The 72089-nt window shown below is 48.3% G+C and overlaps 2 protein-coding genes across 2 annotated transcripts; both read right to left on the bottom strand.

Moving 5' to 3' along the window:
• Nucleotides 1-18658: 18658 nt before the first annotated feature.
• On the bottom strand, nt 18659-20536 carry LOC307069849 (paraneoplastic antigen-like protein 5; the record flags this gene model as incomplete). Its single annotated transcript, XM_079728151.1, has 2 exons — nt 18659-18778; nt 19364-20536. 2 exons carry the CDS (start codon nt 20534-20536, stop codon nt 18659-18661), a joined length of 1293 nt encoding a protein of 430 aa, XP_079584277.1.
• An 83-nt stretch (nt 20537-20619) lies between these two features.
• On the bottom strand, nt 20620-26673 carry LOC307069850 (paraneoplastic antigen Ma6E-like; the record flags this gene model as incomplete). Its single annotated transcript, XM_079728152.1, is given in 10 exon segments — nt 20620-20663; nt 20846-20906; nt 21347-21366; nt 24146-24289; nt 24418-24560; nt 24747-24897; nt 24972-25631; nt 25634-26494; nt 26497-26550; nt 26553-26673. Coding segments are annotated over 10 exon segments (2259 nt in total).
• Nucleotides 26674-72089: the final 45416 nt, after the last annotated feature.

Here is a 72089-nt window from a genome sequence, read left to right on the forward strand (position 1 = left end):
ACCTGCTCTAACAACCTCATATTGACTAATTTCATCTGCAACGACACTATTTCCAAGTGAGATCACATTATAAGGTACTGGGCACTGGATTCCAGCACATCTTTTAGAGGGAGACATAACTGAACACACAACACCCCCCAATCACCTGCTGATTGTAATCACCCCACATCCGTAGTGTGGCGATATAATTATCGCCTTCCACATTGCAAACCAGGTTGAATTCCCAACCAATGCAGGTGTTTGGGGTGCTCTGGACTTGGATCATGTCAAGGGAAAAAAAAGAGGTCCTCACAAATCTCCTCCTTGCCACATCAGAGGGCAGGCATTGTGCAGGAGCTCAAGGAATGACTGGCCAGTGAACAAACGAAGTCTGTGGTTTTCAGTGGTAGTGACTGGACACCCAAGGTCACTGATGTGCTGTAACAAGCTTACCAGGATGTTGAGCCCTGAGATGAGCAGCTGTGACCCAGACACAAGGCCAGGCCACAGGGCAGATGGGAGGAGGCAGAGCCCAGGGCCTTCTGGCCTGGGGATGGAAAGAGGCCAAGCTGGAGGTGGGAAGGTTGTGCTTGGGAATCTGAGAGATAACTGATGTGTCCCTTAGCCTTCTGCAGTCAAGAACCACTTGAGAACTGGATGGATTCTATGGGCCCTCCCATGGAAACAGGCACATATTCACAGACCCACAGAGGGGTGCCTCCTCAGGTAGGGAATTCACAGGCATCTCGGCCCCATTCGTAGCCCCAGTGTGAGCCTGACTCCCCCTAACACCAACAAAACGGAACTGAGGTGTGGAAGAGAAAGGAAGCTGTCCGCTGTTCCCATGATGACACATTGTCATTGTAATAGACCCTGGGGGAAAAAATCAGGGCAAAAACAATCAATGATTTGATTTATTAAAAGAATTTTATTTTTTATTTGAAAGTTTAGAAGAGTCTTGGTTTTATTTTTTTAACATCTTTATTGGAGTATAATTGCTTTACAATGGTGTTTGGGTTTTTTTTTTTTTTAAAAGCTAGCAAACCGTCAGGTAGTTCCTCAAAAGGTTAAACATAGGATTACCATACAGTCCAGCAATTCCACTTCTGGTATCTACCCAAAAGAATCAACAGCAGGGTCTCAAAGAGATACTTGTACACCCATGTTCATAGCAGCATTATTCACAATAAGTAAAACATGAAAGCAACCCAGGTGTCCATCAGTGGACAAATGGACAAACAAAATGTGGTCTCTCCATACGATAGAATATTATTCAGCCTTAAAAAGTAAGGAAACCCTGACATATACTACAGCATGGATGAACCGTGAGAACTTTATGGTGAGTTCAATAAGCCAGTCGCCAAAGGACAGATAATGCATGATGCTACTTCTATGAGGTCCCTAGAGTAGTCAGATTCATAGAGACAGAAAGTAGAATGGTGTTTGCCAGGGGCTGGGGGAGGGGAATAATGAGGTCATATTTAATGGGGACAGAATTTCAGTTTTGCAAGATGAAAAATTTCTGAAGATTGGCTGTACAGCAACATGGATACACTTAACACTACTGAACTGTACACAAAATTGTTCAGATGGTAAATATTATGTTATGTGTCTTTTACCACCTTTAAAAATATTTTAAAAAGAAAAAGAAAAGCTAGCTAAGCATTTTAATTTCAGCACACTAACTAACGCTCCACGTTACAAGTAAGGACAAGCAATTTCAACCACGGGGGGTTGAGGAACTCTGAAGCTGCTGACAGCCATTTAGGACCACCTCGTGCCAACATTTCTGAGCTGCAACCCACCTGGGAGGTGAGGCTTTCAACATCCAGCAGTGTCCTGCAGAGGATATGCCAGCTGGGTCTGAGCCCCACAACCAGCATCCTGAAACCACAGGGAAGAAGGTCCAGCACAAGGGGAAGCAGCCTCAAGGAATAGCCTGGCTACTGCTGTTTTATAAACAGTCACATCAATGACCTGCTAGAAGTCACTTAAGTAAATATAGTCCTTGGCAATTACTGAAAGAAAAGTCTTTTCTTCTAGTGTACCCGTGACGCTTAGCCTGAACAGCCTGACCTGATGTGGCTGGCGCATGGCTGCAGTGTGTGTACTGGAAACCTACAGGGACTGGCTCACATGCCCACTCTCAACTCCTACCCCCAGCTTTGTGTGTGCCTGCGTGGACTCCTCCCTCCTCTTCAACTGGCAGATCATTAACAAAGCCCCATCCTCTTATCAGTGCTCTGTGCTGGATAAATATATATAAACATGTAGATGGCAAAAAAGAGTTTTGTCCTTTGGATTGATTCACTCCAGATTGGAAAACAATCTGGGTTAAGATCAGTAGCAGCTTTGCTATTGCTTTTCGAGTCTCTGAAGAAAGAGGAATGTAAACCGAGTTATCCCAGTCGGCCACGAAGTTGAGTCCTGGTGTTTATCTAACCGAAACCCTATTTAATTTTAGCACAGAGAGGCATTCATCCATTCAAGAAGCACTTTTGGAGCACCTATGCCATGCCAACAGCTAGGCTGGGAGCTGGGATTAGAGCAAACCCCCAGCACAGCACACATAAACCAGCACCCAGTAGAGGAGATGCTGAAACAGGCACTTGGAAATCAGAGGATGCTGCTAAGATCCAAGATGGTGGAAGCCAGAGGACTATGGGAGGCAACAGCAAGGGCACCTCCCCATATTCAGCAGATAGGGAAGGCTTCCAGTGGGAACTCTTTAAGCAGAAAAAGGCATAATGAGTACCAGCTACCCAGGCCAAGGAGGCAGGAATAGGAGGCAGGGAGAAGCACTTACAGGCAAAAAGGAGCATAGTGAGTCAAAGGTGGGGATGGCAAGCTGTTTCCGTAAAGGGCCAGAGGGAAAATATTTTTAGTTTTGCTGGCTCAATGCTGCTGGGAATGAATGGGCAAGGCTGTGTGCCAATACAACTTTACTTATGGACACTGACATTTGAATTTCACAAAATTTTCACGTGTCATGAGATATTATTCTTCCTTTGATTTTTTTCAACCACTTGAAAATGTTAAACCATTCTTTACCCTCCAGTCATAGAAAAACAGGCAATGGGTCAGGTTTGGCTGAGCCCTGGCTGAAGGTGCTAAAATAGTTCCGGAAGGCTAGAATATAATGGGGCAGTGCTGAGCATGAGGCTGCAGTGAGAAAGTGACTTTGTTTAAATGCCACTCACTCTGTTTATGTCCAGTCCTCAAGGTCAGCAGTCTACAAACCGGGTGGCAGGCCCCAGGTGGGAGGGGGCAAGAGTACATCTTCTATTTTTCTTACATAATTTAAAGTGTCTAGTTTGTGGATATTTCATAGTGTAGTAATACTATATTACAGTAGTAACACATATGTGATTTATAAATAGCTAGGTATGCACATATTTGGGAGGGGGGCATCTTGAGTCCTCTGGGGACACCAACAGGGCTTTTGGAGTGCAGTCTCTGCCAGCCATGACTGGACAAAAATTGGTTCCTTGCTTCACATGCACAATGCTCTGGGTATACGTGTACAAATCTGCCCTGGTGCAGCCCTCCGGACCGCCCGCACTACGCCAATTCCCCTTCATGCACCTTCATTGCCCTGAGAAGCTCTCCATTTCATGACTGTAACTGTAAATCACACTGTGTGGTTATTTGAAGAATGTCTCTTAACCCTCATTAGCCTGCAGGCTGCGTGAGGCAAGGGACTGAAGTGTCCTCAGAGCCTGAGACTGCCCGGCACACAGTAGGAGCTCCGTAAAAAAAACAAAAAAAAAAAACCCTTGCCAATAAATAAAAGAGCAGGCAACATCATCCACTCGTTTTAGACCTCCCACAGTACTGAGCACCAGAATATGCACCCAGGAAGCAGATACTCGTGAAGTTGAACTTGTTAAATCGTATATATTCTAAAATGACTCCAGTGCAAATAACCTCAAGAATTAATGTCTACAAAAGAAAATTATGGCGATGCAGCACATGTAAGGAGGAAGAGGGCACGCGTTAAATTCCCATCCCTACCAGAGACCAGTTTTGTCCTTGGCAAGTCACCCAACCTGTTTCCGTTTCTTTATCTGAAAAATGGTCATACTGGGTTCTTGTGAGGTGTCAATGAAATAACCTACAGAGTATTCGACACATTGCCTAGAGCATCACGATCACTTGATGCTTGTGTCTATTATTGTAATTACTGCACAGTTTGGTCCTGGAGTTCAGCCTCCTCCTGGCCCATGACATCTGCATGTGCCCTTATCCCTTAGTAGCAATGAGTCCATCATCCAATGACTCTTTCACCTGCGTTTCTCCTTAGCACACACGAATATTTCTTTACTTATTCATTCTCAGCCCAGGTCATTCAATTCCAGTGCTAAACCACACACATCCACACCTGGGGTCCTGCATACCTGCTTACCAAGAATGGCTTCTGGTTACCTCGCTACTGAACACATCACTTACAGATTTCTAATTCCAAAGAATTTGAATATGATGAAACACTAAAATTATGCTCTAAAATTATACCCAGAAGCTTGTTGTCTTGGTCAATTCCAAAGCTGCCTGGAGCTTTCAAAAGCCATCTTTCAAGGCCTTAACCTTGCGCGTGCCACTCCATGACCTTGGAATGGCAGCTTCGCTGGAGAACACTGCCCGTGCCGACCCACCAGAGTTTCAAACGTGTTTCGCAGCATCGCCCTGCCCATGAGACTCAAATGCAGATTCCAGGGCCCCACCCCTGCGAGTCTGACTTGGGGAGGTGAGCTGAAACACTGGCTTCTGCATTTTCACATGTTGCTTGAGGATCTGGATGCACGCCGTGCCCGCCGCCCTGCTCCATGGGAGTCCAGGCCGGCGGTCAGTCAGCGTCTAGATGCCAGGAAGGTGCACGGAGCTCACCGAGCCTGCATCCAGGGTCGCACTGCGCAAAGCCTCCAGACTCGCCTTTCTGCCACTGGCAGCCCGGCCCACTCCGCCGGCCACGCCCCCTCCCAGCCCCGCCCCCACGCCCCCAGGAACCAGAGGAGCCGCTGGAAGAGCTGCAGAGCCCAGGCACCCGGAGGCAGAGGCGGGACCGAGGCGGGGTGGGAGCAGGGCAGGGCTCTCAGTAGCCCCTCTGACAAAACCGTAGGGCTTCTTCCCACAATAACGCTGCAGGAGCGCCCCCTCTGGGTGGTGATGCTGGGCACACGCAGAAGGACAATCACAGCAGCCAGGAAAAGGACCCAGAGAAGGGTGAGCACCAGTGTGGGGGAGAGACCGTCTCCGGTAATCTCACTTCCTCGCTCCAGCCCAAGAGCGCATCTCATGACCTCCATACTACAGATGAGGAAACTGAGAAGGGAAGGGAATGGTGTTTCTTGGGGTGAAATGAGTAATCACCAAAACAAGTCAACTGAGCAAGTGAGCCCAGTTCCGTATCAAGGGCAGTCACACGGAGAAGGGTAGGCAAGAGGGCGCCCCATTCTGTCAGCTGAGTGCTGTGTCTGAGACACCTCCTGAGTGCTATATATACACTGTCCCATCCAAGACTCCATGCACGCCTACCAGGGAGATATCCTTATTATGGCTACTTCAGAGTTGCGGGAAATGGGGTTCAAAAGGTGAAGAGTATTGCTGGGGGTCACAAGGCTGATAAGTGGTGGGACTGGGCTTAGAATACAGTCACCCCGAACCCTGTACTCTTAACCCAATGCTGGGTTACAGTGCTTCTAGAAGTTTCTTCCCTGTCAGAACCACTTGGAGAGCTTTGTTAAAGCTCAGAGCGCTGGGCTCCACTCCCAAAGTATCTGGAGTAGGGTAGGGCCTGAGAATTTGCATTTCTGAAAGTTTCCAGGGGATGCTGATGCTCTAGTTTCCAGGCCTCTACCTCCTCTCAGAGCCCACCGCCAGCACTGGCCCAGCAGTGCCCTCAGTACTGTAGATCCAGTCCTGTCTGCATGCTTTGGGGCACTCCCTTCTGGAATGTCCCCTTCCCGGGTCACCCTAGGAAAATTCTCCAGGTCCACCCATAGGAGATGGCTTTCTCCAACCCGTTCTCTGCCTGCAACAATCTGCACCCACATTCTGTTGCTATTCCTTGTAACAGTGACCTCATAGTTTTGTGCGTTACTTACGTCTGTCTTTATCTGTCCCCCATGCTGAGTTCTTAATTTTCCAAGTGAATGGCCTTGTCTTATTTATCTTTTTATGCCCAGCTGCAAGTACAGGCTTGCAGAAACGCTTGTTCACAGCGGCATGTCTCCACAATGCTAGCTTTCAGGTCCCTCCATAGCCCTGGCCTAACCACTGTTTCATTCTGACCTTTTGCCATTCCTTTGACTCTCCGTGCTGCTCCAGACTGCTTTCCACAGAGTAACAGCATCACACAGGACAGGTGCAGTGACAGCATCCACAAACATAAAATGTATGATTAATGATAACAATGACCATAGTCAATGTAATTAATAAATACATTTCCAGGACCCAAGAAGTATGGAGTAACACTGTGGTTCTCAAAGCAGAGTCCAGGGAACCCTGGAGTCCTTAAGACCCTTTCAGCTGGAGTCTACAAGATCAAATCTCTTTTCTTTTCTTTTTTTTTGCGGTACGCGGGCCTCTCACTGTTGTGGCCTCTCCCGCTGCGGAGCACAGGCTCCGGATGCACAGGCTCAGCGGCCATGGCTCAGGGGCCCAGCCGCTCCACGGCATCTGGGATCTTCCCGGACTGGGGCACGAACCCGTGTCCCCTGCACCGGCAGGCGGACTCTCAACCACTGCGCCACCAGGGAAGCCCCAAATCTCTTTTCATAATGATGCTAAGATGTTTCTGCCTTTTGCACTTTTTTCCGAGGGTAAGGTAGAGTTTTCCAGAGTCAACCTAAGTGTGATATTGTGGCTGACTGAAGTCAGAAACAGACATGATTACCCAGCTGTCTCCTATGAAGCCAGACATCAAAGTGTCGCAAAAGTGTAAAACAATGCCACTCTTTCCACTGAATTTCATTTGTTTTATAGATTTTTTCCATAAAATATGTTATTCATGTTAACATGTAATGGTTTTATTACTGTCATCTTTAAATGAATGAACAATTTTTTTAATTTCTCATTTTCAATTTTAATACAGTAAATATTGATATGTGTATAACCCACATAAACAAGAGCTCTTTGAGGTCCTCAGTAAATTTTAAGAGTGCAAAGGGGTCCTGAGACCAAAATGTTTAAAGACTTGCTTAATTTGATGCTCCACAATGGAATGAAGAAAAACATTTCTCATGGTATCTTAGGTTATTGGGGTGGGGGTGGTCTTTACTCTTTTAACAATGACTTTATGTGTTTTTCCTCTTGATGATGGGGCAGGTACCACAGAATGCAAATTTAGGAGGGCAAACATGGAAGATTTTTGTAATCCATGCAAAACATCAGATGTTTGTACTAACAGTTTTTGTGCCTTAAAATTCTCTTTATTTGTTTCTATATGGGAAGGGTCTATAAATGGAATGCAGATAGGGAATCATGGATTCAGCTTGAACACTGCCTGCGATAAAGAAATGGGTTGTATTTGTTTGCTAGGGCTGCTGTAACAAAGTACCACAAACTGAGTGGCTTAAACAACAGACACTTAGTATCTCAGTCTGAAGGCCAGAATTCTGAGATCAAGGTGTCGGCAGGGCCATGCTACCTCTGAAGGCGCTAGGGAAGGATCTGCGCATCCTGATAACTTCATTATAACTCAGTTATCTCTGTGAAGATCCTGTCTCCAAAATAAGGTCACATTCTGAAGCACTGGGGGTTAAGACTCCAACATATCCTTTTAGGGGGAACTCAGTTCAACCCGTCACAATGGCCAATGGCACAAGTTAGAGAAATTATACAGAAAAGAGATATGAGTTAAAATCATGGAGCTCAAATCAAAGAAGCCAATTCCATATTTCAGTCCATGATAACAAAAAGCTGAGGTTGTCAGGCCCAAGTCCCTTATTGTATTGTTGCTTCTTGTCACCATGTGCTTCAAGACGTTACTTAGGGACCTGGGTCTTCTCATGTTAAGTTTCTTGCTGGACCTCACAGAGACCTGGAGTGTCTGCTGGGCTGGGGGAGCCAGTTCACGTTAAGTCAGCACTGCTCAGATGATGCAGATGGGAAGAGTGATCTGGACCTGCAAATTTTAGAACCAATTCCAATACCCTTGCGCCAAAAGCCTGGGAGAGGAGGCGGGATACGGAGGAAGAGAAAGAAGAAGAACGTGGAGTCTTCCAAAATTCAAAATCTTCTAAACCTTGGGACCTCGAGGCCATTTAAAGATGCAGCTTGCAGTGATGAGAAACGTCGCTAGGAATGAAATGAGTTTGGTCAGGGAATTTAGGGAAGGAGATCTTGTAAAGAAAGACAAATGAGGGCAAAAACACTGCCAAATTGTGGTAGTGAGTTGAGCCAGGAAAACAGCTGGAAGCTGACCAAAGGAAGCCCAGAGTCTGAGGAGTGCTGAGCCCCGCATCCACCACTCCGTGTGGCCTTGATGATGAGAAAGCCACACCCATGGGAAGGAGCTGCACTTACCTAATCCAGCCTCGTGTACCCTATAGCTACAAATTTCGAAGCTTAAAATAGTGCCCATTTATTATGCACAGTTGCCCTGGGTTGGGAGTCCAGGCACAGCCTAGCTTCCAAGGCTGCACAGAGAGCGTCGGCTGGTTGGGGTCTTCCAAATTGCTTTCTAGCCAATCCTGGCTTGTAATTGCAGGCTTTTCCTTTGCAAGAACTGGAGCTAGCCACCTCCCTCCTGATGCAGACCACTGTTACGCATTTTTGCACAGAATGCGCCTCCATAGGGGATATCAAGAGAGCTCTCTGCTGATTTTGGAAAACTTCATTACCAGTCCTTGTTTGCCTCTCCAGTCTCTCTCGGTGTGCCAGGCCCTCCAGGCACACGTGCATCCTGGTGCACATGGATCTCCCCTCTGACAGAACTGGTGACAGTTTCTCCGCTAGTCTTCCACCCTTTAGCCCTGGCTGGGCCTTTAAGACCAAGCTCAGAACACGTCTCCTCCGTGAAGGCCTTGTGGATCCCCCTCAGACTGAGTTCCATGTCATCGAAGTTGATCTCTCTCTGGCCCACACACACACCCCATGCCAAGCACACTCAGCCCCAGGTGCTCTATGCTGCCCGAACATAGGACACCAGTGCCTACAAAGTCCTAAGGAGGTGCCCAGCACTTAGCGAGTACTCAGTGAGGGCAGCTGCATTCCTGCCACCACTACCTTTATCAGGGTGCCTGGTGGCACAGGTGCTGGCCCTACCAAACAGAGCAGCAACCCCAAGGTGTGAGTAAACAGGCCAGCAACAAACCCCACTAAATGCCTCCATCTCTTGGAGAGGAATGCACCAAGCATGGGGCCCTTTGTTGATAAACAATGAAAGAAACAGACCCCCAGGATCTTGACCTCTCCTCTGAACAAGTGTGTCCTATGCAAGTGTGTCTAGCATCACTAGATCTGCCGGGGCTCTGAGTCACCATGGGGACCACCTGCAGGGCAGGCAGGATGATGCCTCCCTCTCTCCCTCTAGGCCATTCTGGCCTTGGCAGCTCCTCTGGCCCCCCAGGCACTCCCCCCTCTTTGGGGGACGCCTAGAGACCAGCATCAGCAGGAACTTGCCCACAGTCAGAGCCCAGGGCCCTGAGGTCTGCAGGGCCTGCCCTCCATCCCCAAGTACCAGGCGTCTTTGTCTCTACCCAGGTGTGTCTCGGTTCTTCCCCCACCTGCTCTCAGGCATGCCCCTTCCAGGGCCTCCAAGGGGCCACTTGGGCCACTCCACCTGTTGGCCATCAATCACCCTATGCTCCCGCTAAATCACGGGATTCGCCTGGCATGGTTGGCAGAGACCTGCCCGAGGGAGGGGGAGGGAGAGGCACGCACACCTCCTGCCCCTCTCAGGGACCCTTTCCCACGTAGCCAGCCTGCTTTATTGTTTGTTCCCAGAGCAGCTCTCCTCTGGGAGGAGTCAGGACCCGACCCTGGAACCGGAGCCCCCATCCTGTGCCCGCTCCTTGTCAATCAGACCCCGGGGGTGCAGAGACACAAGTAGATACACACGTGCCCCATCCAGGCAGGAGTCTGCAGGGGGCATGGAGTGGCAGGCCGGACATGCCCCTCCTCCAGTGCCACCTCAACTCCAGGGCAGCCCTTCATCTGCAGCACCTCTCAGTGATTCCAGATCACTGGCAACATGCCTGCAGAATTGCCCAGAACATTTGCACATTGGTTCTCAGAGAGGGGTGGTGAAGGGCTGAACTGATCCAGGCAACAGGGGACTTCTGGGAGTTTGCTCCAGTTGCTTTTTTCATATGTAAACATGCAATGATTACGTGGGAAAGCGATCCCAAGTGACCTCACTGTGGTCTTATCATCCTCAGTGATGGGGACAGGGGGAGCTGGATGTGGCCTTTCCCCTGTGCCGTGTAGTACTGGCCGTGGGTGGTACTCCCGAGCGCTGCACAGATGTGATGTGAGGATGCACACATGGCGCGTGTGTAGGGAAAAGCGGTGACGGCACTGCAGTTCCACACCCACTTCTGTGTGCACTGCTGTGGGCTGACTCAGGAGCTGTGGTGGTCTCCAGTATAAAGAAATCACCTGCTTTTAAATCGAGATGGAATTCCCTTTCCATACAATTCAGTCTTTTGAAGTGGACAACTTCACAGCGTTGTGTAGCCTCACCTCTATGCAGCCACAGAACACTTTCATCCGTCCAGACAAGACCCCGTCCCCATTAAGTAGTTACCCCACAATTCCCCCTCCGCCAGGCCCTGCCAACCACTACTCTTTCATTCCCTATAGATTTACCTGTTGTGAACATTTCATATGAATGGAATCAAATATGTTGCATTTTCCATGGCATCTTTCACTTAGATAATGTTTTCAATGCTCGTCCATGCTGTAGCATGTATTGGTCCGTTATTTTTCTTTCTGGCTGAGTAATACTGCACTGTATGGATAAAGTACATTTTATTTATCCATTCATCAGTTAGTGAACATTTGGATTGTTTTCACTTTTCAGCTATTATGAATAATGTTGCTGTGAACATTTCTGTGCAAGTCTTTGTGTCAACATATCTTTTCATTTCTCTTGGGTAGGTACCTAGGAGTGGATGCTGGATCCTATGATAACTCTATGCTTCATCTTTTGAAGAACTACCAGACCATTTTTCCAAAGTGGCTGCACCATTTTATGTTCCCACATATGTATGAGCAGTGTGTGAGGGTTCCAATTTCCTCACATCCTCGCCAACACATGTTATTGTTCATCTTTTTGATACCAGACATCCTGGTTGGTGTGAAGAGCTACCTCATTGTGGGTTTTTTAAAATATGATATTGCTTATATGCAGAATCCAAAACAATGGTACAAATGAACTTATCTACAAAACAGAAGCAGACTCACAGATGTAGAAAACAAACATATACTTACCAAAGGGGAAAGGGGGGGAGGGATACATTGGGAGATTGGGACTGACATCTACACACGTCTGTATAGAAAATAGATAACCAACAACGACCTACTGTATAGCACAGGGAGCTCTACTCACACTCTGTAATGACCTGTATGGGAAAAGAATCTGAAAAAGAACGGACACATGCACATGTATAACTGACTCACCCTGCCGTACCCCTGAATCTAACACAACATTGTAAGTGAACTATACTCCAATACAAATTTTTTAAAAATCAACTAAAATATTTTTCTATTAGGATTCACTAAAATATTTGACATATTATAGGGGAAAACTATTTTCTAAGAATTCCATTTTACTAGTCGTGATCATTCATTCATTCATTTCCCAATGGTTCCACACCCACCCTTGGGCAAAACAATGTCACATTAAACAGTAAAACCAAATTTTACCAGCTAACGACTGCCATCTTTTTAGCAGGAACCCCATTGCCTTGCAAATCTCAGCCATATATTTTCTAGGACACACTGGGAGCTGTGTTCCACAAGTCCAGGATCCCTGGGAATCATTTCCAGCCCCCACGGCTATCCCAGGCATAGAGGAAGCCTGAGATTCTCCAGCATTGCTACCCTTGTCTCTACAAAGCTGGGAATCCTTTTCCACAAGTGCCTTTATCTCCCCTGAGCCAGAGTCTGAGGAGACAAGATTCAGCAGCTGCCGCTGAGAACGAGGTGACACAGGGACCATCATCTCTCTCAGGCTCCATCTTTGCCATCCCTGGTATCCTTACGCCTCCTGAGGTTGTGACTAAAGGCTGCTCTAAGACAAGGTGACATGCTCTGCTGGTCTTGGAGAGTCTCCTGGAGTGGCAGGGGGTGGCTACAGCTCACCCTGGAAACATGGACACTGGTGTCAGACATATTGGGGAACATTCAACCTCATAAACACTCCAGGCAGCTGCCATCTTGGCTATTAGCGCCAATACCTGGCCTCACTGTGGTTTTAATTCGTATTTCCCTGAAAACAAACGAAGTTGGGCATCTTTAATCCTTAATCCATTTATATTTAATGTAATTCCTGATAACACAGGATTATGTCTGCCGTTCTTTGCTATATGTCTTATGTCATTTTTGTCCCACTATTCCTCCATTATGGCCTCTTTTGTGTTAAATAGATCATTTCTAGTGTACCATGTTAATGTGTTCTCATTTCTTTTACTATATTTTTGAGTTATTTTCTTAGTGGTTGTGCTGGTGAATACAATTCTGCCTTCCCTCTGGAGCGTCTCCCTCCCCGGCCCCACTGCAACCCCGAGTCACGAGAGAGAGTCACTGGGCTGAGGGCTACAGCAAAGGCAGACAGTGTGGGGAAAAGGGAGAGGGCTGGGTCCAGCTTGTAGAACAAGGGTCCTGGAGGAAGGGGTGAACGCAACAGGGCTGGAGAGAAAGAAGAGAAGGAAGAGAAACCTGGGTCCACATGGGGAAGGAGGGGGGACCCTTCCTAGGAGTGGCAGGGGCTGCCTGGAGGAGGCCCCTGGGCCCAGCTCTCTTCTCTGTGGCCTTAGAGAGAGGCCCCGCCCCCTGCACAGCTCAGAGCTGCACCCCTGGAGCCCCACAGAGGGAGGAGTTGTCCCGGAGCAGCCACGGATGCAGATGAGAGGCTGGGGGGAGCTGCCCTGGGGGCTGTGCCCAACAAGGTTGAGGGCCTCCAAGGACAGGGTATGTGCTTGGCTCTGGGTCAAGGAGGCACAGTCCTGGGAACATCAAGTACAGCCGAGGGGGACAGGAAGTCTTTGTTTCAAACCTCACAGGTGCTGCAGGATGAGGGCTGCGGCCCACAGCCTGGCAGGGGCATGGGGTCTGGAGTACACATGTGGGCAGTGGCTCGGCCCTGCTCACCCTGAGGCCCTCCTGCCGGTCTGGAGCCTTCCCCAGGCCTCCCCCAGGGACCAGTCCCACCCCGGGAAGGACCCCGCAGGCCCTGAGATGAGGTGGTCAAAGACGTCCCCTCATTCAAGCTCAGCCCTGCAGGGCAACCCCCGCCCTCCTGCACAGCCTCATCTTGCCCCTCCCCACTTGTCCCGGGCTCCCTCCAACTCCAAGACTGTGCCAGGCCCCTTTTCGGCCCCTTCCTTGGCCTCTACCATGGAGCCTGACTCCCGAGACGGGTTGGGTGCCGGTGGGGGTCTGAGTCCTCCCTGCCTGGCGTGCACCCCACACCCGCACCACCGACCCGGCCCCCCCTCTGCTGCCCCACCTCATCTGGGCCCCCCACAGAGCCCGGGCGCTGGTCTCCGCATCTTGTGGCCTGCGGGCAGCTGCAGCATGAGACAGCACGTGGGGGAGGGCACAGGGCCCCCCAAGGTCAGGATCTGGGGTTGGAGCCCACATCCGCAGGCCCCCAGCTGGCGTCTGGCGAGCTGTCCAGAGCAGGGGCTCAGGGAGGTGAGCTGAATGGCCTGTCTCGGTTTCACCTCGGCCCTCTGCCGCTCTCTTCCTTCTCATTTTCCATTTTCTCCAGGACCTGGCCACCCTCACTTGTCCTCTCACTTGGGTGGGGAGCCTTGTGTGAAACAAGCTTGTGTTGCCTGAGAACCAGCCGGGCTGTGTGCACAGACCGCGGTGCACAAGGAGATACCCAGCGAGGCCCTGAGGATGTGAGGGGTGACATCCCAGGGGATGCCAGAGAGACACCCCAACACCTGCCCCGGAAGAGGCAGAGCGCCGGCAGCAGGGCCGTGCCTGGGGTCAGGGAGGAGCGGAAGGCCACGGGCCCTCACTCCCTTGTCACCACTGACAATGTGCCTCGAAGCCCTCAGGTGCGTATCCAGGACTGGCACTGCTAGCCACGTGTCTCCAGCCAGGGCTGTGGCTGCTCTTCCAGGGCCTGGGCTGTGTGGTGTGCCGGCTTAGCCTGGAATCCCTGCGCCTTTGCTGAGGAGCTGGGGCATTTCAGGCAAGTCTCTGAACCCTCCTGTGCCCAGTGTTTGCAACAGGAGCAGAGGGGTCGTAACAGTGCTCACCTGCCCCCCAGAGCTCCTCTAAGGATTTGAGCAGCGAGTGCGGCCCCAGGGGCTCCGCCCAGCGCCTGGTACATAGTGAGTACTCAGAGATGCAAGCTTTGGGGTGTAAGGCCGACTCTTCTCCCAGGCTCCAAACCCTTCAGCACCTTTGTAGTGGTGCGGGGCCATTAGTGCCAGGTTTCTGCTGTCCCTTGTTTCACCAGGTGGGATCATGGCTCGCAGACTGCCTTGTGGGACTGGAGGCAAGGTGCGGTAGTGCCATGGAAAGCATTGCCATGAGCAGCGCACACAAGCACAGTGTGGACGGCATGCAGCGTGGGATCACCCTGTGCAGGGCCCAGGTAGCCATGTGCTAGGACACAAGCATCTGGCCTCAGGGAGAAGGTCAGGGCCCAGTCTTCAGCAGCACAGCGTGCCCTGGAACAAGGCCACAGGCCACAAGGGTATTCACTGGTAGTCTGGGCTTGCTGGCAGCCCTGGTGGAGAGAAATCTGCCCCAGCCATACTCTGGCATAGGAGAGCAATCTGTTAAAGGGGCTGATCTTCCATCTTTGTGATGGGGACCATGGCTTGTAACAAGGTGCTGGGGAGACAGAGAGCTAAAGCTTTCTACTGTGAGATAGACAGCCATGAGTTTGAGCCCAGGCGGGTAGCTGGGGAAAAAGCAGGGCAGGCCGAGGTGCTGACAGCCAGCGTGCTCACGGGAACCACCCCCGAGTACAGGGACAGCAAGCTCAGGCTCTGGAGGCAGGCCATGCTCCAGGCTCCAGGAGGAAGACGTGGGGTCTGGAGCAGGATGGCGGCCTTGAGAAGGGCTGAACCCCAAATGATGGGGGCTTCAAGTGGGGAAAATCTCAGAGGGCAGAGCCAGCTCCCGGGCACGGGGCCCACCTGGATATGGAAGAATTCAGGGTGCACAGCTCTGGGGGCCCCCAGCAGCCAGGGGATGTGGGTCCATCTCCCAGGCCTGGGGAAGTGGCTCGAGATCACCTGGTCTTTGAACCTTGCCTACTGGCCCTAGGCGAAGGAGCCAGCGAGTGGGGGTGGGGTCAGGGAGAGGGGTGGTCCCACTGAACAGGCAAAGGAAAAAGGGAGCCGATGGGGGAAAAGTGCACATTCCTCTTTCCAAATCCTCTCCCTGCCAGGGAAAGGCTGGGAGGCAGGGGCCTCCGGGGGCTGGGGGCGGGGTCCTCTCTCTTCTGTGCCAGGCCCAGGAGGAGGAGGGCTGATTCCTGGGGTCCCTCTTGGGTCAGCCTGCCTGGGGGGTCCGGCCCTCCTTGGGAAGCCCCTGCCGTGGGAGGGGCGGGAAAGTGGCTGCCCCTCGCCACCCTAGGAGGACTCAAAACCAACAGCCACTCAACACACACACACACCCTCACACACATTCAGGGACACACACCACTCCCACAAGCACACACTCAGATGCACCTGTGAGGTCTGACACACTCTCTTGCACACTCCCACTCACTCACACACACTCGCACCTGCCCAGGGAACACGTAAACACAGGTACACTCTGAATAAGGGAGAGACAAGGGACCAGCCCCCTCCCATCCCCTCTCTTCTTGTCCTGCCCCCCAGATGCTCAGGGGCTGCTGGAAAGGGGCCGGTTGCCATTGCCCTGCTGACGGGCACGGGCCCCACCTGGGGCCTCTCCTGGATCCTGCAATGCAGCATGATGGGACACATGCAAGTGTCCCCACAACAAGGGACCAACCAAGCCCATTGGGCCGAGGAGGCTGCAGGCATGGCCCTCGGGACCTCCTTCCCAACAGCCCCCTGCAGGGAGGGGCCCAATCCCTCACTCCCTCCCCTAAAGACTCTGAATCGGTTCAAAGGCAAATGGAAGGAAGCCCCCAATTTGCAGCGGGCTCAGCCATCCCCTGGGGTGAGAAGGCAGGACCCGGGCGGGGGGCGGGAGATGTCGAGGAAGACGGTTCCTGTCTCCTAACCCGATGACAGCCGCCTCCGAAAACTGCCCCACCAGCCGCGGCCCTCTGGGAGGGGTATTCCAGATCAGCAGTGCCTTCCAGCCTGGCCGATGCCCTCCTCAGGTGGCACCGAGGGCCCCAGGGGTCCAGAGCCAGCCTCTGGGTAGGAAAGGGTCATCCCCGGGCCCCATCTACAACCTCCCACTCACAGCACAGCCCTCCCCCGCCTCCTGCCTGCTCCCAGGACACAGGAGTGATGCAGGGGAATGGGACAGGGAGGGGGTGCCCCTGCCCCTCGGGGGGCCGCCCCGCCCGGGACTTAAGGTGGAGGACAGCTCTCGCTGCCTTTCGTGCCCCCATCCAGAGCCTCAGGGCTCTGGAACTCCTGTGGCCTCCTTCCCTCGGCCATCCCATAGCCCCAGGTCCCCAAACGTCCCTCAGTGCCTAGACCAGGGCAGGCCACTGCGGGCCGGCAGGGGTAGATGGAGCTCAGGCAGGTGGGCAAACACCCCCCACCCCGGAATCCTGCACCGCGTTCCTGGCAGGGGCCTCTGACCTCACGCCCGGACCCTTCTGTGGCCGGCTGGTCCTTGGGAGGGCACACGTGACCTCTCTGAACCATCTGGGTGCCCCGAGCCCCCACAGAGCTGCCAGAGATCCTGGAGCTTCGGGTCCTGCCTGTCGTCCCTCCCCCTCCCCCCGATGCCTAACCCACTGGTTCCCGGGGACACCCTGAGATTCCTGGGGACCCGACCAGCCACGGCCCGTGCCCACAAGGCCCTGCCGCCCGGCTCCGTCCAGCCCAGGAGACCACACGAACCCTCTTGGACCCTGTCGGGACCGTACTTCCGTGCCGACTTGGGGTGCCAGGCCACTGCTGCTGCCCCCAACCCCGACCCCACCACAGCAGCCCCTTCCCTCCATTGCCCACAGCAGAGGCCACACTCAGCTGAAACTTTCAGGGAAATTTATTAAACAGAAACATTGACTGAAACCATTGAACAGAGGGCATAACAACACACAGAGGAACTTCTAACGGCCACGGGAGCCAACGGGTCCCGGCACCCCCACCCCAGGGTCCCCAACAAGGTGCCCCCAATACACCCCACCCGGCAGCCCTGCATCCTCCCACAGTCTCCCTTCTTGAGGGCCCCGCGGGTGGCCTCTCCCCAGGAAGATGGGCGCCGGCAATGCCCGCTGTCCCCAGGGCCGACCCTCTATTTCTGGCCCACCTGCCCGGGGCCGGGCCCCGCCTGATGGCGGGCACAGGACAGTCCCACAGCAGGGCACGCGCCACCGAGCTGAGGACGTGGAGTCCCGAGGAACAACGGGGTGGCCCAGCAGAACACAAGCCCTGGAGGGCCTCCCGCAGACCTCCTGCAGCTGTGGTGCAGGTCTTCCTTCCCAAGGTCCCAGGTAGGCTCCCAGGTCCTGGGGTGGGCGCTGGCTGTGACTGCGTCCATGCTGTCCTCCCCGCTGGCTCCTGAGACGGGCCTCGGGGTCTCCGCGCCAGGCAGGGGTGGGGGGAACTGCTCAGAGGACACACGCACATTTCCACAGCAAGCAGCGCTGGGCCTGAATGTACGCCCAGAAAGCACACATTGAGCTCACGACACTGGCCCACAGAGACCAGAGCCTTGGCTGGCACGTGGCGCACTTCAGGGCTCTGCGGGGGGATGATGGCTAGGGTGTGTGTGTTGTGGGGAGGGGAGTGGGGACGCTCCCTGCGTCCCTCTGGGGCCTACAGGGACACATTTGGGCTTGCCAGTACAGGGAACAGCCTGTCCCAGAGGGGGGACACTGAATAGGGGTCCCCTCTCGGGAGGAAGGCCCAGGAACCTTGAGTGGCCCCTAACGCCTCCCAGGCCAGTGTGGGTGGCAGCCATCTGCAGGTGCCCCTCACCTAGGCCGGGGCTGGCCACTGAGGGCTGCTCCCGGGTGGCAGGCTTTGGGGCTGGCGCTGGCATTGGCAGCTGGTGAGTTGTGGTTCTCCAGGCCAGTCCCAGGTCTCCAGTGGCCATGCACAAACCTAGAGAGAACAAAACACTCCTCCCTCCCTCCAACAAATTCTCTTGGACCCCGCCCAGACCCCCTCCCCCTGCTGCCCCTCCCCCTCCTCCTCCTCTGGAACACACTTCCCTGCACCCCCACTCACACCAAAGCCAGTTGTGGGGTACTGGGCAACCAGCTACTCAGCGCCCTGCCGCCAAGCTGAGCTGACGCTCTCGCCTGGGATCGTCTCCTCAGTGTTTGCTGTCCTTGTCCCTACTGCCCTTTCAGGCTGCAGGGGGAGGAGACTTGACCCTGCCCTCACTTGCGCAGAGGCTCCAGGGTGCTGCCTTCCTGGGGCTCCCCTCGAGCGGTGTAGATGATCCTGAAGTTGGACCCTGTCTCTGCCCCACAGCCCTTCCTCGCCAGCGCGGGCTCCTTCTGGCAGGGGCGGCCCCGGGGGAGGTGCCTCTAGGCCCCACGTGGCCTGGGGGCCCATCAGCGTCATTAGCTCAGAGCCCACAGGGTGGGCGTTTGAGGGTGGCCAGAAGACAGGGCTGATGCCAGAGCCCCCGACTATACCTTTTTCAGCCTCTGCTGTGCTGGGGTCTCTCTCTGAGGCTCGGGTACCCCTCGTGCTGCGTATGGTGGCTCCTCGCTTGTGTCGCAGGTGCCTCCCTGAGCTGATTTTGGCTGGGTTGGTGGAGTCCCTTCCAGCTGGTGGATGCCGAGGGGACTGGGCCTGGCTGCCCTGCCCCTCTGCCCCAGGCAAGGCCCCCACTGTTTCTGTGGACTGCCCCTTCCCCTCGTTAAAATATTTGTGTTGCCTGCTAGGGGAGGGGGTGCCTGGGTATCTTGAGCCTATGCTCCCTAGGGCTTGGGGTGGCTCATGGCCCCAGCCCCCATCTCGTTTCCCAACTCTTCTGCTGCAGGCTGAGGCTTCTGCTTTGCCGGGGATTGGCCCTCATCCCTAGGACACGCTGTCTGGCTGTGGCCTTCCTCCCCAGTCCCGCAGCAGCATGGCACCTGCCTGCGCTTCAGTGACAGGGTGGCCCCTTCCTGGACGGTCTGCGTGCTGCTCTCACGAAACAGCCTTGCCTGCTCCCTGACCGGAGAGACGGGGACACTGGTTTTTGCCAGTACCTGGGCGCCAGAGGCCGTGCGGCCCCTTTCTACTTGCCTCTGCTTCTCCCTCATCAGTGCCATGGCGACCTCTAACTCCTCCTCATCTCGAATGAGCTTCATTAACTCCAGGAAAGTGGGCGCATGCCCTCGCTGCTCCATGAGCTTGAGCTTGCCCTGGAGGGAGGTGCTCATGGACGCCTGAGCCAGGATGTATTTCAGGCGAATCATGTCTGCCCTTCCCACTGACTCGGGGCTGTGCTTCACAGCGTTCTGCAGCACGGGCTCTAACCGTACCAGAAAGGCAGAGACTTTCTCTCCGGACTTCTGGAAGATCTGGAGGAACTTTAACTGTGAGGTTCTATAGTCCTCTTTATTCCCGAAGATCTGCTTCAGGGCGTCCAGGCACTGCGCTACAGTCATGGAGTCGCTGTTGGCCCGGAGCGCCCGCATGATGGACAGGGCGGGGCCCTGTAAGCTTTCCAGCAAACGCCGCTGCTTCTCTACCTCAGACACCTGCCACATCTGCATCAACTCAGTCACCTGCTCTAGCCAGGCTTCAAAGTTCTCTTCGCCTGGGCCTGGGAAAGTGTTTCCCGAAAACACCTTCAGTTTTCGGTACCACATACTTCCTTTCAGAGGCTGCAGGTCTGGTGGCTTGACTTGAGCCAAGCCTTTTGGCTCTATGTCCTCAAGGTACGTCCCCACGGTTCTGACCACATCTACCATTCTCCGGCCCTCATGTTTCAGGAAGTACTTCAGTCTGTTGATAAATTCATCATCTGACGTACGGGGTTTCACCACCACTTCCCAGGTACCTCCCTTTCCTGAGATCTGACTGGGCGTCGAAGCATAATTGACCGTGTCGGCCAATGCAATGAAAACTGCCTTAGAGTTGTCTTCCCTTCTGAACATTGTGCCCAGAACACTGTAGGCACCCAGGGGCTGTAAGCCCGCCTTCAGGGTCTCTTTAATTTCCTCCTCACTACACTCCACAGGGATGCCCACGATGAGCAGGGCCTTCCTGGGGTCCAGGTCCATCCCTTTGCACCAATCCTCCAACAGATTCACAGCCATTGCTCCCTCTATCTACGGACTGATCTAGTACACGGGGCAGTAATCAGCTCACAGAGTCTGACCAGGACTCAAGGAATTCTGAGTCAATGCCAAGTATGAAGGCAGAATCGTTCTGGGTTTGCACAGCCTATAATGCAAATGGGGTGAGAGCATCATTAACGCCCACCCTCCCACCCCGACTAAAAGCCCATGCACTACCCCACTTCTGGTCACAGAGATTCAGGCCCTGCTTTTCAGGGCTTCCCCAGTCACTTGGTGGAGGGGTGTCTTTAGGCCAAGCTCCCCGCACCTCACCCCCTCCCTGCTCACCTCTGCTTGCCGTGGACTCCTCCTCAAAGTCCAAGGACTCTTCTGTGTGCACTGGAGGTGCCTGTGGTGAAAAGGCCAGCGTCAGGAGGAGGGGCCTGACAAAGCCCGCCAAACGGGAGAGGACAGCAGGCTGTCCCACTCCCTGGCTCAGGGCTGTTCAGGCCCAGGGCACCTGGTACCCACTTCTCTGGGGCAAAGGTTGGAGGACGGAGATGTGGAGTTCCCTCCTTTCTCAGAAAATGTCAGAAGATGGTTGGAGCTCTGCACAAGGCAATGAAGCTGGTGGCTGTGGAGAACGTGTGACAAGCTGCAGTGTTGCCATGGATACTGAGAACAGCGTGGACCATGGGTTTCCATCACAGAGGGCTGTTCTGTGGTAAGGTGAAGGGGCAACAGGTGATGTCACTGGCCTCCAACCAGAGAAGTGTCCTGTTGTTGTTGGAGGGGAGGGGAGATGGGGGGTGGGCAGCAAGGATCAAGTGCTGAGAAACAGTAGCCTACCGTTTCAAACTGTGCGGAAGCTAGAATCAGGGAGAGAAAAGGGACCCAAAAAGGGTCTACAGTGCCACACTGCTGAAACAGACAACTCTCGCCCTAGGTGTGACCCTACCCTGCAGACCCTGTAAACCTTGGCAGGCAACCCCACCCCTCCTGCTTTTTGCCAGGGTTACAGAAGCCTCTCCCAACATAGGTCTACATCACAGCTGTTCCCCATGCTGATTAGGGACCCACCGGCAGTGCAGATACGGGGATTCCACCCACACTCAACACTAGGCATGCCCTCTAGCTCTGCCCAGAGGCAGTTCCTGGTGCTGGGGAGGTGGTACTGCTTCGCTGCATCTGTGCAAGGCAAGGCAGAGGTACTTTGCTATGGTTCTACCCCACACGCCCCTGCTCAGGCTGTGCCCATTCTGAGCCTACAGAGGCTCTCTGGTACAGGGATACAAGAAACGGCTCAGGGGGCTGGGGGGTGTGTGTGTGATGAACTGGGCGATTGGGATTGACATGTATACACAGATGTGTATAAAATGGATGACTAATAAGAACCTGCTGTATAAAAAAATAAATAAAAGTCAAAAATTCAAAAAAACAAAACCAAAACTGCTCAACTGGTATTCAGGGCTAGTACAGGAGGAATCCTACAGTATGATTATTGCCCCGCCCTCAAATCCACCCCGTCCCTCAAACTTTGCCCCCACTGACGCACGACGTAGGCCTTAAGCCCCACCCCTGATGCCAAGCCTCCCCTCACGGAAGTTTGATCCCGCCTAGACCTACCCCCAACCCAGGCGCCACCCCCACTTAAGCCCAGCCCCTGACGCCAAGCCCCACGCTTACGGAAGTTCGACCCCTGCCCCCACCGAGCCCCACCCCTTCCCATGTCCCAACCCCCCTCACTCAAGTCCGATCCTTAACAAAGCCCGGCCTCCACCCAAGCCAAATCCCTGCCCCCACTCAAGCCATGTCCCACCCCTTCCCAAGCATCATCCCTGTCCCAAGCCCTGACCTCACTCAAGTCCGACTACTGTCCCCAAGCCTCCCGCCCTCATTCCCCTGTTGTCCCCACCCACACCTAAGCCCACCTCCCTAAGCCCCGACGACCCCTTCACACACCCGCTACCTCAAACATCCCTCATTCCAGAGCAGGAATACATCTGGTCAGTGGAAGTTGCTGGAGGCCAGGGGAGGAACGGCTGAAGCCACTCTCCCTCGAGGATAAGGCCCACAGCCACTAGTCCTGACCGCAATGGCTGTGAGCAGGGTTAGGTGTGGAATAGGTTCCCCTGCAATTCCTAGGCTGGTCGCGGTGCCTGGAAATGGCACGGAATTGATGCGGCGCCATGCCTGATGTAGTGGGATCCCACGTCCAGGGGAAACGTGTAGCCACCAACCCCTGGGACGCCAAGGGAGATGGCAAGGGTCATTGTGCGGAATCCCATGGGGTTTGGATGGCTCTCTGTGCCCCGGGCCCTGACCAGTACCTGCTAGAGATGCCTACAGGCCGAAGCGCCTGTGCTCCACAACCACCACGCGACCGTCACCACTGCTCGCGCGGTGCACACTGGGTCGGGAGCCCGTGGAAAGGGGCTGTCCGGCTACAAACTCCCCGCCCACCCTCGCCCCGCAGAGCTGCACACGGCCCGCTCGCGCCTGCGCCCTAGCAGCGTAGCGCCCACCATCCCCCCTCGAGAGGTGGAGCCCTCGCCCCGCCCTGCACCAGTGTACGCAACTAGGCGGACAGAGTTCGAATTCAACCGGGGCACCTTAAACTGCAGAGCTGGACAGAATCCAGCCTTGGACTGTGAGCAGGGTTAGGTGGGGAATAGGGTCCCCTGCAATTCCTAGGCTGGTCCCTGGAAGGAGACCGCCAGAGCCACCACGTGCCACGCCAGGCCCAGCAGCCATCGTGGCTCTTGTTTAGCATGTCTATTCCCCATTGGACGGGAGCTGTGGCGTGACAGTCACCAGTCGCTCTCCCTATTTGAATATTCCAAGCGGTCAGCGCAGGGCCGGGTGCAAAAGTAAAAGCCCGGTGGGTGTTTACTAAATGAAATCCTGATCTTTTTTTTTTTTTTTTAATTGGTCTGTTTTCTAGAGGAAGACGGCAGAAATACAGCTGCTTCCGGTAAAAATGCAAGGGCACAAAAATGTTTCGTATTCACCGAGACCGAAAGCTTTCAAAGAATTACATTCTCCCATTATTCCCTTGACTTCACAGCCTAGTACTACCCACCTAGTACCCAAACTGCTTCCCGCCCTTTTCCAAAGAAAATTTCTTCCACAGAAGGAAGACTGGAATATTTTCCCTGGGGCCCGCGGGACCCTAACTCGCTCTTCCGGAAAACGGCGTGGGGGGAGCTCAGGTTATCGCACTGGAAATCTGCAAATCTGGTAGATCTTGATAAAAATGCAAGTTCTGATTCAGGAGGACTGGGGTGGGACTGAGATTCCGCGTTTCTCGAAAGCTAGGTGACTCCCATGCTGCAGATCCCTGACTACGCTTAGAGTACCAAGGCTCTGAAGCCTGTAGTCACTTTTCCGACCAGAAGTTGTGGTCATTTGTTGACAGAATAGATTTCTTTTGCTTTATTCGGGACACAGAGCAAGAGGCTTTTCGATAACATTTTAATAAAAATATTAAAAGCAGACACAATATTAAATTAAAGATTACCTTTAAGTGCAGATATTTCCTATGTCAGAGAAGGGGAACACAGACCTGAACATGCCTTACCTAATTAGAACGTACTATTGAGAGACTGTTAAATCATTCTCCTTCCCATGCCAAGAAAAAGGGGTTACCTGCTGGTGTCAAAAAGTCTCCTGCAGACCTCCTGCAGCCCCGGTCCAGGTCTTCCTTCCCAAGGTCCCACGTGGGCTCCCAGGTCCTGGGGTGGGCGCAGGCTGTGACCTCGTCCATCCCGTCCTCCGCGCCGGCTCCTGGGACTGGGCTCGGGGTCTCCGTGCCAGACAGGGGTGGGGGGAATGGCTCAGAGGAGAACACATGCACATTTCCACAACAACAGGCAGCGCTGGGCCTGAATCTATGCCCAGAAAGCACACGTTGAGCTCACGACACTGGCCCACAGAGACCAGAGCCTTGGCTGGCACGTGGTGCACCTCAGGGCTCTGCGGGGGGACGATGGCTAGGGTGTGTGCGTTGTGGGGAGGGGAGCGGGGGCTGGGGGGTTCCTTGACACCTGGGTCCTTCTGGAGCCTACAGGGACACATTTGGCCTGGCCAGTACAGGGAGCAGCCTGCCCCAGGGGATGATGAATACGGGTCCCCTCTCAGGAGGGAGGCCCGCACACCTTGAGTGGCACCTAACATGGGGCCAGGAGGCTGCCTGGCCTGGCCTCCGCCTGCCTCCAAGCCTGGGGGCCCCAGGGCCTGCTGAGCCTACTGGCCCGAGGTGGACCCCGGGGGGCTCATCTCTGCAGCCCCGTCCTCATTTCCAGGCTCTTCTGGGCCAGGCTTGAGCCCCTCCTCGGGGGTCTCCTCGGCCTCCTGGCCTCCTGCCTGGGCGAGGCCCTTTGGCTCCCAGCCAGGACGTCCTGGGGCCACCGGGGAAGCACTGCCCATCCGGCCAGGCATGGGGATCTGGGGGCATCTGAGGGTCCTGCCTGACCTAGGCCCGCAGGGGCGGGAGCACTTCCATTTTCCTGAGTGACCATGGAGGCCTTGCTGGTCTCCCCAGGGCCAGGGGCTGCCCTGGCGGCACCATGGTCTTCAAGGGCTGCCCTGGTGGCACCATGGGCTTCAGGGGCCACCTCGCCAGCCTTGGCATTGCCGGCAACTGCCGCACTGGCCTCTTCACGTGCCAGGTGGTCCTCGGCGCTACCTTCCTTGGAACGGGCGGCCTGGGCGGTGGTATCTTCACCGGCCTGGAAGGCCTTGGTGCCATGTGCAGTGGTGCCTGCGGTGATGGCCTCATGGGCCGGGGCGGCCTGGGCAGCTGCTGCCAGGACTCCAACGTCCACACGGGCCTCTTCTTCCCCTGGGAACTGCTCCCTGCTAGCCGGGCCGGCCTCCCAGGCCTCGGTCTTCTGGATGAGCCGCAGCATCCCCACAAAGCCGGGAGGCCTCCTCATCAGCCGCATCCTCCTCAGCTTCTCCTGGAGCATGTCATTCAGCAGGGCCCGCATCAGCACCTGCTGGGCGCCCAAATGGTCTGCCATGGCCGGCTGGATGGCCCCCTTCTCCAGGGCCGACTGCAGCAGGCCTTCCAGGCGCATCACGTACACAGAGAGAGTCTCCTGGGGCCGCTGGGCACAGGTCACGAACTTCAGCGAGCGCTCCCCCGGGGCTCCTTGTTCCCAAACGCCTGCACCAGCGCGGCCAGGCAGTCCTGGGCAGCCAGCTCAGGATCTTCCGCCAGGAGGCTGCACAGGAGGTCCAGCGCGGGGCCGCGCAAGCTCTCCACCAGCCTCTCCCTCTCAGACACGTGGCGCCACAGGTGCAGCGTGTCGTTGGCCTGCTCCAGCCAGCTCTCAAAGGACTCTTCCCCGGGGCCCGGCTCTTCCATCCCAGAGAAGGGTTCCAGCTCCTGGTAGGCCGCATTGTCTAGCACGGGCTGCAAGGCCTGCCTCCACTGCTGGGTCCAGGGCCCTGCCTCATCCATGGGGCCTACCGCTCTCACAGCTGCTGCCTCAGCTGCAGTCATTGCATCGCCCGCGGGTCCTGCCATACTCAGAATTCCTGCCACGCCTGCAACATTTCTGTCACGTGCAGCTCCTTCCTCATCTGACACTCCTGCTTCACCTTCATCTCCTGCTTGACCCTCAGCTCCTTCCCCACCTGCACCTCCTGCCTCACCTGCACCTCCTGCCTCACCTGCAGCTCCTTCCTCATCTGCAGCTCCTTCCTCACCTCCAGCTTCTGCCTCACCTGAGGCTCCCTTCTCACCTGCACCTCCTGACTCACCTGCAGCTCCTACTTCATGTGCACCTTTTTCCTCACCTGGGGCTCCTGCCTGACCTGCGTCATCAACCACTGCTTGTCTCTGGGGCTGTGCAGGGAAATTGGGTCTATCCTGTGACTCAGCATCAGGGGCCTGGGGCAGGACGGTGACAGTCCAGGCCCCTCCCTTGCCTGGTATTTGTTGGGGACTCAAACCTTGGTTGAAATTGTCAGCAGACTCGACCAGGCCACCCTCGACCCCAGCTCCTTTCTGAAGACCTTGCCCAGCACTCCGTACCTGCCCAGGCAGCCTGCACGGTCTGCCGGAAGTCCTGATCCTCGCAGTCATCTGGGATGCCCAAGGTGAGCAGACAGCGCTGAGCGTTCACACCCACCCACCTGCACCAGTCCCGAAGCATCGCCAGAGCCATCGCCCGGACCTGGGGGCAGGGTGCGCGATCCGACAGAGGAGCGCGGACTGTCGCAGTCTCCGCACTGCGGCCTGTGAATGCAGAGGGGACAGAGGGACACTGGCAACAGACAGCCCACCCCACCGCCCCCGAAAGAAAGCGGCGGCCTGGGGCTCCCCTTTCGCCGGTTCACGCTCCCCACCCGCCACCGCAGCGGCTCAGAGACCCCGCCCCACTGCACCCCTCACCTCCGCAGCGAGGAGACCCCCTTTCGCCTTGGCCGACGCCCCTGATCCAGCCATGGCCGCCGAGCCCCTCTCACCAGGGTCTGCAACCCGGCAGCCAGGAGCCCTCCCCTCCCAGACCCCCCAGCCAGGGGTCCTCCCAGCCTCTCTCTCCCAGTGCGGGACCTGGAGCGCCCCTGCCCCTACGCCGACCCCGGCAACCTGGAGACCCCCTCCCGCACCCCCCCACCCCGAGTCGGGAGTCCCTCCCCCTCCCACCAGCACCTGCCCCTCTGCAGCTGGAGCCGCCCTCCCCTCCCCTCCCCACGCCGCCCGCAGGCAAGAGCCCCACACCCTCCCCAGACCCGGCAGACGGGAGTCCCAATCCCTCCTCGCCAGCATGACGCCGGGACCCCCAACGCCCCTCCCGCCCCCACTGCCTGTCGGGGCAGCGATCTGGCCCCTGCCCGGGGCGCCCGCGGTAATTCTGGGGCCCCGCCTGAGCGCAGCCCCTGGTCGCCCGCTCACTTTCTCCGACTTTGTGGGCGCTGCCTACGGGCTGCCGAGCCGACTCCAGAGGCCACCTCGAAGCCCTGGACGGAGCCTGAGAGTCAGAAGAATGCGCCTCAGGGCTGCGCAGTCCAGGGGTGTCCCAGGCCCTCTGTGCTGAGGCCACCGTGGGCTTCCCAGTGCTCCCAGAAAGCCCAGGTGGACGAGGGAGAAAGGTCTCAGCGTCTCTGTGCAGGGCAAATGGCTGAATGAGGAGAGCATTTGAGGCGTCAGTGTTGCCGCCACGGGACCTGCTTGGTAAGGGCTTGATGTGGCAGGGCTCGGAGCATCCGGGAGTGACAGGCGCGCTCGTTGGCCCTCCAGCAACAAAATGGCCTCCATCGGTAATTGTCCCCAATGTGTCGGGGGTGGGGTGCTGGAAACCCGGAGTTGTGGGGGCAGAGGAACCTACTAACAGGACCCCACCCTGCACTCACATCCTGCCCTCATTAAGCCTGGAATCTCCACAACAGACACAGGCTGGCTGTTCCCAAGCCAGGAGCCTCATACACACCTCTTCACACTGTAAAGCCTGCCCTCAACCACCCGAGCAGCCATGGCATTAGAAAGTGTGTGGGCTTTGGGTCAGGTGAGCATAAAGTCTCTTAAGAGCTGAGTGGCCTATACAAGTCACTGAATATCTGTGCCTCACATCTGTGAGTAGGCAATAGAAAAACTTTCCTATTTATGTATTGCTGGATTTGACTTGCTGATAGTTAAATATTTTTGTTACAATGTTCATGAGGGGTATTTTTCCATAATTTCCCTTTTTTCCATAATCTTTTTTATCAAGGTTTAGTACTTAATCTTCTAATCACTTCCTTAGCTGTCTCCACGTTTTATTTTTTATTATTATTCCATTTGAAATATTTTCTAAATTCCTTTATGCTTTCTTCTTTGACCCATGGGTTTTCTAGAAGTATGATGTTGAATTTCCAAATATTTGGAGATATAGTATTGTTATTAATTTGTAGTGGAGTGCCATTATGGACTCAGATAATTTACTATATAAAATTTCTCTCTTTCTGTTGAGACTTGTTTCATGGCCCAGCATTTGATCTACCCAGGTGAATGTACAATATGCCCTTGTAAATAATCTATATTTTGCAGTTTTCTGAAGTTTTTTGAAGTAAAGGTGATTGATTATGTCATACAGATCTTCTATATATTTGCCGATTTCTTGCCTAGTTGTTGTATCAATTGCTGAAGCAGCAGTGTTAAAATCTCCAACTAAAATTGTTGAAATATCTATTTCTCCCATTATTCTGTCAAATTTTATTAAATTTTATTTATTTTATTTCAGATATTTTACGTTCTGTTATTGGGTGCAAATACACTTATGAATTCTATGTGTTCCTGAATGTTTTTATTCTTGAGTGTCACCACATTTTCTTGTTTCATCTAGTAATTAAGCATCATATCCTGGACATTGCCAATAATGTGTTCTAGTGGCTCTGGCTTCTTGCTTTCTGTTATATTTCTCCAAAGAGGTGTTATTGTTGCTGCTGCTGCTGCTTTAGCAGCCAGTTAACTTAGCTAAACTCAGACTCCAAACTCTGTCTCCCCTGTGTTGAGCATCATCTGAAATCTCTGCTCAGTTATTTTCTTGGAGTCTGCCCTGTACATACACATCCCAGTGTCACCAGAGATTTGGGCAGAGTTTATATGCCAAATTTGGGTTCTGTGCCTCTGGTTCTTTCCTGTCCAGGATTTTCCTTCTCACTTTCCCTCCACTGTGGTCACCCTGAACTGTGTCCTCTGGGTCTCTGAAGTTTTAGCCACCCAGCATGACATCCTCTGCAGCCTGCCCTCACATGTAAACAAATATGCAAGCGGGAATATCAAATTCTACAAATTATTTAAGGAAGAAATAATGTCAATACTACACAAACTCTTCCATAGACGTGAGGAGGAAAGAATACTTCCAACTCATTCAATGAGGCCAGCGCTAGCTTTATATCAAAGCCATTCAAAGACATCATATAAAAGAAAATTACAGACTGATGTGTTTCATGAACATACATGCAAAAATTCTAGACAAAATTTTAGCAAATGAAGTTCAACAAGATACAAAAATGATAACATTATGACTAAGTAGTCTATAATGAGAATACAAGTTTAAACATTTGAAATTTTATCAACATAACTCAGCATATTAACAAAAATAAAAACAATATGACATATCTCTTAGTCTATTCAGGCTGGTATAACAAAATACCACAGACTGTGTGGCTTATAAACAACAGAAATTTATTTCTCACAGTTCTGGAGGCTGGAGGTCCAAGATCAAGGTGCCAACATGGTTGCATCCTGGTGAGGGCTCACTTCCTAGTTAATAGCCAGTAACTTCTTGCTAGGTCATCACATGCTAAAGGAGCACGGCATCTCTGGAGCCTGTTTTATAAGGGCATTGATCCCATTGGGACCTAAATACTTCCCAAAGGCCCCACCTCCTAATACCATCACCTTTGGGAGTTAAGATTTCAACATATGATTTTGGGGGGGGGGGCAGGGGGGATACATTCTGACTACAGCAATATTCTCAATAGATGCAGAAAAAACATTTGACAGAATCCAACATCCAGTCATGATAAAAAAAAAAAAAAACTCCCAGAAAACTAGGAATAGAAGGGAACTTCCTCAACCTGATAACTGAATCTATAAAAAACCTACAGCTAACATCATCCTTAGTGGTGAAAGACTGAGTGCTTTCCCCCTAAAATCAGAATGAAGACAGGGATGTCCACTCTTACACTTTCTATTCAACATTGTATTGGAGGTTCAAGCCTGGGAAATTAGGCAAGGAAAAGAAGTAAACAGCATCCAGACTGGAAAGGAAGAAGTATATAAGATCAATATACAAAAATCAATTGTATTCCTATATGCTAGCAATGATCAATCAGGAATTAAAATTTTTAAAAACAATACCACTCACAATAGCACCAAAAATGTGCAGTACTTAGGAGCAAATCTGACAAAAGATATGAAAGAACAGTGCATTGAAAAATACCAAATATTGGTGAGAGAAATTAAAGACCAAAATAAATGGAGAGAGACCTAGTTTATGGCTCAAAGAACTCAATATTGGTGAAAAGATGTCAATTCTCTCCAAATTGATCTACAGAATTTAAACCAGTCCCAATCAAAATCCCCAAATCCCATTTTTGGGAATGCATAAAAACCTAGACTAGTTAAAACAACACTGAGAACAAAGTTATAGAACTTACACTATCTGATTCCAAAGATTATTACAAAACACTAATCAAAACTTCATGTTATTGGTATAAAGATAGAAAATACATCAATAGAACCGTATAGACATCCCTGAATCCACAAATTTCTGGAAAACTGATCTTTGATATAGGCAAAAAATTACAGTAGAGATAGTCTTTTCAACAAATGATGACGAAATAATTGGATATCCACATGCACAAAAATGAACTTTGACCCATATCTCACAAAACACACAAAAATTGACTCAAAATTGATCAGAAACCTAAGTAAATATAAAACCTAGAACCATACAACTTTTAAAAGAAAACAAGATCTTTGTGACCTTGGATTAGACAAAGATGTCTTAGATATGACACCAAAAGCACAATCCATAAAAGAGCAGATTGATAAATTTAACTTCATCAAAATTTAGAATTTGTGCTCTTCAAAGGACAAGTTACAGACTGGGATAAAATGTTTGCAAAGCATATACCTGACAAAAGACTTGTATTCTGAATATATAAAGAGCGTTTGCAACTTAATAAGAAGACAAACAACCTGATAATAATACTGTAAAATGGGCAAAAGGTTTAAGTAGACACTTCACCAAAGAAGAGTAACAGATGGCTGACATCAATATCACTAGTCAGGGAAGTTCAGATTAAAATCATAATGAGATTACACTACATACCTATCAGCATGGCTAAAATTAAGACTGGCTATACCAAGTATTCACAAGGATAGGAAACAACTGGAGCTTTCCTACACTGTTGGTGGGAATGTAAAATGGTACAACCATTTTGGAAAACGATTTCGTAGTGTTTTTTGAAAGTTAAACATACTTCTACTATATTATCTAGCCATACCACTCCTTGGTATTTACCCAAGGTAAAAGGAAATGTATGTCCATATAAAGGTTTGTACACAAATGTTCATAGAAGCTTTATTTATAGTTGCCCCAAACTGGAAACTACCCAAATGTCCATCAACCAATGAATGAAGAAACCCATTATGGTACATTAATGCAATGGAACATTATTCAGCAATAGAAAGGAGTGAACTGTTGATGCATACAACAATATGGATAAATCTCAAAATAGTTTTGTTAGGTAAAAGGAGCCAGATACAAAAGTACACTTATTATACGATTCCATTTACATAAAACTCTAGAAAATGCAAACTACCCTATAGTGACAGAAAGCAGATCAGTGGTTGCTTGAGGACAAGAGGAAGAAGAAAAGATAAGAGAAAAGGACTACAAAGGGACACAAGGAAACTTTGAGAGTAATGGATATCTTTAATTGCCTTGATTGTGGTGATGGTTTCATGAACATATATATATATATATATATATATATATATATATATATATATGTCAAACCTTATCAGATAGTACAGCTTAAACATGTCCAGGTTATTGTTTGTCAAATATACCTCAAAAGAGCTGTTTTTCAAAAAATTACACCTACAAGTAAATAATAAAAAGACAAACAACGCATAAATGTGGGCAAGCTATTTGAACAGACACATAAAAACATCACACGCAACATGATTAGTCATCAGGGAGATGATAATTAAAATCACAATGAGTTACCACTTCACACCCACTTAAATGGCTAAAAATAAAGGCTTACAACCCCAAATACAGAGGAGGATTGGAAAGAAAAGGAACTTTCATACATATCTGTGGGAACATAAATTGTACAACCACTTCGGAGAATATTCTGGCAGTTTCTTATAAAACAACTCTACTATGATGTGGCAATTCCCTTTCTAGGTAGTTACTCAACTAAATGAAAGCATATGTCTACACAAACTTGTACACGAATGTTCACAGTAGCTTTATTTATAATACTCCAAAATGAAAAGAGACCAGATCATAAACTGGTGAATGAATAAAAACCAACTGGAATATATCCAGATAATGGAATACTATTCAGTTATTAAAGGAAAGAAGCAACACGTTAAACAACATAGATAAATCTCAAAATCATCATACTGAATGAAAGAAACCAGACACAAAATAGTACATACCATATAATTCCATCCATATGAAGTTCTCAAATAGGCGAAAGTAATCTAAGGTGGAAAAAATTTAGAACAGCGGTTGCCTCTGTGTGGAATTGTGGTGGGAGCCGACTGGGAATGGGCACAGAGGAGATTTCTGGGGTGTTGATAATGTTCAGTATTCTGACAAGAGCTTGGTGCATGCATTTGTCAAAAGTCACTGCATGGGGCACTTAAGACTTGCGCATTTCACTGTATGTAAATTTTACCTCCAAAAACAACAACAACAACAAAAAACAGTAAACAGGTATTGATCTCTAGGTAATGCTATGCGTGCTGAAGTGTTAAGGGGTGAAGTGTGCTTGTATGTCTGCAACTTATTGATACTTTGAAATGGATCAGTTAAATAAGGATGACCATGCAGTCAAGCAAGTGTAGCATAATGCTAATTGTAGAATATTGGTGATTGGTATATGCGTACAAATCTTTCAATTGATCTGTATGTTGCAAAGTTTTCATAATAAAATGTGGAAGGTAAATAAGAAAAAAAGTTGGTAGCATCTAACAGATAAAACTGTTACAGGAATATTTAAGAAGTTGGTTATAATCATTATCATTAATAAAACAATAAATGTATATTAATAAAAAATGAACAAAAAAGTTAGACCGTGTCCTTCAGACTTAATTTCAGTGCCCAGCTAGTGTGGCTCTTTTTCCCTTGGCTTACTGCTCTCCAGCATTTTCCTTTTGATCCTAGAATATGCCCAGTTGGTTCCTATCACAGGGAATTTGCACTTGCTATTCCTTTTACCTGTGGATGCTCTTCCTATCAACAACCTTCACACGGCTGAGTCCTTCTTGTCATTCAAGTCTCATTATCAACCATAGCCTCACTGAAATTCCCCACCCGTCACTCCCAAACACCCCCCTAATTGATATTCTTCACAGTTCTTGTCATTCTTGTGTGTTGTTTGTTGACCCTTGTTTATTATTGTATTCCTTACGAAACAGGAATCTTCAAGAAAGCATCGATGGGCTTAGCACGCTGCAGGGTGCAGCAGCTTCCTAGATCTTTGTTGACTGGCAGAAATTCCTCTGGAAGTGGCTGTCACTACTTGCAGCACCCCCGATCCAAGAATCCTGTTCTTTTCTCTTCTTAGTATGACCTGCCATTTTGAAATTAACTCAAGTGACTTTCCCCTCCACCTTTACCCGAGCACGCGGGCGCGCGCGTGTGCACACCCCCACACACAAACACATACTCACAGGAGCTCTTGGGCGCCAAATGCGCGCTCCCTGAGGGCAGGGATGCAGCCTAGTTTTGCTCACAGCTGTATTCTCAGTACCTGGCACGGCGAGAGCTCACACCTTCCGTGACTGAGCGAGGCGCTTTGACCCCTCCAGTGGGGGCTGGCTTTGCTCTGCGTCGCCCTCCGTTCTCATCCCTCCACCCGTATTCCCGTCCTAAAGGCGCCCAAGGGGGAGGGGCCCTCTCCATTCCTTCGTTCCCTCCTTCGTGGGCTTGTTGGTTCATTCGCTAGTTCATTCATTCATTCATTAGTACATTCATTCTACTCCTCCAGCCTCCACCCGAGCACCTGTCCCCACCGCGCAGCTCCCCTGGGGTCTAGCCTGACCCACCCACCCCAGGCTAGGCCCCGCCCCCTTCCAGCCCCGCCCCCTCTCCGGGCCAATTGAGACCGGCGGGCCGGGCGGGGCCGGAGCCAGGGTGGGGCCTCGCTCTCCCACTACCCACGGCGGCGCCCGCGGCTCCGGAAACGCGCCGTGGGGCTGCTGGGCTTAGCCGGGTGCTGGCGGCTCCGTGGCGCTTCCTGCCACGCCAGGCCTGGGCCGCGCCAGCGCCGCTCCACCAAGGACCGCGCGTTGGCCGCCGCCGGGCCGAGGTGAGCGTGCGGGCCACAAGAGGATGTGCGCGGAGCCCTGGAGGGTGTGCGGGGCCCGGGAGGGTGTGCGGGGCCGGGATGAGCGCGCGGGCCGCCAGAGGATGTGCTGGGAGTCGCGGATGAATGTGCGGGTCCCGGGTGATCGTTTGGGCCTCGGGAGGATGTGCAGGGGACGGCCCAGGAGAGTGTGCAGGACTGGGGTGAGTGTTCCAGAAAGTGTGCGGTGGGGGGGCAGGGGGCGGCCAAGCTTTGTTGGGGGGCGTCTCTTCCCGCGGGAAGCAGCTCGGACCTGGGGCCAGGTGGAGCGGGAGACGGGTCCGGGATGGTGGGTGCGAAGAGGCGGAAGGCCTTCCCGCGGCGGACAGGGGGCGACGGTTAGGGGCGGGAATCGCTGGACGTGCTGAGGCCTACGCTGCTTTTGGGGTGACGCTAAGGGATGGGAACCGGTCGCTATGGGAAGAGGGGAACCCCCACCCCAAGCGCAGAGCAGGCCAAGTGGGAGGGGGCGTTGGGGGGTGTTAAAGGGCTTTTCCCCAGTCTGGGGGAGGGGCTGAACAGCAGTCAGAGACGCGGGGTAGGTGTACTGGGGACAGTACTGGGGACTTCCTGCTGGCGGAGTCTCTCCTTTCCTTTTGGGTGGGGGTCGAGCGTCAGCTTGTTGGGGAGGATGGGGGGCAGCCTAGAGCCCAAATGCTGTGAGGGAGGGGGAGGGGCAGCCCTTGCTGGGTGAAAACGAGCTCAAGGCCCTGGATCTGAACAGTGCTTTTTCTGTCGCCCTTCTGGGGCCACCATCACCCGCTCCAGTGCCCCCCCAAACTCCTTTGCTGCCTCCTCTAGTCTATATTTGGGTGATTAATTACATGTCTTTTTCCATCCCCCCGCTACACAGTCGCCTGCTGCCCGAAGCCCATGGTCCCTTTCAAACACCAACCTCGCCAGAATCCTGGCCCTCTTCCCGGAGGTCCCACCCTGTTCCAACTGACACCCTCCAGCCAACGTTGGCCCAGCTGGGGGCCACCAGCCCCCTTCAGTCTCCTTGGTCAGTGAAATATTTCCTCTTCAACCTCAGACCCGACATTTTTCTTTTACCAAAGGATTTCAGATGGGATTGCTAGAACAGCACCCCCTCTGGGTACTAATGCTGCCTCACCCCATCCCCCATCCTCCCTCCTTCCCTGGGCCTTTGAGTAGAAGCAGCTTGCACAGTGCCTAACACAGTCCAATCCATTCCCCCCAAATGTCTTAGGATCTACATTTAGAATCCTATCGAACAGTGATTTTCAGCCTTCTTTGGGTGAGGAGACCCTTAGAAAATCACTAGAAACTGTGAATTCTCTTCCCAGAAAGCTGACAGTTAGCACAGAGGGTGGGATCCCATTCAGGAGGCTCATGGGCCAGAGTCCTGTCTGATGAGCCCTGGAGGTGAGGAAGCCTCCAGATTCTAGACGGGCCCAGTGCTAACCAGGCACAGATCAGCATCCCAATTTCCTGAGTGCTGGTTGAAAATGCAGATTTCTCATCCCCACCTACACCAGCTACTCTGTCCCTTGAGTTCTTAGCAAACCCCAGGCCAGGGTTCTAACCCACCCATCCAACCCTGGCCCTAACCTGCCTGGGCTCCCCAACTGCCCAGGGCCCCTTGGGATTTGCACAGCATTCCCCCACCCCCATTTAGAATCGTTCATATCCTGGGCAGTGTGACTTAAACGAAGCTATACTTAAAATTTATTTTGATTTTCAGTAAGAGAGCATGTGTCTTCTTGGGGAAATGGGAACATAAACCTTCCCTCAATTAAGTACAACAAGCACTACAAAATCCCCTTCTGGTCTACCTTCTGGCTTTTTATAGAAGGCAAAGAAAATGGAAACCTAAACAGAGGGAGACAGGTGCCCAGGCAGAGTGAGAGAGGAAAACAGGGAAGACGGAGACAGATGCCTCCCACCCACGCACACAGAAAAAGGCACACACAGACACAAACATCCCAAGAGAAACAGACTTTCCTGGTGAAACACCCTCTCTTTTGGCCCTTTAGGATTCACTTCTAGTAGCAGTGCATTTGCACAGTACAGGGTGGGCCCAAATGGGGCCTTTGCAGCCACATCCTGGCGGGACGGGTTGAGAGCTGCTGAAGGCTAAGCCCAGCTCCAGCCCAGGGGCTCGGCTCAGGATCCCAACCTTGCCTGACTCAGGTGGATTGGGGTCTCAACAGTGTGTTCAGTCTCACAGCCTGTCCTTTGGTTGAGCACTCATGACCCAAAAAGACATGTTCCCGGAAGGAGTACCCAAATCTGCTTCTGTCCCCCCAAATTATTTCAGTCCAACAGGTGGGATCTTACCTGCCTGACTAATCGCTCAGAATTGTTCTGAGACACGATGCCATCCCTGCATCTCTCTTTGGGGCAAGTCTGGATGTTTATAGACCATGTCTGCTGGCCTTAAAGCTGGCCATGCTGTTAGAAGACCCCATGGGGATGCAAGATGGTGAGAAGTATTATTTTTGATTCTGGAAGCACTTATATTTTTATATATGCCAGTGTCGTTGAACCATCTTTGCCCAGAGATAGTTCTCTCAATCTAAACAACACAACTCAAGGGAGGACAGATATCCAGTAAGGAGAATTTTGAATCTAGGTAATTAATAGGATGATTTAGGGTTAGGGTTAGGGGTGGGAGAGGGAGCTGAAGGCACCCATTTGAATTAGATGATCGAGAGTGCAGTCTCGTGTGACCTATAAAGATTCCCTCCAGGGCATTTTTGCTCTGGCCCAGAACTGAAATGAATACCATGAGCCACCTGTTGTCTTCTGGGGCCTGAGGACATTCTGTTTCAGGTCCTTATCTAGATGCTCCAGGGAGTCCAGGTGTTTCTGGCACCCCTTTGAAGTTTCTGGAAGCTGCCAGATTGATCTAGTTTGGGTGACCTTGCTCCCTCTCCCCTGCCCCCCCTGCCCAGGGAAGGATGGCACCTGCCGAAGAGGTTGCTTGGCTGCTTGTGCCATGGAATTAGTCTAACACTGATCTTTTAGGCTCAGAAGTGAACTTTCCTAGTAGCCAGACATCCTAAGGAGGGGTCCCGAGCTCAAAGGTGACCAGAATACACCTAATTATTCACTATTTTTTTGTGACAACTGTTGGCTTTTGTCTCCACTGGGTTCAACTGTTAACTTCTGTTCTTTCAGATCAAAGTGAAATGATTGTTTTGGTTCTCAGTGTTTCTGATTCAATATGGAAAATTGGATTTAAATAAGTTGGTTAAAATTTACATTGCCATCTAAAGCACATTTCAGGAACATTTGTTCACTCACGTGAACTCCCATGTTTTAGGAAGCATGATTTTTCAGAAATGTGTCTGTGAAGTAGCTGCAGTGTCTGTGGTACTTGGCTAGGTCCAGAGTGGAATCCACAGTCAACCTTGATAGGGCCTTCACTCTCTGGGAGAATATAGTCGTTAGACTATATGCTTCAGATCCCACTTAAAGAAGGAAGATAATATTTATATTAAGAGGCAAAGATTTGTTTTCCCATAGTCTTTCTACCAACTTCCTTTTCCCGGTTGGGTGAAGAAGTGCACTTACAAGATTTGGGGCATGCTTTTGCATGGTGAGTGAAAGTGCCTCACATTCAAGATCAGGATCACCCTCTGTATCCATCGGGTGCACTACAATGGTTTTCATATTGTGCCTGGAATTGCTTTGACCTTGATCTCCCAAGGTCCACTTTTGGAAGGCAGTAGACACCTGTATGTGTCACTTTTGTCACAGAGTGCAGTTTCTTTTCCAGATTAGTTCCACCATTTTAAAGTGGAGCAGTTGGGCAATCCGGCTTCTGAATTATCAGATTGTTTTCAGGATTGATGATGATTTTATTTTTAACTGCAGTGGAATTAATGTGTATTATCTTTTTTAATGATCTTCCTTTGCGTCTCATAAAGCTTTTACCCGATATACCTTGTTCTTTGTGCAGAGTTTAGCTTCCTTTTGTGAAAGCAGGGCTCACTTTTTCCCTCCCATTTTTATGAGCACCTTCGAAATGTTCTCTGTGTGTCCATGGGTTCTGTCACTGTGGGTAGTGATCTGAAGTGCACTTGGGTTAAGTCCCCTGGGCAAGCCTGGTACAGGAAGGGCCAGTCCTGTTGCTACACAGGAATTAAAGGATAATTAACAATTCACTTGGGGGTTGTGGCTCCAGGACTTCAACAGTTAATCATGCCAATTAAGTGAAAACACTTTGGTGGGAACACTTCAGGAGGACCTGCTCAATTAAACATGGGTGGCTTGGAAAAACTGTGAGTGAGAGAGAAAATGACATGTGTATCTATTGCGCAGAGAAGGTCTGTGATGGCATGTTCATGGGAGGATTTAAAGCCAGTCCCCTAAACCCATACGCACCATTAGGCTTCAAGGACACTCAATGGCTGCGTGGCCTTTGGATAAGGCCTGGTGTTAGATATTACCTGGTGGCATATTACTTCTCTCTTTTCTGGTGTGGTTTGAAATGTCTCAAATCTTGGGAGCTAGACCTTAGGCAAGTTAGTTCACCTCTCAGATCCGTGTCTTCCTTCTCTGTAAAATGGAGGCGGGAATGACTATAGGTGGCGATTACGTGAAGGGAGAAGCACAGTGCCAAACGCATAGTAGGTGCTCTGTTAATGGAAGTTTGATGCATTTAACACACCCCTCCCCCCACAGTTTCTCACATGCCCACTGAGTGTTAGGAGCTGCTGCAGATGCTGGGGATTCGGGGGTGACCAAGAAAGAGAAGGGCCCTGTCCTGTCAGAGGTGACATTTCCCCCAGGGAGAATCAGGTAAAAACAAGCAATTTCGGAGGATACGTTTTAGGTAGTGAAAAGTGTTATAAGTAAACTGTGACGGGGCTGGAGAGTGAAGTCATTTGGAGGAGGTGACACTTGAGTGAGGCCCGAATTCTTCAAAGGAGCCACCTGAGGCAGGTTCAGAGGCCCTCAGGGGTATTGCCTTGGCGTGTTTATGACAGGTTGAAGGCCGAGGGTCTGTAAGGAATGACTGAGACATGGGGTGCAGGACATGGGTGTGGTGGGCTCAGCCAGGGACTTGGAGGGGGTTAAGGCCTTAGGTCTCCGGCCTGAGGGTGGTGAGACGAGGCTTGTAACAGACCATCTTCCTCAGGAGGCGAAGGTGCGATGCTCTCCTCTCCATTCCACTTGACAACAAAACCTCAATGTCAATTGGAAGTGAATTTTTTAGAATGAATTGTATAAGTAATCTATGACCAGTTCATTTTGTATTGGAAGCCAAAGTCAAACCAGACATCAAATGTATAACAGGAAGAATCCAACTGCTCCGAGGGTGCCCTGCCCAGGTGACAGTGGGATACAGAGGGCTTGGCTGCTGGCCACCTGGGGCTTCCCTCACACACTGGGGAGCACCTGTGCTGGCAGCTACTTAAAGATGGAAATAGAGCTTCCGTGGACACTGGGGCCAAAGAAGGCCTTCTGCTCACACCTGTCATGGTTCTGATAACTTGGGGGGATGATCCCAGGAAGTGACAACCCCATGGACCTGCCTCTAAGCTTTCTAGGAGTGCCCACATATTCCTGCCAGCCCTGCTCTGCTGTGCCTGCCTTGCCTGTGTGGGCACCTCGGGATGTTGCCCAGCTTCAGGGGCAGTTCCCTGTTGTCTCCTTGGCATTAGCCCTGTCCTCTCGCATGCTGAGCATCTTTCTTATCCAAAGTCAACTGAAATCTTTTAAATTTGTTGTTCCTTTCTGATTACCAAAGAAATGCAGTTTGGTTACTAAAAATTCATTACAGAAACAGAAAGCAGAAGACCTTTCTAGACCTGGACTCTACCCCAGGGTGGTGCACATTGCAGTCTCGATGTGCTCATTCACTGTGAGTCACTCTCAGTTTATTCCTTTTTTCTCCTAAAACATAGATATATACCATTCTCTCCCTTTCCCCTACACTCTTTGGATTTTTTAATAAACAGTTACTGTCTGTCTATAATCTTCTTTGAAGGAGGATTCAAATTTTTGTAATCTGCTGTGTGTCATTCTGCATTGGCCACCTGTTGATTTTTTTTCATTTTCATTTATTTTTTAAATTTTTTCTGTTTTTTTTCTTGTCTCTTACCACCGATTGATTTTATACTTAAGCTCTCCAGTTTTCTTCCTGCTCTGAGTTCTAGGATTCTTCAGAAAGGTCTCCCTCATGTTTTTATGATGTTGGGATTATTGAGACTCTTCCTGTTGGTTATAGTACATTGTTTTCCATCCTTTTACTTTTAACCTATCTCTGTCTTTACATTTAAACTCTTTATATTTAAAGTTTCTTGTTGACAGCATATAGTTGTCTCATTTAAAAAAAAATACAGGGCTTCCCTGGTGGCGCAGAGGTTGAGAGTCCGCCTGCCGATGCAGGGGACGCGGGTTCGTGCCCCGGTCTGGGAGGATCCCACGTGCCGCGGAGCGGCTGGGCCCGTGAGCTATGGCCGCTGAGCCTGCGCGTCCGGAGCCTGTGCTCCGCAACGGGAAAGGCCACAACAGTGAGAGGCCCACATACCACAAAAAAAAAAAAAAAAAAAAAAAAAAACAATCTGATGATCTCTGCCTATTAACTGGTGTGTTTAGTCCATTTATATTTAATTTAACTATCCATATGGTTGTGTTTAAATTTGCCTCTTGGTATTTATTTCCATTTGCCCCATACATTCTTTTTCCTCTGTGTTTTTTACCTTTCTTCTTTTGGATTATTTTTTAGAACTGTATTTTATCTCCACTACTGGCATGCATCAGGGTCCTGGAGGGCTTTGTAAAGCACACAATCGTACATTTTATTTCTACATATGTTATAAACCCTGCACTACCTTATTATTTTTGCTTTAAATGTTCAATTATCTCTTAAAGATTTAAAAATGAGAGAGGTAAAAGTGTTTATATTTCCGCACATATTTACATTCCTGATGTTCTTCATTCCTTTGTGATCCAAGTTTCCATCTGGTATCATTTCCCTTCACCTGAAGAACTTTCTTTAATATATCTTGTAGTACAGGTCTGCTGGTGACAGATTCTTTCAGCTTTTCTCTGTCTAAAAAAGTTTTTATTTTGCCTTTATTTTTGAAGGATACTTTCCCTGAATATAGAAGTCTCAGTTGACATGTTTTTTTTTCCTTTAGCACTTTAAAAATGTCATTCAGTTGTTTTCTGGCTTGCACATTTTCTGATAAGAAGTTAGCAGCTATTCTTATCTTTGCTCCTCTGTATACAACATCTTTTTTCCCTCTGGCTGCTTTAAGATTTTCTCTTTATCACTAGTTTTCAGCAATATGATTATGATGTGTCTTAGTGTACATGTGTGGGGTTGTTGGGGTTTTTTTTCGTTTTGTTTTTTGTTTGTTTGTTTAGACTTGCTAGGGGGTAATTGGGCTTCTTGGATCTAGGTTTCATCAAATTTAGAAAACAATACACTTTAACCATTATTTATTCAATTATACTTTTATCCCCCTCCTCCTTTTCCTCATCTTCTCAGATTGCAGTTACATATGTATTAGACCACTTTCTGTTATCCTCAAGTCACTGAGACTCTGTTTTTTAAATATGTTTTTCATTCTGATCTAAATTTGGGATAATTTCTGTTGCTATGTCTTCAAATTTTCTAATTTTGGGGGGGGGAGAGGGCTGTGTCTAATCTGCTGTTAATCACATCCAATGAAATTCTCATTTTAAATATTACAGTTTTCACCTCAATAAGTCCCATTTGGTTCTTGTTTATATCATCCATTTCTTTCATTATGTTCCTGTTTTTCTTTAAATAGTTATACATTGTTAAACTAGCTGTTATCCTTGTCTGTGAGTTCTGTCATGTCAGTGATCATTTCTGAGTGTTTCTATTGACATTATTTTCCTTTCCATGAGTCACATCTTCCTGCTTCTTGGCATTTACTTAATTTTTTATTGGATGTTGAACATTGTAGAGATTATGTTGTTGAGTGTCTGGATTTTGTGGTTTCACTGTGAAAATTGTTGGACTTTGTTTTGGGAGGTAGTTATTTGTGGAATAGTTGCATCCCTTCAAGGCCTAATTTCAAGTTTTTCTAGAGCAGATCCAGGGTAGCTGTGGCTCCAGGGATAGATCAGTCCTACTACTAAGGTATGGCCCCTCTGATTCTCTACTGACTACCCCACGTGATCACTGAGGACTCCCTGCTCTGGTTGGTTAGACCCTGAACATTTCCCTACCTTTGTGTGTCCTAGGAATTGTTGAACTTACAGCTTCCTGGTCATTCTTTTCCTAGTCTTTGGGAGTTTCACTCTATGCACGCATGGCTTAGTAGTTAAGAAAGACTAAAGGGGAGCCTCGTACAGATTTTTTGGAGCTCTTTTCTGTATAGCTCCCTCCTTTCTGGAACTCTGTTCTGCCTCAGCTTCCCTGAACGCTGGTCTGCCTCAGCTTCCCTGAACGCTGGCCACCAAGCTCTGTTTGGGTCCCCCTTCCCTATACTCTCAATCTGGAAATTGCTTCCAGGAAGAGATCTGGGACCCTGATAAAGCTCACCTCATTTGTTCTCTTCTCTCAAGGATCATGATCCTGTGCTGCCTGCTGTCCAATATCTAAACACTGTTGTTTCACATCTATTTTGTCCAGTTTTCTACTTATTTATGGCACGACATTAAATCTGTTCCTTGTTACTCCATCAAAGTGGAAGTCTCTGTCTAACCCTTTTAATATAACATCTAATTTTACGTAAAAGTATTTCTGGAGTATCTGGGTTCTGTACTCCTTGAGCTAGTGTAAAAATGCTTCCTTTTCATGTAACTGTGAACCGAGTTGACCTGACATCAGAATAGAAACTGTGTTCCTGTTTCTGTGAACTCACTGAAGTGGGAGGCCTGGGATGCACGCACACCTGTGGTGGGATCCGAAAGACAAAAGGCAACTGATACATGTGGTTCAGATCCTTTATTTAGCAACTTAGTCTTTGAAGATCTTTTTTTTTTTTTGGAGGTGTCTTTTTCCAGGTATTTTGTTCAACTTTTCATTTTGTCAAATATATCACAGAAACATTGTTGTCTGCAAGCCGTCACCTGGTGAATTGTTTCGGTGGGGTGGAGTGTGGCCTTTAGAGGGCCTTACTGCTAGTCAGGAAGCCCTGGCTCCTGCTCTGTTATGTGTCTTCCCTCCAGTAGCCCAGTCTGGTTTTTTTGTTGCCCCTACAAAGTTGAGAAGGATCTCTCACTTCCTAGTTATTTCTTCTGATGTTCTTTTGGGGATGCTTCCTTCCTGTGCAGTGTGAGCATTGAACTCTACAAGGCCTACTGCTATGAGGCCTGTGGCCGACCTGTCTCTGAGAGCCAGTCTCCCTGCCACTGGCTGTTGGTCTGAGTTTGTCTTCTGCCTGTGCCTGGGCTAACATTCATTTGTCTTGTCTGGGTTCCCTCTGGCCTGCCTGTATCAATTCTCTGCCAGCCCACTTTCCCCACTGTTTGGGATGCATTTTGTTAGGTATATCCGTGCTCTGGCTTGTCATTCAGCCTCTGTGCGAGAGAAGACTCAAGAAAATTTAGAACTGGGGAAAAGGAAATCACCAGTCTCATCCCACGGGACCCAGAGGCAGGGCTGCTGTCACTCACGGCTCTTTTCACTTTCCTTAGCTCTGCCTGCCCCACAGGGTCTTGCCCTTCCCCAAGATGGATTCCTGGGAAACCAAGTCCTGGCAGGCCCCCTTGGGGTGCTGGAGGCCCAGGTGAGCTGTGCTTCCTTCAGTCTGGCTTGGGAATCTGTCACTGCTCCCTGATTCTGGCCTTGGACTCTGCCTTTTGCCCCAGCATGACACACAGCAGGGCCTGAACCCCAGCTGCTGCCTTCCCTCCCTCTCTCTGCTTCTCTCCCCGGAGTCTGCCAAGGAATGGTTGCCTGCTGGGCTTGTAATTCCCATCGTACTGATGGGGGAGCTGCATTTCAGTCCAGGAAATGATTGAACTGAAGTCCCTTGGGAGGACAGTGGGAGCCAGGGCCACGGCCCAGGTCTCTTGGCACGTGGTCAGATTCTCTTTCTAGCACTTCTTGAGGCTTGTAGTTATATTTCCATGTTAGCAATGCACGCTCACTTCAGACTCTCACCTCTCATCCCTGGGGTTAGTGGCACTGCCCTTGCCTCATTCTAGAGTGGATGGAAGGACAGATTATCCCTGGGAATTCTTTTAGGATCCGGTGACGTTTGATGACGTGGCACAATACCTCCTCAAAGGGAGTGGCTGAGGCTGGATCCTGAGCAGAGGACACCGGCATATTGAAGGAATGTGACCTCTGTGGGTAAGGATGCCCCCAGCCCTTCCACAGGCTTTGTCACCAGCTTCATGGTCCTACGAAGCTGGGAGTAGGATAAGGGGCACCTGGCATAGCGTTACACAAGCTCACCTTCCAGGGGCTTATGCTCCCTGATGGGCTGTGAGGAAATACAGAGGGTCTGCTACACCCGACATCTCAAAGTAGCAGGTGTCCCTCCCAACTCCTAATGGCATGGAAAGAAGCCCCCTCAGTCTTTCACTGGGAAAGAAATTAGAACAAACTAGCCACTATAATTAGATACTTTTTTAACATCTTTATTGGAGTATAATTGCTTTACAATGGTGTGTTAGTTTCTGCTGTATAACAAAGTGAATCACTTATACATATACATATATCCCCACATCTCTTCCCTCTTGCGTCTCCCTCCCTCCCACCCTTCCTATGCCACCTAGTTAAATACTTTTTTAACCCACAAATTATATAAATTTCATGGCAACTTTACTGTGGTTTACTGTTGAGAGACGTTGACGTAGCAAGCTCCTTTGCACCATCAGGGGCTGCACGTGGTGAGGTGGGGAGGCTTCTTCGGAGGAGAGACTGCCAGGGGTCAGCTTTGACAGTTATGGAAGAACCCCAAGTTCAATGTGCAGACCTGGAGGAGGGAGGATGGGGGAAAGGGAGGATCAGCTCCTCAGGAAGACAAACTGGTACTCCACCCAGATGGGCCCAGAGCTTGCTTCATCCACAGCCCCTGGAAGGAGCCGACTGTTGGGAAAGGCATTTTAAATGGATGAATGACTTGACTAAGGGAACAGCCAACCCAGACTTTGGGGATTGAAAGGCTTTCCCCTTCAAAGGCCCTGAACCATTCCTACGCCATCCTGATGTCATCTCTGGATGCTGCCATAGCTTGTTTCCTTTTCCGCAAGCAGGAGTTCCTGTTTTGAATCCTGACTTGGTCTCTCACCTGGTGCAAGTCAGACCCATCCCCTCACGTGGACTGAGCTGAGCATTCAGGTGAGTAAAAAAGAAACCTGAAGAAATGCCAGGGCATCGTTGGGGAGGCCCAGGTGAGCCTTTGGGATGGGAGTGGTGTGCCTGCCCCTCAATCACCTTGACAGGGAGCATCCAGCAATCAGGCCCTTATGCCCCTTCCATCTACCACGCTTGTTTCCAGCTGGGTGGGGAACCACCATCCTGCCCCGGTGGCCTCCAGGCCCGGTGCTTGGCAGCGGTCTAAGGAGGAAAGTGATTGTTGACGAAGGAGAGTAACCTCCTTCTTTCCGCCTCGGCGGACTGCAGTGTCTTGTGGTTTTCATTTCAGAAAGCATCTGGGTGACCCAACCGCCAAGGATGGGTGAAGTCGCCCAGTCACAGGAGATGGCGTCCACGAGCTCCCCGACGGCCAGTGAGCACAGCCCTGAGGTCAAACAGAACAGGGACTCTGAGGGGAGGGGAGGGAGCCCCCAGAATCTACCTGTAGAACATCATTTTGCATGTAAAGAGTGTGGGGATGCCTTTCGGCTTAAGGTCCTCCTCGTGCAGCACCAGCGAATTCACAGTGAGGAAAAGGGCTGGGAGTGCGGCGATTGCGGGCAGGTCTTTCGGGGGGCGTCTGAGTTCAACGAGCACCGGAAGAGTCATGTGGCGGCAGAGCCCCGGCCGGGCCCCAGCCGGGCCCTTGATGAGGCCATGGAGAAGAGAGAGCAAATGGAGAGGGAGGCGAAGCCCTTCGAGTGTGAAGAATGTGGGAAAAGGTTCAAGAAGAACGCAGGCCTCAGTCAGCATCTGCGCGTCCACAGCCGAGAGAAGCCCTTTGACTGCGAGGAATGCGGGCGCTCCTTCAAGGTCAACACCCACCTCTTCCGCCACCAGAAGCTGCACACTTCGGAGAAGCCCTTTGCCTGCAAGACGTGTAGCAGGGATTTCCTGGATCGCCAGGAGTTTCTCAAGCACCAGCGGATGCACACGGGCCACCTGCCCTTCGACTGCGACGACTGCGGCAAGTCCTTCCGAGGGGTCAATGGCCTGGCCGAGCACCAGCGCATCCACAGCGGGGCCAAGCCCTACGGCTGCCCCCACTGTGGCAAGCTCTTCCGGAGGAGCTCAGAGCTCACCAAGCATCGGCGGATCCACACGGGCGAGAAGCCGTACGAGTGCAGCCAGTGTGGGAAGGCCTTCCGCCAGAGCTCCAGCCTCCTGGAGCACCAGCGCATCCACACCGGCGAGCGGCCCTACGCGTGTGGCGACTGCGGCAAGGCCTTCCGGGGGCCCTCCGACCTGATCAAACACCGGCGCATCCACAGCGGACTGAAACCCTACGAGTGCGACAAATGCGGGAAGGCCTTCCGCCGGAGCTCCGGCCTGAGTCGCCATCGGAGGACCCACAGCGGAGCAAGACGCTGCGAGTGCAGCGAGTGTGGCCGCGTGTTCAAGAGGCGGTCGGCGCTGCAGAAGCATCAACCGACCCACCGCGAGTAGGGAAGGCCCGCGGCCCCGTGGCCGGCAGCGGATTCCCTCGGGGCCCGGGGCCCTAGAGGGGGAGGGCAGAGTCAAAGGAGATGAACAGTTTTGTAGCGCTTATATATTTTCTCTTCAGAGAGGTTGAAACCAATTTATACTGCCACCAGCAATTTATAAGTGTTTGTGTTTCCCATCTTGCCTATCGAGAGTAGCTTCTACCATTTTGATTGAGTTTTGGCTGGTTCAACTAGAATCGAGTACCTTCAAGGTATTTAAATGCACATGCCTTGAATTGGAGAACGAGAGAAGAGAAACCCAGATGTGGGGGTGGAGCTCGGGATGCTTGGTCCTCTCCTGCAAGCTCCCCCTTCAAGGAAACTGAGACCCAGAGCTATTCAATGATGGTGTCCGTAGAATGTTATCCCGACTTTCCCCAACAGAAGATCGATAGCCCCAAACTTTTTTGGCCTACTTGAATTTATAAATTTTTAGGGTTGTAAATAGAATAATCAAATGTCTTATAATATTTAATTTATTAATTTAGTTCTACATACATATTGTAAATCACATATTATATAGAATAATATATTAATTTAGAGAAGATTCCTTTTTGCCCTAGCTCCACTCCATGAGATCATTTTATCCTAATTCCTCATATGCATTTCTAACCTCACCGTCTTCACCAACCTCAGAGGCCCTTTGGAGTCATCATTTTCAAAGCACACACCCAATGACTTCCATCCATCCGAGCTATGTGCCACATAGCACTGTGACAATCCCTGCACAAGGGTCTCACTAGAAATCGCCTCCCAAGCCATAAGTACAGGTTCATGTAACATTAGAATGATTGTTGTCTTTTTTTAATTTATTCTGTAGCTGTACAATGCAACCACTTAAGGTTTTTCTTTTTTTAAATGACCTTTAAAAGGCTTTTTTAAAACATCGAAGACTTGTCATTGTGAGGTCGTACTCTTAAGAAGAAGTACTAAATCTGAGTTAAATTTCTTTTGTGTCCTTTTTTCTTAAACCAATTCAATCTGGTGACTCCCAGTCATATCCAAAGCTAGCATCAAATGGGGTTTGTTTCAGGCTAATGGGTCTTGTCCTCAAACAGCACTGTTTTGTTCAAAATCAAGTAGTTGAGAGAGCATCCCCGTAATAACAGGGACGTCGCAAGGACTCAAGTGTAAGGTGACGCCTCCTTTTCGGGAACGATAGCCTCTCATATGGGACCTAGATGGTACTTCTCCAATCCTCCGTTTCCACCTCTGTAAAATGAGGATGATCACAGGACTACCTCCTAAGGTTATCGCAATGACTGCGATGCTGTGCCTGGCACGGAGGTACACACTCAGTGAAGTCATCTGCCATCATCACCATGGTTATTGCTGTTGTTCTATGACTCATTAGTACCCAAACTGAGGATGGACCCAGGCCTCCTGACTCCTAGTCTCATCTTTCTCTCACGTGATGACTTAAAATACTGTTTCCGTTTTCTTGCATGCAGAGTACGTTCATCTCCTTTGACCAGTTACCAAGTTACCTTTGGATATATTGACTTTATACAGCAGCTCTTTCTGTATCGATTGTGATGATCTCTTTTCCAGTTTTTTTGCTTTGCTCTTTCTAGCAGTTTTATTACATTTTTGTTGTGTAAGCTTTTGATTTTTACGTATCCAAACATTCATTGTTGTCAGTTAAGTCTTAACTTCCATTGCTTCAGTAGTTAGAGATGATGACATTTTCTTCTAGAATTTGAATTACAAATGAAAAGTTGAAAACCCTGCCCCACCAGAAGGTGGATGCTCCAGGTGGGCAGGCTGGATGGAAATGGGCCGGAGACACAGGCTCACTCCTCATCCAAGATGCAGACTCTGCATGTCTGTGGGCGGTACTTGACTATCCAACCTGGCCACTCAGGCACTCGAGAGGAATTTCCATCTCGGATTGGCCAGCACACTCTGACTGTTCCTCAGTATAGCCCTAACCTTCAGCAGCAGGGCTGGGCCTCACCTAGATCAATGGGGTGGTCCGAACTTGGTCTTGGCAACAGCTGGCCAACCTTCCAGCTCCTGGGAGCCTTGGCCATGCTCAGCGTGGATTCAGTGCCTGAGCAGCAGATCCACCCAAGAGACATCTAAAACACAAGAAAACTTACCCGACTGACACTGTCACATGGATGGCATCCTCCTAGCGAGTGATTCTGGAACTAGAAAGAGGTCGGTTTGGTGGCTTCTGCTTTTTGCAACTAGGGGAAATTCACCCATGTGTTCTGATGTCACCTCCTGCAGCCACACCTAAGAGGGGCGACAGAGCAAAGGCTCAGAGACGAACCGTGCCCCACTGATGGCCACACCAGGCCTGGGCTGTGACTTGTAACAGCCTTGCCCAGGAGGGGCAGCACAACAAGGGTTTGGAGGGCAACGATGCCCTTCTGACGACAGCCCATGTGGCATAAAAGTAGAAGTTGGTCATCCTGGGGCTGGCCTGTCACTTTCAACAGCAAGGGCTGGCCAGGAACCTGGCTCCTCCAGTGGCCTGCAGAGCCCACAGATAGAAGCTGGCCTCACCGGGGCTGTAGTGTGACTTCCCAGCAGCTGTGCCTGGGGTAGAGGCTAAGAAGCAGGGTCCCACAGTGACCCTTGTGACCTTAGCCAGAAGGTACTCTGGAATGGCCCCCAGGCCACGCCAGTGGCTCTCTGTGACGTCTCCATCCTGACCCCCGGGCTGGAGAGAAGCTGACAGCACTTGTTGCATAGTGATTCTTTCTGCTCTGGGGGCCTCAGTTCTTGCAGTAGTTGTGAATCTGTGTGTGAAATCACTACTTCCTTCTCTCATGAGTTTTCTCTTTTCAAGCTGTTATGACGTATTTGCTACAACTGTTATTTGGTAAGGAATGTTGGCGTCCACAGCGGGGCAAGTCTGGCACCTTAACCTGGAAGTACCTTGCCATGTCTTGCCCGGGTTTTATGAAGGATCCAGATGGAGTATTAACTCAGAACTTAGTGTCGCCGTCACCGCTGCACTTGTCCCCAGCCAGGGCACGGCATCTTGGCATCCCGTCATGCCCTTCTTTCCTTTGTTCCATTCTTGGTTCTATGATTTTCTCTCGAACAAACCGTCTGCCAGAGTGAACACGTCTTTTCCGTCACTCTGTTTGCAGGTGAAGTCCGTGCTCTCTCTGTGGCTTTAATGTGTGTCCTGTAGTTGCACCGAGTTCAAGTGTTTGCCTCTGGTCCCTGGGGGGTGGATTTCCTTGGACTCTCTAGGTCTACTGCTACGTCAGATGCAAAACGTGATGAGACTTGCTGTCGTGTGTGCTTGTCTATGCATTTGTGTATCTACCTCATTTCATTTTTCTTTCTAATCACACATATTCCTTTTGCAAGGCAAATGGAGAGCAGGTGGGTTATATAGAACGCTGGCTCTCCTTCGAAATAGGCCCTTTTCTTATATTCTGAAAGAAACCCTCCATTGCTTTTATTAAAGTTTTGAATACTTGCTGAAATTTTCAAAAGAAAGTAACTGTTTACCACTTTTGCTGCTTAATAAGATTAACTGTGTGGATTAGTTGTGTCATACCCATTACTTGTGTCATTCCAGACTGAGCCCCACCCGGTTATGGTGGGTGTCTGTCTCTCTCGCGTGGGGTTGCATTCCACGTGCCTGGGGCTCCAGCCCCATTGTGTGCCATGTGGCCCCCACCCTGTCTAGGCCACATTAATTCAACCAGAACTGAGCACCTGACTCAAAGGCAGCAACCGGTCCACAGCGCTGGAGACACGGACCAGACCTTTCGGGTTCTCCAACTGTGAAGTACAAACAAGGAAACAGAGAGAAGTTTCTAGTTGGTGCTGGAAGAAAGAGGGAGCCACCTGGGATTTAGAGGAGTTGCCCCCATGGGCAGCACCAGCTTGAAGATCTATGGGCTCCGGCTGGGCACCCCCAGAGCAGCCTCAACCCCAGCACCGCAAGGGAGGCCTGACTGGGTTACCTTCTGGGATCTCTGGCAACTGCCCTCACTGGTCCACTTGTGTCCCTGCCATAGACTCCCTTGACCTAAGCCAGCTTGAGTGGGTCTCTGCTTTTTGCAGTCTGTCAAGAGCAGTTGCATTGTCCCATTTGGCTGCTTCCTGAGAAGAATAACACGGCTCGCTTTCCTCATGTCCTCCCTGGCCCTCGTTCCTGGCCCAAGGCCCACCTGACTGTCGTAAACACCTGTTTTAAATGTGGTACTGTATTCTGTTTGCTAGGGTGGGTTCAAATCTATGCCTCCTAGTCTCAGTGAGTTTGACCAATGCTTTTCTGTCTGGGCACTGTTCCTGTACTGACCCCATGTTTGCCCCAGGAAATGAGTTTAAGTCACCACCCACCCTGTTCTTTATTTTGGAAGTGTCTCGCTACTTGTAGCAAATCCGTCAGATTGGGGAATTGATAACTTCTGTATGACTAGAATACTTACGTTGTGTAGTTCTCATTGCATCAGTTGGGTGTTTATTTTCAAAAGTAGAAATGGTCTCTTTAAACAAAAATGGCCTTCAGCATTACTTGCAGATCTGAGAACAGCAATGTCCTGCCCCAGTTTGTATTTTGGTTGTTGGCACTATTTTCTCATTCCTCCCCAGTCTCCTTAACTTGTCTGTTTTATGGCACTTACTATAATCAGCTTTGCACTAGAGCTTCTCCCTCCCCACCCATCCCCCACCCATTAGATTGTGAGCTCTTAGAAGACAGGGGTGACCCTTCATGTCTGATTCCCCTTCCAGATCTAGCACAGTGCCTTGCATTGAGTAGATTTCAATAAATATATGTTCAATGGCATTGGTCTTCCTTGACTTATTTCGTCAAAGCTTGGTTTATCAGTTCTTCCCGTCCTCTTTTCTCCACACTCTGGAGTTACACCCCTGTCTTGCCCCCCCCGCCCCCTCCCCGCCCCTGCAACTGCCTGCTGGATGCCTAGAGGGGAAAGGAGGTGCCTTGAGAGAGAGGGCTGGTTTTCCTGGAAGTTTAAGCTGTCCCTTGGCAGAAGGGGCCTGTCATTCAGCCAGTTGCCTGCCTCCACTCCAGCTGGAGCTCTCCCCTGGGTCTGAATTCCAAGTGGAAGCAGAAGACCGGCTTGACCCTGAGCTTCTCCCCTAGGAATCAGGAATGGGGTGACAGAAGTGGCTTCTGGGACTTGAGAATTAGCCAGCCTCTCTGGGCTGCGTGGGAGTGGGGAGGTCAGTCTTATTGGTGGCCAGTGGCTGGCCTTCTCTCTAGTGTCCATAGCCTCAGAAAAGGCAGGTGACAAGGACAGGCTGCTGGCTTCCTGACCCTCCCAAATGCAAACAAACAGAGATCGGCCATGGAGTCAGCTGCCCCATCCTGGAAGGCCAAGTGTAAAGTGGGCTCCAGGAAGTGCTTGGGTTGGGCCCTTCTGGGCCACGATGTGCTCCAACAAGAGGAAGCCACATTTTGGAAAGGCGCATGACTCCACCCACCAACCCAGTCTCCCTGGAGGCGCCCAGGCAAGGCCTATGTCATCTTTCCCCCATGGTCCCATCCTCATCACGCTGTCAATTATTCTTCTACCCAAATGCAGCTTCTAAGCAGGTGGTGTGATACCACCCTGCCCCACCCGCAGCCCAGCCATCTCTGCTTGCAAGCCAGTTGTTTGGAAAGAGCCATTCATTTGCTTTGCTGGTTTCATGATGTGCTTGCTACTAAGAGTTTCACCGATTTTTCCTTAAAACATGTGCAAGCTCTGTTCTGGCAAACTTCCCTGTATAAAAGTCAAGGCCACAGGTCCACTTGAATAGCTAATAATGGGCCCAGGGGAGGGGGGACAGCCTGGGGCTTTTCTCTTGGGGCCTTGTGGACCTCCAGCAGGGGGGCGGATGGAGAATGTTCATTTCTGCCCCTCTTCTAGTGCCCCTGCCTTCTGGAGCCCTGGAGCTTCTCTCAACACCACCTTCCTCTGAGGGCCCCCAGAAGTCTTTTGCTTACCTGAGAGTTCACAGTCCCCAGACCCCCCACCTCATGGGCCAGCGTCTGAGCCTCCGTCATTGCTAAGGAGGCTCCCACCCACGGCCCTCTGCCCCAGCCCACTTCTGCCCAGCTCACAGACCACCTGGGAGGGGCCGCTGGCATTGTCTTAGTCCATTCAGGCTGCTATAACAAAAATACCATAAACTAGGTAGCTTTTAAACAACAGACATTTATTGCTCACAGTTCTGGAGAATGGGAAGTCCAAGATCATGGTGCTGGCAGAGCTAGTATCCAGTGAGGACCTGCTTCCTGATTCATAGATGGCTGTCATTTAGCTGTGTCCTCCTGTGGTGGAAAGGGTGGGGGAACTTTCTGTGGTCTCTTTTATAAGGGCACTAATTCCATTCATGGGGCTCCATCCTCATGACCTAAAAGCCCTCTAAAGGCCTCACCTATTAATCCCATCACATTGAGGGTTAGGATTTCAATGTATGAGTTGGCGGGGGGGGGGGGGGCACAGACATGCAGTCCATAGCCAGCATGTAAGTAGAAAGGGGATACTTCTGCTAAAATGCAGAATACTCCCAATAGTCTCCTAGCCCACTAGGCTGAAGCTTCCAGAGCTGCATCGAGGTCCACCCTCACCAGCTCCTCCAAGAGATGCTGAGCATCTGCTGGGTGCCAGCCCCGCTGGCCCAGGTCATCATCGGAACACTGGGCTAAAATGCATTTCATTCAGGGCTTCCCTGGTGGCGCAGTGGTTGAGAGTCCGCCTGCTGATGCAGGGGACATGGGTTCGTGCCCCGGTCCGGGAAGATCCCACATGCCGCGGAGCAGCTGGGCCCGTGAGCCATGGCCGCTGAGCCTGCGCGTCCGCAGCCTGTGCTCCGCAACGGGAGAGGCCACAACAGTGAGAGGCCCACGTACCGGAAAAAAAAATGCATTTCATTCAAAAGACTGACTAATGGGCTGCCACTAGCCTCACATTGAAGTGCACCGTTGATGTGAGTCTGAGGTGGTCCAGCAGGACTGGACTGAAACTATCACACTGGTGATGAGAGAAAGAAGAAAGAAGAGAGAAACTCGTGGGCAAGGCTGCCCTGCCCACCATTAATGGAGGTGAGGGGACTTGGGCTTCTCTTGGATTCATGCATTTATGAGTTTGACTTATACTTTGGTGAACTGCTTGACCTTTTTCCCACTGAGCACATATTACTGCTTTAATTAAAATATTTTAAAATATATAATAAAAATATGGCCCCCAAATTTTTTCAGGCAAGACAGCTTAGAAAAAACCCTGTAGTCTCTCACCCCTCACCCCTTTTCTGACCTTCATTCAACAAGCATTTATTGAGGACCTTGTTTTCCAAGTCCGAAAGAGAATGACGTAACCCCTGCCCCCGGGGACAGAGCACTAGAGCAAGACAGACCCATAACCAAAATGTTACCACAAATGGGACCTAAGTTCACAAAGCTGGGCTCCTAGGATTTGTGCAGTTTAGTGGATACCGGTTACACTTGGGTTAAAAATTAAAAAAAAAAAAAAAACTACAGAGCCAAACACACGCGCATAATATTAGCAAATGAATCACCCTCCCTCCATCCTCAGGTCCTGTTGATTTTGCTTCACAAAGACCTTCCTGTCTGGGGCCCCCGGCCTCGGAGTCCATGGCGGTGCCCATGATGCTGCTCAGCCTGGTGGAGCAGCTCGGGGAGGCCGACGAGGAGCTGGCGGGCAGCTACACGGAGCTGGGGGACCGGTGCGCTCGGAGGATTCTGCGGCACGTCCAGGTAGGGGCAGGGCAGCAGGCGGACGGCGGCTGCCAGACAGGGCCTGGGGAGCTGGGGGCAGGGCGACCCCCTACTCCCCACCCCCGGGGCGCCTCCTCCACCCGCACCCACCCCCGGAGCCGGGCCCCGATGGCTCCCTTTACAGGCGGGGAGATGGGGCGAGGTGCGGCCCAGAACCCTCGGGAAGGGAAGGAGGGCCCCGGGGGAGCCGGGGTGGGTGCCAGAGCCCCGGGCACGTCAGGGAGCAGGAAGCCTGGCCAGACTCAACTTCGTCCCAGGCCTCTGTGTGTTCCAGGACAGCCACTTCAAAGTCTGGTTGGAGATGACAGGTGAGTGGCACGTGCCCGGAGGATGGGAATGGATGCAACCTCAGCCTTGACTCAGAAGCCCCAACCCCCAGACCGGGAGACGCCTGCACTCTGGGAAGCTGAATGGGAGGTGCAGAATCGTTGGGGGTGGGGACTACTGACCCTGAACCTCTAGAAGCCTCACAGCACCAAGCTGGCTCGGAAGATGGCCAAGGCCAAGTCCCAGATCTCGCTAGCAGAGAATGAACTTCTGAGATTCAGTAATTCTGAAATTTTCTCCAAATGTAACTGTTATTACAATTTTGTTACATACTTTCATCCTCCGACTTTCAGGACCCATGCTCTCAGTTGCCTGTGACTGGTTCATTGGGCCCTTGTGCTGTGCACTTGCCTCAGCATGACCTCATGTTTTTCGAGGATTTGAGAAGAAAGGTTTCAGTAGTATGTTTTCCACAAGGAAGTTTGTACTGATAAATGGAATAGTTATAAATGGAATATTTCCTGCCATATCAAGAAACAAAGGATGTCACAGTCACCAACGATTGCAGCCCTCCAAAGTGAGCTGATGAGCCCTGAGGAAACTCAGGGCTAAAAAGAATACCTGCCATCTAGCAGCCATCAGACTGCAGCCACTCCCCGCGGTGAGCCCTGAGGATGTGAAAACACAGGATACTGGCCCCAGATAGCTGAGGTGCACATCAAAGGAATGATTTCAGTGAGCCCAGACTCCTGCATCTTCCCAGACATTTTAGAAAAGCACTAAATTCCTTGCCTTGAGATATCTGGTTTTCTTTATTTAACAATAATTTTTTGATGTTCCCAATTACCTGCTCTTCATTGCAAAACTCCTCTTTATCCTGGCCCCTCCCCTCATCTCCTCAGAGAAGTTTCTCAGAGCTCTCTGAAACGCTGTCTCCCGGGCTGCAGCCCTCATTTTGCCCCAAATAAAACTTAACTCGCAACTCTCACGTTGCGCATTTTTTAAGTCAACAGAACCTAGGATTAACAGTTTGGTCAAATCTCCAAAACCCATTGTCTTTAGTCACTGAGAACTGTCGGCATCTATAGCAGTTCTTGTGACAAGATTTCCTTTAAATTTTTTAGCAATTTAAGCATTTTGTAAAGTCTGGTTTGACGTTTGTTTAGTTGAGACCAAACTTGTTTTGTTTTGTTTTGTTTCTAGCCTTCTGTTTATTTTCTTTAACAGCTTTATTGAGATACAACTCACATATGATACAATTCACCCGTTTGAAGTGTACAATATGATGATGTTCAAAACCACCACCAGTTAATTTTCGTACATTTTGTCAGCTCAAAAAGAAACGCTATACCCTTTAACTATCACCCCCCCCATCAACCCCCATCCCTCCTGTTTTGAGAGCCTCGTTTTTCTCTAAAACTTGATTCTTTTCTTCATACCTTCAATTCTTTATTATTTCAGGATCAGAGATGATTTATCAAAGACAGAGTTGTATACAACTTTGGAGATTTTCCTTCTGGAAAATCTTACAAAATGAGAATTCCCCATAGGACTTTTTCTGAAAATATTCATGACCTAAATGGAATCAAACAACTGAGTACTAAATTCCATTCTTAAAGTTCTTTTACTCAATGCAGTGAATGCTGTGCTGGTACCCCGAACCACTGAATAACATTATTATTCTGTACTGTATTATTACTTTAAAATGTATAAATATTCTGTATTTTATATTCTTTTAAATTTATTTTAATTACACAAGCAAAACATGGATATAAGCTCATTTTAAAATATTAAACAAATAGGGATAAAATAGAGGCCATTTTAGCCATTCTTTAGGCCCCTCCTAATCCCCCCCCCCAAAGGATTGTTCCTGACATTTTCTGCACATTTACATGCATATAGATACATATACATGGGAGAGTTTCTCATACTATATGATTATTCTGCAGCTTACTCTCTTCATATAATTAAGCATGCCTGGGATAGAGGTTCTAACTACAGCTCAGTATTCCACAGCACAGATATAGCATGGTTTGTTCCCTGCTTCTGCTCCTTGGTGCACATTCAGGTGTCTTGCAGGGTTTTGGAAACAACGCTGCATGGGCAGCCTTGCCCCATCACACAGGACAGGACGGATGCTGAGTCAGGTAGGGCGGCACTAGACGGCTTCAACAAAGAGTCCACCAATAAAGTGGTGGTTTATGGAAGACTGAAGATTATTCCTTGCCCACGGAAGTCTGAGCTGAGCGGTCCAGGTTGATGTGGCAGCTCTGCCCCATACAGTCACTCAGGGACCCCAGGTCCTTGCATCTTGTTTATTCTCTCTCCTCCAGACCAGTTTATATGCCCCCCCGCCACAATCCACTGCAGACCAAGACTTTGGTAAAATGCAATAAAGACGTCATGGCGATGTTGAATTGCTATAAAAGCTTCATAACACTTCTTCCTGATGTCTGTACTAGCCTCATCATCGACCACTAACAGACAGCTAGTGGCTGAGCAGTGGTCCAGGGACCATGCCCAGGAGCTCGGCTCAAGGACATTGCCTTGACTGCGGGGTCAGCTCCCGCAATGGCACACCCGCGCTCGGGCACCAGTGAAGTGAAGGGGCCACCACACCTACCCCATAAGAGACTGGGAAACAGTCTAGCTGAGCTGTCCAGCATCCAGGAAAGATAGCCTCGGGTGGGGACAATGAACAGTCTCCTCCACAGATACTCAGAAGTGGCATTTACTGGGTTCAAAGGATATGGGCATTTTAAAAAATAGACACTGTCAAACTTCCCTCCAAAAGAGCCTGTATCAAGAGTATATAAGAGTTCCCATTCCCCCCCGCCTTGCCAACACTGATGGGACAATGGCATCTCCTTGTTATCATTGGCATTTTCCTGGTTACTAATAGAGTCAGGCTGAACATCTTTTCAAATATTTATGGGCCATTCACATTGACGCCTTAGCGAACTGCTTGTTCATATTCTTCGTCTTTTTTCCTTTTGACTTGTAGTCTTCTTATCTGCTTGACATTAGCCCTTCACCTGTTAATACATGTTGCATATGCTTTCTTCCACAGTTATTTATTTTTAACTTAGTTTATAGTACATTTATTGTGATGCAGAAGTTGTATTTTTTATCCTCATGCCGTCAAACGTTATCGAGTTTTCCTTTTGTGGTGTCTGCATATTTGCTAAATAACATCTTTATCCAAGGACTAGAAAGATATACTCTAGTTTTCTTTTTATAAATTTGTCTTTATAGTTTTACTTTTTATAGTTCTGGTTTTTATGTTTATATTTTTTTAATCATTCAGGAATCTCTGACACATCATAGACAATCACTGTTTGTCAACTGAATGGAAGAATGGATTCAATGCATGGATGGATGGATGGATACTAAACTGCCAAGTTTTCTGGGGTGTGTTTCTGGAATTCCTGTTGTTCCATCAATTAGTATGCTGATTCTTGCATCAGTACTATACTGTTTCAATTACTGTAGCATCATAGTATGTTTTGATATCTAATAAGTTCTTTCTTTAAAATTTATAGGCCAATCTTGTGCATTTCTCTTCAGAATGAATTTAAGAATCAGCTCATCAGTTTCTATTAAAATCCTCTTGGGATTTTTATTGGGGTTGCATTAAAGTTATAGATTAATTTCAAGGGAACTAACATCTTTAAAACTTGAGTCTTCTGTCCAAGAACATGGTATATCTCACTGTTTATTCAGGCCTGCTTTTATGTCCTATTATGAGTTTTTATATTTTCCTTCACATCTGTCTTACACATTTTAATACATTTTAGTCCAAAGAATTTTATAGTTTGTATTGCTCTTGGAATCAGGAGTTTTTAAAATATTACATTTGTTAATTGCTCATTGCTGGGAAGATAGAGCTTGTGAAAAGCTCTCATATGAGCTCTAATGATTTGCCAGGCAAACTTTCCTACTGCTGCCAAACTGATAAGTGGAAAAAGGTAGCTCACTGTAGTTTTAATTTTGATTTCTCTTATTTAGAAGTCATTTGTATTTCTTTCATGTGAGCTGTATTCATAGCTTTTGCCCATTTTTCTATTGAGTTGTTGGCATTTTTCTTACTATTTTGTAGGTACTATTTACATAATGGGAAAGCTAGTCCCCTCGTCTCTGAAAGGAGTTGCAAATAATTTTCCCTACTTAGCACTTTCCTTGGACTTTGCTAACGGTAATTTTTTTTGTGGTACGCGGCCCTCTCACTGTTGTGGCCTCTCCCGTTGCGGAGCACAGGCTCCGGATGTGCAGGCTCAGCGGCCATGGCTCACGGGCCCAGCTACTCCGCGGCATGTGGGGTCTTCCCGGACCGGGGCACGAACCCGTGTCCCCTGCATCGGCAGGCAGACTCTCAACCACTGCGCCACCAGGGAAGCCCATGAGCCCATGGCCCAGACTCTAAGTTTTTGCCTGTGTTCCGCAATGGGAGAGGCCACGGCAGTGAGGGGCCCACGTACCGCAAAAAAAAAAAAAAAAAAAAAAACTTAGAGTCCTACCCTCTGGCCCCAGCATGTCTGCTCGAAATCATCTTTGTATTAAAGAAAAATTTTTTTGTTGTTTTTATGTATTTAATTAGGATCCCTTTTGTTTTTTGGCTTCTGAGGTCTAAGTTGTACTTTAAAAGTTGTTCCCTCCTCCAACATTATATTTTAAATGTACCATTGTTTCTTCTAGTAGTTTTATCATTTTGCTTTTTTAATCTTTAAATCTGATCCATCTGAAATTTAGTTTGCTGTATGTTGTGAGGTAGGGATTCAACTTTATATTTTTCCGAGATGGCCACTTAGGTGTCCCAACACCATTTATTGAGTGACTCATTTTCCCCTGAACTGAAATAACAGTTTTATCATATACTAAATTCTTATTTCTATTCGGGTGTATTTTAGACTTTCCTTTTTTTCTATTCTGTCATTCTATTCATACACCAGTACCATACTTTTTAAATTACTGTACCTTTATTATGTTTTAATATCTGATAGGACTAGTACCCCTCTCATTAGTCTTCCTTTAAGAATATTGATGGCTATTTTCACTCCTTTCGTTTTCCATAGTAATATATGAGAATCACCTTGAAAAGTTCCAACAAATTATATCGTATTTTTGAGATCATTTTTAATTTATAGATTGATGTAGGGAGATTTTGCATCTTTTTGAAGTTAAACTTTCCTGCCTGAGAACATGGTAGACCTTTGCATTCAGTCAGGACTTTTTTTTATGTCCCAGAGGAACATTTTAAAGTTTCTTTTCATAGGTCTTGCATATTTCTTGTTAAGTTCATTTCTAGATATTTTATCTTTTTTGTTAAATGGAGTTTTTTCTTTCATTATGTCTTCTAGTTTGTCATTTGTCTAAATGGTTCTGTACCCAGCCAACTTAGTGCATTCTTCTTAACTCTCTGTAACATTTTAAAGTAGATTCTCTTGGATTTTCCAGATATAGAGACATATCATCTGCAAATAGTCATCATTTCAAATCTGTTTTGTAAAGTTTTAACCTTTCAAATTGTGAAGTACAACATAGATGCAGAGAAGGGTGTAAATCATATATGTTTTACATGCATTTCCTGAACTTTAAATAAAGTGAACATGCTTTTAGGGACTTCCCTGGCGGTCCAGAGGTTACGACTCTGTGCTTCCACTGCAGGGGGCATGGTTTTGATCCCTGGTTGGGGAACTAAGATCTCACGTGCTGTGTGGCACAGACAAAAAAAAAGTGAATATACTTTTATAACCATCCCCAGATCAAAAACTTAGAGTCCGGGCCATGGGCTCATGGGCTTCCCTGGTGGCGTAGTGGTTGGGGGCCTGCCTGCCAATGCAGGGGACACGGGTTCGTGCCCCGGTCCAGGAGGATCCCACATGCCACGGAGCGGCTATGCCCGTGAGCCATGGCCGCTGAGCCTGCGCGTCTGGAGCCTGTGTTCCGCAACGGGAGAGGCCACGGCAGTGAGGGGCCCATGTACCGCAAAAAAAAAAAAAAAAAAAAAACCCAACTTAGAGTCCTACCCTCTGGCCCCAGCATGTCTGCTCGAAATCATCTCCCTCTCCCTCCCTAACTTCTATGGTAACCATTTCCCTGCTTTTCATCAGAGTTTTGCCACCTGAACATACATCCAACCATAAATAATGTGCTTTAAGTTTTCCTCTTTTAAAACTTTATATAAATAGAATTATAATTTATGTATTCTTCTGTGTCTTGCTTATTTCACTCAGCACTGTCTTTAAAATTCACCCATGCTGTAGTATATAGAGAGTTTATTCTCATATTTTGGTAGAGTATTCCTCTGTATAACTTTTTATTTATTTATTTTTGGCTGTGTTGGGTCTTTGTTGCTGTGCATGGGCTTTCTCTATTTGTGGTGAGCAGGGGCTACTCTTCGTTGTGGTGCACGGGCTTCTCATTGCAATGGCTTCTCTTGTTGCAGAACATGGGCTCTAGGCACACGGGCTTCAGTAGTTGTGGCATGCAGGCTCAGTAGTTGTGGCTCACAGGTTCTAGAGTGCAAGCTAATGGCACACGGGCTTAGTTTCTCCATGGCATGTGGGATCTTCCCAGACTAGGATCAAACCCATGTGCCCTGCATTGGCAGGCGGATTCTTAACCACTGCCCCACCAGGGAATCCCTCCTCTGTATAACTTTACCATAGCTTTTATATCCATTCTATCCTCGCTGGATATTGGATTTGTTTTCAGCACCCAAATGCTATGATGAACCATTGTCTCAGTTTCCTGTGACTGTCTTAACAGTACCACAAACTTGGTGGTTTACTACAACAGAAATTTACTGTGTCACCATTCTGGAAGCCAGAGGTCCAAGATCAAGGTGTCAGCAGGGCCATGCTCCCTTTGAAGGTTCTAGGGGAGAATCACTCAATCTCTGCCCTTGATCAATGACCTCTTCTGTCTATCTAAATCTCCCTCTGCCTTGCTCTTACAAGGACACTTGTCATTGCATTTAGGGCCCACCCAGCTAACCCAGGATGATCCTATCTCAAGATCCTTAACTTCATCACACCTGCAAAGACCCTTTTTCCAAATAAGGTCACAGGGTCTGGGAGTTAGGATGTGCACGTATCTCTTGGGGGCTACTGTTGAACCCATTACAACCACTTACACTTGTTTCCTGGTGCCAACGTACATAAGTTGCCAAGTATACTTGGCAATGAAATGTTGGCTCACAGAAGTATGCCTTCAATCTTCTTACAAAATGCCAGCCTGTTTTCCAACACACATTCCCATCAGCAGTGTATGAAATTAATTTTCCATTGCTCCACAGGATTGCCAACTCTTAGAATCATCAGACTTTTTGGTTCCCACCAATCTGGTGGGTGTGTAATGATAACTCACAGTTCTGTAATGACAAATGAAGTTGAGTACCTTTCATATGCTTGTGATTCATTCGGTTTTCTTATAATGTGAAAAAAAAATGTCTGTTCAAAACTTTGGCCCATTTTTATACTGTGTTATTTGTCTTTTTCTTGTTATTTTGTTCCTTCTATCTTCTAGTTATGAGAATGTTGTCAGTGATGTGTGTTTCCCTTCTCTTCTCCAAATCTCCCATCAGAATCTCTTATGTGGCCCACCCTAACTGAAACCTATAGGAAAGGGAATTCTGGGAAATGTAGTTCAGGGTACTCAAGACGACAAGTTACAAAACCACTCCAATCCCTTTATTTAACTCTCCTCAAATTACTTAGTTTGCATGCACCATCTGTTTCCTGTCAGGCCACTGACCAATTCAGATGAGTAGTATTTTTTAATCATTCGATGAAACATTACCTAATTTCCATCATGTTGTTGTCTTTGACCCCTGGGTTATTTAAATGTGTATTTCTTCATTTCTAAACGTGGGGATTTTCCTAGTAATCTTTTTGTTATGAGTGTCAATATGCCCAGAAACACAACTGTAGATGAACAAGTTGGGCCTATTACTCTCTGTAGTGAGTGAGATGCACGTCATGGGGAGCTGTGGGGTGTCTCAGAATGAATGTACTAGAAAGAACCTATCATAATATTTGGGCTTTAGTTGGGTGATTTGGGGGAGAGTCCAAGGAATTGAGGGTTTGCTTTAGATGCAATCAGAAAGCAAGGACAATTCTGTGACTGAAGATGTCAGTAAATCTTCTTTATAGAGAGATCAACTACAGTGAGTCTAAAGCTGTGATTGGGAAAGTCAGGTAAGAGGGAAATGTTTGGTATCTGCTGGTTTCACATTGACCCTGGTTTTATCTGTGCTTAGAAAAAAATCATGAAATGGCCTTGCTTCATCTGACTTTATCATGGTCTCAGAGTAACCTTGTCTAAGCTTGGTATTCCATGAGAGGGTTTACATCCAGTAAAAGAACAGCATGGCTTGGCTCTCATAGCCAGGCCAGCCTACAACTGTCAGGGGCTGCTGTTTTGTTCTTTTTTTCCTTTCTCATGGGTTTCTAGCTTAATTACACTGTGGTCAGAGATCATGTTATGAATAATTTTGATCCTCTGAAACATGTTAAGACTTGCTTTACTTCCAGTACGTGGTCAGTTTTTGTAAAGTTCCCTTGTGTGTGCAAAACAATGTGCAGTCTGTGGTTGGGTGCAGTGTTCTGTACACGTTCACTAGATAAAGCTGCCAATTACTGAGAGAAGTGTGTTAAAGTCACCCAGCTCCACATATGAATTATTCTTGCTAAAACAAAGAAAAACTTGAACCCAAATCTGGTCAGCCCTCTAGATCCAACTAACAATTTACAGAAAATAATAAGCTCAGAGGAACTTGTTCAACTACCCCCACAGGGATGCAATCATCAACATACAGACTGTGGGAACTCTACAGTACAAACAACACAGTTTTCTCAACAAATCAATTGCAAAAAAAAAAAAAAAAAACCAAAAGAGCTAGAGGAAGAACCTGCCGTTTAAAAGACACTTGAAAACAGGGCTTCCCTGGTGGCGCAGTGGTTAAGAATCCGCCTGCCAATGCAGAGGACACGGGTTCAAGCCCTGGTCCGGGAGGATCTCACATGCCGCAGAGCAACTAAGCCCATGTGCCGCAACTACTGAGCCTGCACTCTAGAACCCACGAGCTACAACTACTGAGCCCGCATGCCACAACTACTGAAGCCCACGCACCTAGAGCCTGTGCTCTTCAATGAGAAGCTCACGCACCACAACAAAGAGTAGCCCCCACTCACCACAACTAGAGAAAGCCTGCGTGTAGCAATGAAACCCAACGTAGCCATAAATAAATAAATAAATAACTTTATTTAAAAAAAACTGAACACACAGAAAATCTGAAAACTATTAAAAAAAGACACTTGAAAACATATCATTCCACTTGACCTCATTTGGTTCCTAATTCAAACAAAAAAACTACATATAAAGAAAAAATGTGAAAATGGAGAATCTGAACACAGACTGGATATTTGACAATGGTACAGAATTGTCGTTAATTTTTAGTGTGATAACGATATTATAGTTATGTTAATAGAATCCATCTTTTAAAGGTACATGCTTAAAAGTTATGCAAGTGACAACCCATCACCTTTGCTACATCAAAATATTTTAGAATCTTGGTGCTGTTATAAATTAAATATTTTCCATTTTTATTTGGAAATCATTTCAAACTGACAGAAAAGTATCCAGAATAGAATAAAAACAACCCATATACACTTTAACCAGATTCACCAGATTCACCTACTCTTAACATTTTGACCCATTTACTTTATCATTCTCATCCTCTCTTTCTATCTTTGCTACTAAAAACAAGAGTCCTGTCCATTTGTTTATCCATCTATTTATCTCTTTATTATGGGTGTGGACTCACAGGTTTCCATCTTTCAATGTCTTATAATTCATTACTCTCCTTACTTATTTGAGCACTGCCTTACTTTCTGCCCCAGTTCTGAGATTGGCTATTTCTCTGAGGAGCCCTGGTTTCTTTTAGTAAAGAACGATATTAGGGACCAAGATCTGGGTGTTGAGTATATTAGTTGCTACTGGGCTTTTTTCACTGGAAGGAGCTAAGAAACATATTCATGTACTTATTACTATACACACATACATATTTACACACACGCATACATGTGCACATATGCATGCATATACATCTATACATTCATTCCACATTCATCCCCTGGGCTTCTTATTTGTCTTCCTCTGTTCCTTATCTGTACCTCTCTTATTCCAGTGAGAACCCTTACTCCCAACTATGACACATTCAGTCACACATTTGCCCCAGCCTGTAATATAGCAAGCTTGCTTCACACTTCCACTACCATAAACAAACCTACTAAGAGCTTGGGCCTCTTGGCAGTCCCCCTTGGCCCAGCAACCTTGCCCAATACTGAGGGTAAATAGTCAAATAATCTTAAAAATAATTTTTTAAAATAGTGTTGATGAGTTGGTGTTTTATTTCCTCCTCAATGTGGTTATAATATTCAGTTGACATCCAATCAGGTTCGTTTGTTTTCTGTTTTAGGGTTTTTCCCCCCTTCCTATCCTTATTGATTTTATTTTCTGAATATGAAGAACATTAGCATGATCATAAAAGTCAAAACTAATCAAAAAGACATACTCAGAGAAATAAAGCTCCCTCCCATACCCTTTCTGCTCCATTTCCCCCACCTCTTGTAGATAGCCAACTTCTTTGTTTTCTGGGTTATCCTTCCTGTCTTTGTTCTTATAACGATTAGCAGGTGTGTGTATATTTCCTTATTTTCACTTCCTTATTGTACAAAAGGCACCATACTATATATTATCCTTGCACTTTGCTTTTTCCACTTAACAATAACTCCTGTAAATCACTTTACATCAGTGCACAGAGCTCTTCCTCGTTCTTTTTTTACAGCTGCATAATACTCTATTGTGTGTATATATCCTAGTCTCTTCAATCACTCTCCTATGTTTAGACATTTAGGTAGTTTCCAATATTCCAATATTTTTCAATTGCTAGTAAAGCTGCAATAAGTAACATTGTACATATGTATTTTCATATTGCTAAAGGTATATCTTGAGAGTAGATTCCTAGAAGTGGGATTGCTGCATTGAAGGATAAATTATATACATGTATATATAATTACTGCTTGTTGCTGCTCCCTCCCTCATATGTGCTATCTCCTTTGCTTGCTTTATCTTACCTCTTATCACATACCATCATCTGATACTTGTATGGTTATTTTCTGCCTCCTCTCTCAAGAGTGTAAGCTCCAAGAGGGCAGTGACTTCATTTTGGTCACTAACTGGAATATAACAGAATTAATGAATCACTGTGCAGCATTTGATCATATATTTAAAACGTATTTACATGTCTTATTAACATGTCTATTCTCTTCCTGATGGATGTTAGGATTGTTTCCAATTTTGCCCCATTATTTTAAAAAATGCCTCAACGAAAATCCATGTATATGTCCTCATGTATACATAGACAAGATTTTCTCAAGGGTATAGCACCAGGAGTAAATTGCTGAGTCATACAGTGTTCATTCTCATTTCACTTGTTATTGTCAAATTGTTCTCCAGAATGGATCTATCAATTTACACCCCCATCAGAAATGTAAGAGAATATAATTTTCCCTATGCCCTTGCCAGCATTTGAAATTTCTTTGGTCAACTTGATTAATAAAAATGGTACCTTGTTGATATCTTAATTTATATCCCCATGACATCTAATCATATCTAATATCTTTTATAGATGTGTTGCCCATTTTTATTTCTTCTTCAGTGAATCTTCTGCTTTTATCTTTGCCCATTTTTCTGTTGGATGATTTGTCATTTTCTTCCTGATCTGTAGGAATTTTTTATAAGGTCTTGAAATTAATTCCTGGTCTGTTTTATACATTGGAAATATCTTATTCCAGTCCATCATTTGATTATAAACCCTGTTAATGGTGACTTTTATCAACACAGTTTTTAATTTTGATGTGGTAAAATGTATATTTGCCTTTGTGCTTTTGTGTCTTACTTAAGAAAGTTTCAGAAAATTTCCTACTACAAATCATTTGTCTCATATTTTATTTTAATGGTATTTGAATTTTGTTTTCCACATTTATATCTTTAACTCCTCTGGTGATGATTTTTGAGAATAATGTAAGGTAGGAATCTATTTTCTTTTTGTCCATGTGGAGCACTGAATTTTCCAATCACCATTTATTGAAGACACTCTTCTTTCCCACTGGTTCGTGATGTCATATACCAGATGTCATATACTAGATATGTAAAGGTCTCATCCTTTTTCTGTTCCATTCATCTGTCTATTCCTGAGCCAATACCAGGCTTCTTTAATTACCAGAGCTGAAAATGTCTTGATATCTGATAAAGCAAGTACTCTTCTTTGTGCTTCTTTTTAAAAATATTCTGCACATTCTTTATTCATCCATGTTAATTTTAGGATCTGTTCATCAGGTTTTTACAAACCTATTGGATTTATATTTGATTCAGAGATTAATTTGTAGAAGAATTGTCATGTTAGCAATGCAACACCTTCTCCTTCATGAGTGTGGTATATCTCCCCATTCACTTAGGTAGTCTTTTCTACCCTTCACTTAAGTTTGATCATTATCTCCATAAGGGTGTTGCACATTTGTTGTTAGGTTTACTCCTAGATACCTTCTCATTGTTATAGCTTTGTGAATTGTATCTCCTGTGTCTCTATCTCATCTTCTATTTGGTGATGGATAGTATATAGGAATACTAATGTTTTCTATGTGCTGACCTTCTATCTGGCTACCTTTCTACACTTTTTATGAATTTTAGTAAGTTGTTCATTGATTCTCTTTTTTTTGTAATATAGAATCCATAATCCAACAGTCCTCAAATACTGGTAATTTAGTCTCCTTTTTTCTAATCTCCATCCTGCTCATTTCTTTTTCTTATTGCATTGGTTAGTACTTCAGATGCAAAGGTGAACAGTGGTGGTAGTAACAAGCAGTGGGAATTTATTCTCCATTAAGTATGGTGGCTGCTGTAGGTTTTGTGGTAGCTAACCTTTATTAGGTTAAGAAAGTTGTCTTATATTCTTAGTTAGACAAGAACTTTCATCAGGTACAGGTGTTGATTTATGTATGTCTAATCCCTTTTCTGGGTCTATAGCGATGGTAATATGATTTTTCTCCTTTAATCTGTTATGCAGATTATTGTTTGCCTTTTTTTTTCTTGATCACTCTTGTCTGAAGTTTGCACATTTTATTAGTCTTTCCAAAAATCAGCTTTTGGTGGTGGTCATCATTTCTGCTTTGTTTGTTATTTCATTATTTGTTTGTGGTTTCATTAGTTTTCACATTTATCTTTATTATTTATTTCACTCATCTTTCTTTGGCTTTGTTCTGTTGCTCTTTTTCTAGCTTCTTAAGCTGAACAGTTGCTAATTCACTTTCATGATCTCTTCTTTTAAAATAAATGCCTATAAAGCTATGCATTTTCCTCCACAAACTACCATAGCTGAATGCCACAGATTTTGATATATATCAAAATTTTCATTTCAAGTTGTTCAGAATTTTCCATTACCTCTTTAATGGATTATTTGCAAGTGTGTTTTAAATATTTGTAAATCTATGGGAGAGGGTTTTTTTTTTTTTAGTGGTTTCTATTTTTGTTGCACTGTAGTCAGAGAACATTTTTGAGGAGACTGTGGCCTAATGTGTGGTTGAGTTTTACAAATATTCTCTGTGTGCCTGAAAAGCCTTCTCTGTTGGGCACAAGCTTTTGTGTGAATGTATGTGTGCACATTCACATGTGTCTAATATATACTTATTTTTATGTTAGATTGTTCTTATCTTTTGTAGATTTGGCCATTTCCTCCAATGACTGATTTTATAATTTTTAGAGATAGATAGATAGATGATAGGTAGGTAGATAGATTGATAGACTACATTGTTAGAAAAGGAAGGATAGCATAGCAGTTAAAAATCATAAAATCTGTATTGGACTATGAATGTCAAATCCTGGCTCCTCTCTATGAGTGACTTAATGTTTGTGCCTCAGTTTCTTCATCTGTAAAATGGGGATCACAATAGTACCTTCCTCATAGGATTTTTGTGAGCACTAAGTGATTTAATAGTATAAGGTACTTAGAATTGTAAGTGTCTGCTATTATTAGTTACAGATAGGTTAATTCATTTTTTTAATGTCCAAAGTAGATTGTTTTGTTTATCAATATAAATGCTTCTTCTACCTCTTATTTGCCTTAAATTCTATTTTGTAAGATAATTAACATTATAATAGTTCTTCTCCTTTGGTTAGTATTGAGTTGGTTCGTCTTTTTCTTTTCCTTTATTCTCAGTCTTTCTTAACCACTTTGTTAGATGTATCTCTGTTTTATCTCTCCAATCTGAGACTCTATTTTAATTAATTATTTAACCTACTTACCCTTATTGTGATTCTTGAAATATTTGGGGTTTACATCTTATTTCATATGCTGTTTTTATTTTTCCTTTCTTGTGGTCTACTGGATTGTTTACTTAACTTTTTCCCTTTATTTTCCTTTACTAGTGTGGAATTTATACATTTTGTGTCTATTCTTTTAGTGATTATCCTTAATTTTAATATACATGCCTTAATTTATATCTTTTTTTAAGAAAGATTAAGGTCAGTCATCATCTCTAGCCTCTTTCCAATCAAGATGAGAACTTTCATGCATTTTAATATCCCTCCCTGCCCCTACTTCATCCTTTGTGTTGTGTAAATTTTCACCACCCCTCCCCAATACTAATTAACATTTTTCAACATCTTTTGCCAATTTATTTGCTTCTCTATACAACTCTTTACAGGATAAGTTTTATTCTTACAAGAGTACACCCTTTAGTTGTTGTATAAGTAATGACTACGTTTGGATGCTTGTAATGAGGAGTCCCAAGTCAGCGGTCCAAGATTAGCCCCGCTGCTCAAGGACTTTTCAAGGACCCAGGTTCCTTTTATCTTCTTTTTGTGTCATTCCTGAGCATGTGGCTCACGTCTTCATGGTAGGAAGATGGCCTCTGAACCTCCTGAATGGTGTGAAAATTCCTGGCATAAGGAAGGGAGACAGTTGGAGAGCCAATATGCATGTCTGACTCTTTCCAGCCGAAGGTTGCTGAGTAACCAACTAACAGTAGCTGCCACAGTAGTTCTTTTAGATTTGTCTGTGGGTAGAACAATCCCTTAAGCTTGGTACATCTGGCCTTTCCTTTTGAGTGAGACTACACGGGGATGTAGAATGCTAGGTAGACAGCTTTCTTCCATCAGGACTTGGAATTCCTTTATTGTTGTATGATGCATACTTACTATCAATCTGTCTTTTCTCTTGAATGAATTTGAAGATTTTTATCTTTGTCTTTGATGTTCCACACTTTCACCACAATGTGGTTGAGGATGTGTTTTGTCTTTTTTTTTTTAACCTTGTTTGGCTCTTGGTGAGCTCTTGAAATTTGAGAACTTGTATCTTGATTCAAATCTGGAAATTTTTCAACCATTAGCTCCTAGAATATTTGATCTCTCATACTGTTCTTTCTTTCTTTCTTTCTTTCTTTTTGTGGTACGCGGGCCTCTCACTGATGTGGCCTCTCCTGTTGCGGAGCACAGGCTCCGGATGCGCAGGCTCAGCAGCCATGGCTCATGGACCCAGCCGCTCCGCGGCATGTGGGGTCTTCCCAGACCGGGGCACGAACCCGTGTCCCCTGCATCAGCAGGCAGTCTCTCAACCACTGCGCCACCAGGGAAGCCCTTAATCTGTCTTTTATTAAAAAGGAGTCTCCAGAGGGAACCAACCCTGCCCACACCTGACCTCAGACTTCTGCCTTCAGAACTGGGAAAGAATGCATTTCCATTGCTTTAAGCCCCCCCAGTTCATGGCCCTTTGTAATGGCAGCCCCATGAAAGCCATACCCCTGTGAGTGCACCAAGCAGTAGTGCCCGGGGCAGAATGCAATGGAGCTCCAGAGTCCAGTAGGGATGGGAGTTGAATCGGGCTTGATCCTAAGGAAAAGGAAGGCTTTGAACAAAGGAGAAGCGTGAGAGAATGGCGAGTTCAGCAGGGTGGGGTGTGTCCATCTGAGAGGCGGTGTTCACTCTGGTGACTTTTGTGTGCAGAAGGGTGGGGGGACGTTGAGGAGATGGGGCCAGTTCTGCTGCTGGCCTTGGCCTCTCGGCTGGGGGCAGCAAGGGGCCACTGAGCGGCTTTAAGCAGGTGAGGGCAAGATGTGAGTGGCATTTGCCAAGGACCCCTCTACTGCTGGGTGGAGGAGAGTTTGGCGGAGACCGACCTGGAGGCCGGGAGAACCACAGGGGGCAGTCTCCATGGTCCAGAGGACAGAGGGCACCTGAGAGCTCAGCCTGGAGCCTGCTAGGCTGAGAGAATGTGAGGCTGACAGGAAGGACAGAGCCCTTTCAAGACCAAAGAGGGGCCTCGGATTCACACACAGTAGACTTTGCTTCATGCTCAATAACCCAAAGGAAGCGGGAAATGCTACCACAGCAGGAAACCAGGCAGTATGGGAGTGCCCCCGCCCCCAACCTGTTTGAACCATCAGGTGGTTCCCAATGCACCGATCAATCCATCAACTTGTCCCTTTTTTTTTTTAATCTTTATTGGAGTATAATTGCTTTACAGTGGTGTGTTAGTTTCTGCTTTATAACAAAGTGAATCAGCTATACATATACATATCTCCATATCTCTCTCCCTCCCTCCCACCCTCCCTATCCCACCCCTCTAGGTGGTCACAAAGCACCGAGCTGATCTCCCTGTGCTATGCGGCTGCTTCCCACTAGCTATCTATTTTATGTTTGGTAGTG

Source organism: Hyperoodon ampullatus (genome assembly GCF_949752795.1).
Source record: "Hyperoodon ampullatus genome assembly, chromosome: X".
Lineage (NCBI taxonomy): Eukaryota > Metazoa > Chordata > Mammalia > Artiodactyla > Ziphiidae > Hyperoodon > Hyperoodon ampullatus.